The sequence below is a fragment of the Ptychodera flava genome, chromosome 12 (genome assembly GCF_041260155.1).
Source record: "Ptychodera flava strain L36383 chromosome 12, AS_Pfla_20210202, whole genome shotgun sequence".
In the NCBI taxonomy this organism is placed as follows: Eukaryota; Metazoa; Hemichordata; class Enteropneusta; family Ptychoderidae; genus Ptychodera; species Ptychodera flava.
In genome coordinates this window covers 18,019,535-18,091,623 of record NC_091939.1, presented here as the reverse complement: position 1 = coordinate 18,091,623, position 72,089 = coordinate 18,019,535, and the positions used below count along the sequence as shown (strand labels likewise).

Genomic DNA, 72,089 nt, shown 5'->3' with positions numbered 1-72,089 from the left:
AGAGTTTTCTCGGACACTTCAATGTTTACAATCCTCTTCTGGACTGCAACTTATGTGTACTAATTTTGAAGCAAGTGGAGTAGATAAACCTTTCACTATCTTGCTCTTTGTGAAAAATCAGAAATTGAATTTTTTGCCATAGTTCACACAGGGTATACCAGCCATTTTGAATTTCAATGTCCGTAAATTTTAGGTCATTTGTTTTTTCTTATTTTGCTTTTGCACAACATAACCCTTGATTATCATTATTGATTATGAAAATGAACAGTTTACATTTGAGAAAATGTTTCAAATTTTCCTTTTCAAGGCACACAATCGATTTGGTATGTCCGTACCGTACATTCTAACATTATTACCATTGATCAAACCATGAAAGACTCCCTTCTTTCATCTTAATTATTATAAAAGATGTCTTGCATCATGATAAGGTATATTTTAGAATACTCATTTTCTAAAATAATCAATTTCTATGAGAAGATTGTTTGATGTTTGACTCCAAATATTGTGGCTGAAGTGTTTCATAGTTGTAACATTTACAGTGCAGGCCTGCATTTGAGATCCAGGGGTGTCTCTGCAGAGCTGTACAAAACGATGCGTGTCACTCCAAACCACATGATGGGCTATGGGGCTTTTATTGTGTACATTCAATTTCATCCCATGTCAATATTCAGTGTTTCAAGTCTACCATGATAGAAAACAGTAAAATTTACTGGTAACCAAAATTTGGGAGTCAAATGGTTAAATACTGAATATAAATTGTGCAGTCGATAATTAACACCGCCAATTTTTGTGGTTCTGAATGAAGATGCCTGTATGGACACATGAATGGACGTGTGAACAGCAGTGTTGAGCCATTTACATTACATTATCCAAGTCCCCAAGATACCTTTCAAGTATTATCTGTTGGAGAAGGCAAGACAGAGAGACTTTCCAGATAACTTCCCACCGCATTTAGGGGCCGTCGATAATAAAAGCTGACGCACGACGAACGTAATTCTTTCGTTTAGGGGGGAGGGGGTAAAAGCTCATTTCGTTTTGTGTGCGTCAAAATCGCATAAGGGTTTTCTATTGTTTTCTAAGTGCGATTTTACAGCGAGAACGCTAAACTACCTTCGCGTTCATCGAGAACAGAATGACCACAAAATACGGAGACAGAAAAGACAACGAAAAGACACGAATGTGAAATAAAAACTTGTATTCTTTTTCAACGTGAGACATGTACGTGAAACATTTTACTACGTGCCAAATACATTAAAATGTTCTGTCTTAAATAGTGAAACGTGTAAAGTGGAGGTTTATTAATTAATGTGTCCTTCCGGTATTTTTTCATGGGCGTGCGGATCAGAGGTGCGTGTGGGTTTGTCAGAAATGGCATCATAATACAAAATTGATTTCGCATAAGAACTTTCGTTTTGAGGGGGGAGGGAGGGGGTTTCAAGTAAAACGAAAGAATTACGTTTCTTGTGCGTCAGCTTTTATTATCGACGGCCCCTTATGAAATTCACATTGCTAACAAAGGTGGTGACTCTAGAGCCCACATTCAGAGTTGGCACAATTACAAGTTATTCCTTCAGCACCAGGCATGAAATGTGTCAAATTAATTTCATTTAGAACAAGAATTTTTCAGTACAAGGCATGACCACATAGCAGATCACTCAATTGGACTTACAAAAGTGATACTATACCATATGTTTACAGCATGGCATGGAAGGGAATTACATATACGACACAATCACATTTATGAAATTTCAAAAGTAATGTATGATTGAAAAATTTCTGTAATCTTCAACATAAAACACCTTACAGGCAACTTACATTTACAATCACTCTCATACTGACTGACTGACAGAATGATCTAAACAATTATGATTTCACAATATTCTACTTGTTTGTGCAAACCTGAAATGTGATTCTCTGTAGAACATTCTTTGGTGGATCCATATTGATTGTTTACAAAAAATAGCTAATTATGCATGTAGATGACAAACATGAGCTTTATAAGGTTTGAAAGATATCACATATGCAGATACAGGGCTATTGTCCACATCTTAGAAAAGACAGATTAGTTGCAATTTGCATAACAATATGAAATTTGCATATCCTGTGTTGTGAAAATATATTCTTTTGCGCAACTTCTTACCCTACAAAAGGATTGTTAGTGTAAAATGAGGGGTTACCCTCCCCTCAAAATCCCCTTGTAGAGAATCCAAGACACAATAATAGTAACAAATGTTTGAAAAGCAAAAAAGTTGACTGTGCAAATCTCTGAGGACAAGCCTAGTCCCAATTATCGCTGGGCCATTACTCTTTATTTGTACGCATAATGATTGCGGATATTAAAACTATCTTGTCATCAGACTGAGAAGAGAGACTTAAACTTTTGCTGAAAACTTTGCTCAAGGAATCTTTTATCTATATTTTTTCAAAGTAAATAAAAAAATCAGGTGCCACACTGCAAATTTTAAAAGGTACTAAAAAAACAAATGACGTAAAAATTTACTGGTATTTGAAATTTAAAATGGCCGCTATCCCTAAGTTAACTTATGGTGAAAAATTATATTTTCAATTTTAACAATGAATGGTTTATTTATTTACTCTATAAGCTTAATCAAAGGTGGACACTATGTGACAAAAGGAATTCATCAGAAACATGATGTACAAGTTAATTATGCAAATGACTGTTAATTATTAAGACCACACCCACCAAAATCTAATAAGATCTAGATCCCCCCATGATAATACTATGTACAAAATTGCATGTCATTCTGACTAATGGTTTTTAAGTTATGATGGACCAAATCTATCTACAGACAGACAGACAGACACGGACATATAGAGGGACAGACAGACAGACAGACATTGTGGTGACATTTCACACCGGTTGGGTCTCTGGCCAACGATGTCCAAAACTGAGTCAACGCCAGTAGCATACCAGTAAAGTAGCTGAACGAATTTCAGAGACCATGTAGCAATCCCCATGGCATATTACCTTAATCAAATTGGCCTGCATGACAATTAATATGCACAAAAGAACACCACGGTATCAATTATTTTTTCTCATATATATGAAAATTAGTTCCATTTCACATTCTTTACCACATCATCAATACTGCTCATTATCTTTTTATTTGGTGGCAACCAAGACACGTGATACCTGGTTCTCATTATAGCTAATTATAGCTGTGCCAAGCTACAGGCAGGTTGATTGGAATAGCATGTATATACATACACCTTAGTTTTTTATGGAAATTCTAAGATAAATAATGGAGGTATCACTATCCGGAAGTGTATTTTGCTTTTCACTGAAATTAAACAAAAAAGCGTATCTGGGCAAAACTGTAAAACACTGGTTCCAAGAAAAGATTTATTTCAACTCAACATTTTCCAAAGGATGTGTCTGTTACTTCCTCACTATAAGATGCACCCAAAGAACAAGTGACTACTACCATGGGAAAAATCTTGCCCAGTTATCTTCAGGTATATTATAAATGAAAGCTTAAAACAAGCAACTTTCAAAATTTGGCAGTGTCTGAAGACTAAAAATTTTGTTCAAACAAAATTGCTACCAATACTAGGATATGAATGACAAAGGTTAAATTCAGGATTCACTATTTATTCTAAAAATGAGTAGCTATTTCAGATGTATGCACATAAATGTATACCCACTACGAGAACAGACCCTCTATTTTTGACATAAGTAAGATATATAACTCTTGTGTCAACACATCCACATGTATGCACTTTCAAACAATACAGTCCGTATCACTGTGTGGATATTGCAAATTGGAGTACAATGCGTTTTCCATGGAAATATTACCCCCATATGTTGCTCAGACATCAAACAATTCTTTGCAGACAAAAATTTAAAATTGAGTTCTGTTTGCTTTTGAGAGTTTGTCAAGCAGAGAAAAGCAACTGACGGATGGTTTAAAAAACATGGACTAGAAATACAAGACAGGTGTTCTTGGGAGTCCTTTTACTCTTTAGAGCCCCCTAAGCTGCAACATTTTATAACCAAATTGATAATGTCAGAAGGCTATGTTGTCTAATTACGCCGACTCAGAGTACAAACCTTGACCTTTGGAAAATGTAATGACACACATCTTAACTTTTTATTTTCGGTTGCATTCCATCATAATGCAAATACTATGGACATCTCCCATGACCTGCGTGGTATGAATGCTACACACCACACTGGGAATGACATGAAAACAGTATTATGCTCTTTCGAAATTTACTGGGAAATTATTTGGCAAACCCAGGGGGGGCTGTTGTTGGAGAATAACTATTAAACATTGGAAGATGATTTCAAGGAAAAACTCCTGGCAGGACTGGTAAAGCTATATACCGGTATATTCGATGAGGGATGATAATATTCTTTGAATCCATGATGATATATGGCACAAAAACACAACAGACAAAGAACAATGAGTATATGAAGAATGCGCTGAAAAATTTGATAAACAGCAAATTGCGAGAACAGCAAAATAATTTTTACAAAAAATTTTGATATCTACCTTGTTTTAATCTACAAAACATCTGTACAGGCCTAGGTCGATGAAAGTTAAAAGAATTATTTTATGAAATAATTGTTGTAGATGTTGAAAGATTGATACAGCAATTCAAGAACAGTATTAACTATTTTAGCTCTCTAATGCTACATTTTATTGTCCTGGCGAATGAAACACATGTACAAGGCTGCTGCAGTGCAATAGTTGATGAACTTTTAATTTTCTATATTGAGTGACAAAAGTCAAATGTTTGGTGAAATAGGACTGGTCTGTTTCTCTCCTTCAAATTGTCTTACTATACGGCATTGCACATGTGACATAGACCTTTTCAAAAATATCCCACAATGCATTGCTGTGCCTGTATCAAACACTGTATGGTATACACACCGCAAACAACAAAAACATGCTGATATTATGTTGTACAACGGATTGTTATACAAAAATGACACAAATTGCGATGCCAAAAAATGTCTCCTGTATTTTGTAACCATCGGCGATGAAAATAAAGGGCAGGGTGTACCCTGCCATAGTGTTCTATGAGTAACATACCCTGCGTGTACCCTACGGCTAAAAAGTTCTGTGGGTAAAATACTCTTTGTGTACTCCGGCGTGCACTGCATCATGGAACTTGTAAAAGAACTATTGGCTATGGCCGACAGATATTTGAACAACTTTTGTGTTTTCGCACGTGTATGTCGATTGCAACTTCTGCTTGTTGTCAAATTCTTTCACATTTGTATTCCATAGTTTTCAATGGTAACACGGTGATAATTACAAAGTACAAATTTTTGCCTATCCTGCTAGCGTTAATGCCAGAAAGTCTCTCCAAACATTTTCAGACAAATATTTATTTTTATCTATTAATGATGGAGCAGTAATGTCATTAGGAATCCATCCTATTAAACTGATATCAAGACCGTAACACGCAGAGCAAACTTAACCTTAATGCATTCTTTATGTGTATGGGATTGGGAAACTGTAACTATGGCAACCAGCCAAGCACACATGCCTCATATTTGTACTCGACGGTCACATCTCTCCTGAGATGGTCTATCCTAGAAATAAATCCAATTCACAACATCCTGTCAATCCTGCTGAATCCAGAAATTTTATTTTCCTGTTTTCATTCGTGTAGGTCATGGTCACTTGGAGGCATAACAAAGAGAGAAGTAATTGCCTTGAACAAATGAACTGCAGTGGATTTGATTATCACGATCAAGTTCACTGGTAGATAGCTTCTGCATGACGGAGTCTGTTTGCTGGCTCTGGTGCCATTTCAAAATATTTGCCATAGTCATTTGTGGGTAAATTCATTAAAATAGTCGTGTCGGGCTTAATATGCATTCAATGCATCAATAACCACTACAGAATGTATGGTGTCAATTTGGCCATTGTATTAAAGCAATGACGTTCCACAACCATGGTTCCATGGAGAAATAGTCATAACACATTCCTGTACTAAGACATTTCCGTATGATCATATGAGTGACTGAACAATTGGCTTGTACTAATTTTATATCTGTTGATCAGCTAAATCATATCTCTACATCAAAATTTCCTTTATGATATCCTAGAAACTGCTCAGCGTGTCAGTTCACATTTTTTCCCATGTAGTCCTGGACACAGACTCCTGATGTCTACAATTCAGGGGATTCTATGCTTCACCAAGAATGACAGAATGTCTTTAATTAATATTGGCACTGCATGTCAGGATCATAAACATGGCGTGAGTATGTTTTTGACAACAAGCGAATCTGTTTGCACAAGTTCAGTAGTTGTGCATTCTCCTTCTTAATATTTTAAGAAGTGCCTTTTTTTTAAATGTCTGATACCAAATCCACATTAACACTTTGTACTTGTTGTAAAGAATAAACTTGAAATCACCGAAACCCAAGCATGATAAAATCACAACTGAAAAAATAGTGTCAATGACACTGTCCTCCCATTTTGCAGCGATACTTACTACTAGTACACACATGACATTGCATTCTTACAGGTTGACTAAGAAAATTCCATTGCAAGTCCAAATTAATCTTATACCCCAGCAATATGAAATGCTCCATCTCATAATGATTTTACACATCTGACAGAAAACAACTCTAGGATCAAGACTATCATGTTTTACAGCAATCCAACAAATACTATGGGAGAAAATGATTTTTTGACAAAAAATGGGAAAATTGCCCATAAATACAAATATGCAAATTTCACCACAATTTGAACAAATCTGACAAAGGTCAACCCTAGGATCATACATACAAGTTTTCAAGGCAATGGGATGAGTGCTTTACGAAAAGATTTTTTGACAAAAAACAGGAAAATCGCCCAAAAAATACAACTTTCAAAATTTCACCACAATTTGAAGAAATGTAACTTAAGTCACTATAAAGAGCCTGCATACCAAGTTTCAACCAAATCTGGCCAGTGGTTACAAAGTTTTAGCAATTTGCAGGATTTTTCCTTTTTTAACCTTCATTTGCATATTTTTGACTTTGACATGTTTATTTCAACAAATTCACATCTCCACCCCTCGATGCACCTGTCCACCAAATACTAAAATGGGAGGTGCTGTGATTTAGGAGTTTTAACGTGACAGACATACATCCGCACATAATAACTAACATACATACATACATGTACATACATACATACATACATACATACATACATACATACATACATACATACATACAGACCATAGACCCTCCAAAAAATGCGGGTCTACAGACAGACAGACAGACAAACAGATAGACATGCATACATGCATACATTTATTTTTACGGCTTTTAACCTCCAACAGCCAACCAACTTGTCAATATTAGCTTGATCAACTTGATACTACAGCTTATAATAATATAAATGAGAGTTAATTACATTCTAATTAAAGTAAACAAGACTTGCTTATCAACATTTACGTCATAAAAAAACAGCATATCTGTCTGGTTATAAAGAATCTTCAGCTGGTTATCTTTATCAGTATTTCATCCTATTAACCAAGCACATTTTAACTTTCAAATTAACATTGCAAGTAAGTTCTGTTGAATAAGTTGAGCCTGTAGGTACTCAGAGAAAGCACACAGAAGAGACAAATGTTTGCAACTTAAGAAGTTCAAGGTCATCAAAAGCATTATAAGGAATCATGAACACTTTCATTGCACTGTTTACATAGATTGCATAATTGCTATAAATAGCACATGAGGAATCTTACAGCCCAGCTTTACCATAAAACCCTATCACTTTGACCACTCTTTTAATTGACCACTCTATTTTTTTCCTCAAAAAGTAATTTTATTTTATCCTTACCAAGTCAACCATAAAAAATGGAAATTAGAACTTTCTCTATCTCTATTTATTTGACCAACCTATCATGACAAACTATTATGAGCAATTTATTTTAGATAACATACAGAGCACAATATATGACGGTTCAGAATATGTCAAAGTTGGATTCAGGAAAGTTGCCTTTACATGTTTTAATCCTCCAAGATGGTAAGCATTTCACCATGAACTGTCAAAAAAGTTGAACATTCTAATAATGCTACACTAAAATTATTTTGGCTTTGTTGATATCCTCATTAATTCAATTATTTAAAATTATATTATTTTTTTCTGGGTAATTGATAGGGTTTATACAGTACAAGAGTTACATACAATGTTAGTCAAATTCAGTTAAAACATCAATTACAGTCTAACATTGCATCATTCCTATAAATAGCACCTCAGCCTGGAACAGCGCAATCATAATCTGCTCATTCACACAGGCAGTACTTGACTTTGAATGAATGACCTACTACATTTCACCTATGTACCAAATTTGGTAGTATGACAAAAAGTACCACAAAATTTGCAAATTTCAGCTTGAGTTCACAGAGTCATCTTCAGGTCACTCCTAGGAACCTGCACACCCAATTAGAAAGTAATGGCATACACAGTTTCAAAGAAGATTTTTTTTACCAAAAATGGCAAAAATTGCCCAAAAATACAATATGCAAATTGTGCCATAATTTTGATGAATTCTATTTTGAGTTTTCACAAGGTACCTGCACGCCAAATTTTAAAGCGATCCAACCATCAATTTAAGAGGAAAAGATTTATTACTAAAATGGCAAAAAAAAGAAAAAAAATCATTAAAAATAGAAAGCATCAAATATTGACATCAAATCTATATGTTTAAATGAGTTGGGCCCAAGGTACCTAAAACCCAAATATGACAATGATCAGATGAGTAGTTCCTGAGTTATTGATTTTTGACCATTTTCGCTTTTTTTCTACCTCATTAGCATATCTATGGGCCTAAAAAGTTATTTTAACAACGGCACATCTACATCATATATGGCATCACTACACCAAAAATCAGCTCAATATGTGCAGCGGTTTTTGAGTTTTTGCGTTGGACGGACAGACATCCATACATACATACATACATACATACATACATACAGACAGACATCTCACATAGAGACTTTTTTCAACCATATAACCTCCCAATTGCCATATATGTATGGCAAATGGGAGGTAAAAATTTGTCTTAACCACGGCAAAACTGCAGTCACTTTAAAATGCACAGCAGTGAACTTTGGCATTTGAGCTCTACTTTTGTCCTCTTTGAAAAAAAAATGGCCGCATAACATTGAATTTCTGTAGCTTAAAACAGTGGCTTAAACACACAAAGATTTTACATCCGTCACTGCATACATGTGGAAGCAACCAATTAAGGAAAGGTAATAAGGTGAACCTGCAAATTGCCCCTAAATGACAGCCTGTAATCAGTCAAACTTACAATTCATCATTTTATACTTCTGCCTAAAGTGGGTATTGAAAAACAAGAAATCCTGACTTGATGCTTCATCTTTTCATCCCCATTCCACATGCACAGGTCCAGTTTTGCCACAGAAGACAATAGGGTCGTACCAATATCCACTGGCAAAAGGACTATGCAACTAACCCTTCACCAGCACAAAATGGTTTGATCCTACTGTTTCTAGCGGCATGCCAGGATCTAGGTAAGAAGAAACGTGGTTGAAAAGATCCGCATCTCACACTCAGCGGGAGAGGATTTAACATTCCAGAGCAATGGAAAATACTAGAATGGGAAAAACTGCACAATCATAGGATTACCGTTAATTTTTGACAAGCCTTAGTAAACATAGAGTTTATTGTATATACAGCCCTATAGGATGGTTGAAAACATGTTTGCATCGATGCACTACTTCAAAAAAAAATCCTTTGTCAAGGGACACAGCAAATTCCAAATGAATAGAATATCATAGTGAAAGCTACTTTGACAGTGTACGACAAAAATTCATGGAATAACTGTTTCACGACGTTGATATTCGGACAACAGTCACAGGGTAGCGTCAGAGACAAAGAACAAGAATTTCTTACAGCACCTAATCTATACATTGTCCGGCATGACCAAAGAAATTCCCTGGAAAGACAAACATTGCAACAAAACAAAGTGGAAAACATACATGTACCGCAATTATACGGTGTCGCTCAAATTTGATCAGAATTGGTATATACCTGTATGGTTACCAAAGATCAACAATAAATATTGTTTCTATCTGTTCAGTGCAGGAAAATTCTACGTTGATGTTATGACAATGATTTCTGCACAGTACAACCAGAAAAACAACAAGAAATATTTCAACCAGAAAAAAAGATTGACAAAAGTAAATAAGGTCTGAAACTTTAGGTACTGGATGTCAACTTTAGGAACATGCACAGCACTACAGCTAGCCCCTCTTAGTTTGAGCATAGACAGTCTTCCCCCCCCCCCCCCCCCCCCCTCTACTGTCTATGGTTTGAGCAGGTCTGTTAATATGTAACAGTTCATAAACAATGACAGGAAATGACTCAAGCCTGTTTCAGTCACTGGCATGCCATCATTCCTGCACATTTGCAGGATTTCCCTTTTTCTTACCTCATTTGCACATTTTTGACACTGACATGTTCATTTGAACAAATTCACATCTCAACCCCTGCATCTACCTGTACACCAAATACTGAGATTGTAGCTTTGGTGGTATGGGTGCCATTGTGTGTGACGGACATACATCCGCACATGCATACCCACAAACATACAGACATACAGACGCCACCGACTCATCATATAAGCTCTTTTTGGTATTTATATACAAAACCAAATATGAGCTAAAAACCGACTTGAATCGCATCAGATGTAATCCACTTCTTTTAATAACTTATTTTCACTATCATGTTTGGTAAATGATATGCAAATTCAATGAATTTCATCATTTTATGGAATAATATCACCTTCAAAACACATGCCATTTTCATGTTAATAGAATAAAAAAAAATAAAATTGATTCGTATTCACATGCAATTTTTAATGAATACTGAATGAGTTAGTCATGGTCTTACAAGCCCCTTACCAATTCTTTGTAATAATAATATATATATATATATATATATATATATATATATATATATATATATATATATATATATATATATATATATATATATATATATTATATATATATATATATATATATATAATGTAATATTGTTTGATTGCTGACTTCCAAATAACATTGATCAGTTCACACAGTACATGACAGTAAATGATGAGTCTGATACAGATACATGTAATTCTGACCCAAACTTTCATAAATTACTGATAAGCCACAGAGCTGTCCACGACCTGCTGTAATTTCATGAGAGCATATCAGATAAGGTGTTTCATAATCACACATAATTGCATTGCCTGATGAAGATTATATCTTATATCAGAGATCAAAAGGGTTGATAAGAAAGTTTATGGATTGCCAACCATGGTTGAAAAGACCTGATTCCACATTATGAACGTTAGAGTTGATAAAAAATTCCATATGATTCTGGTTTTGTTAAAGGCTGCATTTTATTTCATCTTTGGCGCCCGGTATTTTGATGATAATTGAGAGAGTCTACCTGCCGAGGAAATTTCATGCTATTACGATATCAGGGAATGAATGTTGCGTTTTTTATCGGATTTCCCGTGTGGGCCAGACATCATAAATGAAAATGCTGTGAAAATGTAGATGTAAAAAAGAAGTTTGCTATCAAATTGACCAGACAACAATTATTCTATGGGGAGGAAAAATACCTAACCTGTAAACTGACTCACCAATTGTAAATTTTGATAATTTGGACAGTATTTTTCTGTTTTATCCAAAAAAGCAGGTTTAAATACCATGTGTTCAGCTGGCTATGACACCACGAGATATGTAAAGTAATATGTGATGTATCTCATTACAGTTGAAAGATGAATTCCTATCTGGATATGAAGTAAATTGTCAACAGTAAGCATGCTGTCCTCTGAACCCAAAGCTCTATCTTCCGTGCCTTACACACACTGCACTGACAAGCCAGATAGTGGCATTTCACAATGCTTTACAGAAGAGACTGTAGTCAATACAAAAAACATACAAATATTTATAAAAAAATAAAATATCAGAATTTGAACGTCTAATTTACTGGGAGTTTGCGATTTGTGAAAACATCACAGACAGGCAATTTCTAAATGGATTTGGGGAATTTTTCATCCTGTGCTCTGTCGATCTAAATCTGAAGTCAGCTGTAACAATTATTTTTCATCAGGTTTGTTCCAGCCCATAGAGTTTCCATGTTCACAGCGTGAAGACTAAATGCCTCATGATTTTAACAAACCACTTCCTGTAACAAAAATGTAGCTGCCAGTAATTTATATCGCTGAGATCACTTCCAATTTTCTCCCTTTTCGTCTTGCTTTCACCGATTTGCTTTCAGGGCTACAGCACTTTTATGAATTAATTAATAAATCAGTAGGCTACTGCAAAAACCTTGAATGAATCATTACCAATTATTCCACGATAAATCACTCTCAGTGACATCCAGAAAAGAGATTACTTCATATCAATTTTCACTGTGGTTATCAGAGCGGCCGTAGCAAACACTGTGTTGAAAGTATTATTGAAATGGAAGAATTCACTACAGAGAACACACACTCATTTGGGGATAAAACGGAACTGATTTTGAATTAGCACTATTTTCTAACCTTATCTGACCTTCGACCTTTCATACAAACATAACTTATGGACATGTTCCAAAACTGACAGTGTTTTTCACAGACTTTCACATCCCGGATAAGTTTCAAATTTCGTTCCTTCAACTTTTTATATTTTAATTTAGTGAATGTTTTTAGACTCTTTTAATTATAAAAATATATGTAATTTGCTCAGAATAAATTACAGAAATGATGGTATGAACCACTGAGATGTAGGATTCACAACAGAACTGTACCATCTTTAATGCTTCTGGGAATCTTTTGCACACAGTTTGTCCTTACACATTGGTTCAATAAAGTCAAATTTTATTACCTGGTTCTCAGATCAGCAGAAATGAACACTGTTAATCATTCAATAAAGGCAAGGTGTCATTGCCTTGGGTTTATGTTAATCTGGTCCCTGGGATCTGGTCAATGTCATTCAATACTGTGTCAAATCTTGCATTAAACTGGGTCTATACAGATATGTCCTTCTAGAGCTACGTCCAGTGATTCAGACACACATTCAAAGACTACAGGTACTATTACTATAATAATGTCTGTGAATTGGCAGGTATTAAATACACTATTAGGCCTACTGGCATACACATAACAAAACAGGGCTACAGAACTCCAATATAAAGATTTCTGCTCTGTACATATATTATGCTAACAACGTCACTTACAAAAATGCATGGATCTGTAATAAGAAAATGAGGATAAAATCTTGACAGTTACTGTCTTACATAACAACAAGGTGTGAACTTCGCTTTTTCAGACACGATTTTTTTCCCATGTTGAGAATGACGATTGTTTGAACATGGACTCGAGAAAGAAAATCGCATCTAAATTTAACCTTACAAATACATGTAATGTTTTTGTTTGTTTGGGAGATAAAATGGAAAACAACGACAAAATAAGTGACGATGGTGAAAGGTTTCTCATAGAGCAGTAAGGATTGCTTAGAATTTAACCACAGCGTTGACACTCGGAAATATCGAGTGAAACTGTCGATGAAATATGATCGAACGAAACAGTTTCGACAGTATAAATCGTCTAGATGTCGCTCAATAAAGCGCCCGATGACTGGTTTGATATGATAGGCATGTTCACGGGTACTGCCAATACCAGTGCGTCCTGTGCTAACGAGTTGTCTCAAATTTAAAAGAATTGAATGGGAGATAGGCCATACAAGGAAGCCCTAAATACATTGTATTCACACAGTTCTCAACATCATACGCGGTTTTGGTCGACATCGATACGGCATGTATTGGTGAACCCGGCGATGCGATGTCGCGCTGGAACTGTCACAAAGGCGGAAATGCAATATATACCGATGCTGTGTTGAGTATATATAATACATGGTAGTTGCTGCATTTTGTCGTCATGAACGCTAACGGCATGCTATCCGAACGTACGGGGTGTTTTCTCACGATTTTGTTGACAGAGATCCGACCATTGCCAAACAACACAAATGAATGACAACACTGTGTGTATACTGACGACCTGGAACAGTGGAGAGGTCTATGCAAAATCACGATCGAGCAACTCTTTCATTCTGAGAGCACGGCGTAAGTTTTGAACGGCACACTTTCACACAATGCCCACTCATCAAACAGGGTAGTTAAAACTGAATTACCGTTTGGCACACAAACAGCCACGGCCGGTTCTTGATTATCCGGGGAAATCTTCGTTTCTCTCTCACTCGGTATTCCGTGCCATCTTCACTTACAACGCCATTTTGAAAGTTGACGTCAATACCTTATTAGCATTTTTCGCATCTAGGAGATACCATTACTTACCGCAGGTGTGGAAATCGATTCGATACGAATCAAGGTTTCAAACAGGGTTGTTCAAATGATTGGGTCACATTTCGAAATGGAAGCTAGTGTTGCAACCTTTAACTACTTCAGGTCAATGACAGCTGGAGCCTTACTCTTATTACACCAGGTCATGGACATACATTTAAGTTCAAGTTTGCGTTGGCACGTGTGTGTCCTCAGGCCGCGGCCGCGATTAGTGCTGCATGTCTGTTCGACAAACTTTTATCAAATGAACGCCGCGCTGAGTTACTTTTTTTCATGTTTTGGTAACGATTACGGTCGGTTGGCTGCTCGCGTTTGTTTTTGATGTAGCCTATGCCTAATTGCTACGTCGTACTCCCAACCCTGACAGTTACCCTGTGCAGAGTAACATACGGTATATTCACGAAATCACGGTCCCATTTAGCCTTTCTGTAAACACGATTGGAACTAATTTGGGATAATTGGATCAAAATATTTTTCAAATTTCTCAAAAGTATTAGGTGCCCTATGGCTGAATGTTGCAATATTACAAATTACTCATAAAAATAAGTGTATAACTTACAAAGAAAAGAAGATGAGCTTATATTTGCAGATGAAACCGACATGACTTCAGCATCCAATTATCCCAAATTCGTTCCAATCGTGTTTGTAGCAAATGAAAACTGAACGGCGGAAATAGAAATGGAAACGTAGTCGGGTAGGCCCTATAAGATACTTGGGAAATAAAATTACGTTTGTAAACTCGCGTGAAAAGTGGATTTTTTCCTAATGCATGTTGAGTAAGTCTTTCTTACATGTTAAAGCTTAGGTGTGAGTACAGTGGTTCTACAACGTAATGAACGTAAACAGGCAGATACGACCATTTACAGCGAGCAAAATGAATTCAATTGTTAATGTTATGAAATATGAATATTAGGCCTATTAATAATCAGTTTGGTATTTTGTATCGGTTGAGCTTCCTTTCTGTTCCGCAATACTTGAACAATCACTGAAAGGGTTCAACACGGTTGAGTTTCCTTTCCCGGGACTCTGCAGTACATGGAAGCCTTCAGGAAGGTCACTGAACGCGTACAGATACCTCGCCAGACACAACCGTTCACGGCGTTTCCAATTACACAATAGGCCTACTGTAGGCCTATACTGTATGTGAATTTTCTGCTAAAAGTGATATTTCAACTGTTATGGCGCTGAAAGGGAGTCCAATCCTGATCAGGAAACAAACTGATTTTATTAATAATATTCATTGATATTTTTTGCTTAGATTACAAACACATTATCCGGCTGTGGATGTATCTAATTTAGCAAGAAAGCCATATTTCGGCAACTTTCAATCACGCAGAAACTGCTTTCTATTGATAATAATTATCGATCTTGGTAAGATAAATTGAAAACCCAATTATATATTTTCTCTCGCTTGCGACGTCGATTCAGTCTCTGATAGATTGCAGCAGATCTCTTCAGATTTATTTGTTTAAAGTGTGTACTCTAGTAATGTGTTTTTCAAATACGATAGTCATGTGCATGTCTATGTGTGCATTTGTTATTTGTATTCATCAGTCAGACAGTAATAAGCTTAATTCTCTCTCTCTCTCTCTCTCTCTCTCTCTCTCTCTCTCTCTCTCTCTCTCTCAACGTTCGTTCACGAGAACATTTAGGGCCGACCATAACCTGTAGATCGACAGCAGATAATATGTTATCTGTCCATTCAAGCTTTCCATCCTTCAAATTCTTGGGAAACAAAATATCCTGCAAGTTGATCCTTGCAGTGGTTGTGACGGAGGTACTGTGAGGGAGATAAGTGCAGAAATACGTCAATTAAAGCCTGCGACATTCGTCTAACTTTTATTGTGCTTCACAGTTCACATGTAATTCTCACAACAATGCTATTGGCAGCGGGATCAACACAATTCTGTGGCGTTACGTCATAGTGACGAAAGAACATTGTGTGTTGCAGTTGTAGTCTATATCTATACAACGCTTAGGCACTTTCTTTTTCTCTCCAATGATAAAACTGGTAGTTTGTTTTTGTTGATAACTTGACATTCTGTATATTATTACGTATCTACCACAGTTCACTTGCACGGAGCTCAAGCGTACCAATACGTACGTGGTGTGAGTTGAGATGGAGTTAATCTAGGGTTTTCAAGTAAAGCTAAAACAACTTCTCTTTGTCATGGAGGTAGGCTGCCTCTATAATTTTTTGTGAATGACGCATTGAGAGACACAATGACCCTTACTTCACAAATAAGATTTGAAAAAGGGTTTTGTTAGACTTAATGAAAGAGGATAAATGCAAACGTCAGTGACATCCTTGCAAAAATGCAGTATAGACAAGTTTCACGACCGTGTGAACACCGACACTTTTCACATTTTGCAGTAGGCCTATTAGGCAGAGAGGATCAGAAACAGTTGTATTCCTAGAAGAAGTTGCTTCCAGGCAAACAGTGGAGTAAAAACGGCGACCTAAACTACACACAGAAGAAGTTAAGGTAGTAGGCGCCTCGACAATGAAAGACTTAAACTTTTCCGAAGACTTTCCTCGAGCAAACTTGCAACTATTTTCTCTCAAAATTAAGAATGAAATTCGGGGATCACCATGCAAATTTAGGTACTAGAGAAACAAATTAGCCAATATTTACCGATATTTGAAATTCAAAATGGCCACCATACCTGTGCTATCTCTAAGGGAAAAAGATATGAACTGAATATGCTCACGTGTTTTACAACAGGTTCATTAATAGTAGTGCGCTTCACAGAACAATAAGATATATGTTATCACTATATGAAGCAGGTTTTTTTCAACATTGCACAGTACTCTCAGATTTTAATCACTAATTACAAAACTTTATTTAATATGCAAATGAGCTGTTGATTAACTTGACACTGCTCAATGCTTCATGGGACAATTAGATATCCGTCAGATCAACATTTGTAGCACGTTTCATTTAATTTAATGCTGTAATTTTAGAGTAATGTCACTAATTACAAAGTTCATTAAATATGCAAATAATCCCTAAATTAACTTGACACTATTCAATGATTCATAGCGCAATTGAATATTTATCAAATCAATATCTGTAGCACGTTTCACAAAATTTGGTGCCGTAATTTCAGAGTTATATACCTAATTACAAAGTTTATTAAATATGCAAATGAACCCTTAATTAACTTTACACCACTAAATGCTTTACAACACAGATAGATATCTGTCAGATCAGTATATGCAGCAATTTTTATCACATTTGATGCAGTTATTTCGGAGTTATATGACTAATTATAAAACTTCATGAAATATGCAAATGAGCTAATTATTACCTTGACACTGTTCAATGCTTCTCAGTACAATTGGATATTTATCATATCAACATCTGTAGCAAGTTTCATCAAATTTAACGCTGTAATTTTGGAGTAATATTACTAATTACAAAGTTCATTAAATATGCAAATAAACCCTTAATTAACTTCACACAAGTAAATGCTCTACACCACAATTAGATATCTGTCGGATCAGTATCTGCAGCAGATTTCATCACATTTGGTGCAGTTATTTTGGAGTTATATCACTAATTACAAAACTTCATAAAATATGCAAATGACCTATTTGTTAACTTGACACTGCCAAATGCTTCTCAGTACAATTAAATATTTATCAAAACAATATCTGTACCCAATTTCAAAGACTTGGGTGCCGTAATTTCAGAGTTATATACCTAATTACAAATTTCATTAAATATGCAAATGAACCCTTAATTAATTTCACACTACTTAATGCTTTACAATACAGTTAGATATCAGTCGGATCAGTATCTGCAGCAGATTTCATCACATTTGGTCGAGTTATATTGGAGTTATATGACTAATTACAAAACTTCATAAAATATGCAAATGACCTATTTATTAACTTGACACTGCCCAATGCTTCAAAGTATAATTAGATATATATCAGATCAATATTTGTTGCAAGTATCATCAAGTTTGGTACAGGAATTTCAGAGTTATCTCACTAATAACAAAAGTTCATTAAATATGCAAATGAGAAGGTAATTGACATGACACTCACAGTACCATCATAATGTTCTGAGATTGTCATCTGTGAAAAGTTTCATGAAATTTTGTGCAGTATTTCTTGATATATGTCTACTCTGTCATTACCGTCTCCATAGGGAAACCATTGTACGGAAAAAAACGATATTGCATAACTTCATTAATATGCAAGCCACACTAACCAAAATCTAATCAGTTCTTGCAAGTAGCATATGGTACCTGTGTACCAAATCTGACTTGAATCCGTTCAGGCGTTTTTGAGTTATCGTGTAAACAGACAGACAGACAGACACACACACACACACACACACACACACACACTAACACACACACACACACACGGACAGACAGACAGACATCGCTATGACAATAGCCCACGTGTTTACACACGTGAGCTAAAAATAAAAGTCCCGATTTTCACAAAACTAAGCCGATGAAAACGTTATTTACTCTATATAGCTCCATATGATCCCCACAAGTGGTAGACCAAAAGAATATCGTAAAAGTTTGAGAGTCCGAATATCTGTTTCATAAGCGCATTCTACCTTAATGAGGCAAATTGTCACTCATCTATAAACAAGTAATCTAAAGTAATCGGAAGAAATGTAACGGATGTAATAAATGTGACTCTTCTACGAAAACAATGGAAAATTAAGTCGTCCCATCTAGTATTAAAATACTCCATAGAACACGATACACATACCAAACAAAGTTAGAGATATTACATTTGAGTTACAGCTGGAATTCATGACGATGTGAATTGGGAAAAAATAAGCAGATCAGAGCAGTTGAAAGTCAATAGAAAGAATTGGAACAGCTGTTCTAATCATGTTTCATTTGTTACAAGAAAAAATTCAAAAAATTGACTATTAAACAAGTATTAATGACATAGGCCAAACGAAGAAAGCTGAGTGGAGACATTGTGAGAAATTTGCAGACCGAACGCGAAAGCTGTCAATTTCAGGAAGAGTAGAGGTTTTGACCAATACGGTGTAATCGCCCCCACCAAAATTAATCATATTTGCAACAAAACAATATAACGCAATCTCTAAGAACCAACGAACCAAATTAATGAGTCGTTCAAGGGATGTTTTCACCAAAAATGGTCAAAAATGCCTCAAAAATTTAAATGTGCAAAGTTCATTTGACATTCTTGAAAATACAAGTACAAAATTTTTTGTCCTTTATTGAAAAATATGCATATGATGTTAGTTTCTTTCACCTGTATATATGCGTGCAAGCAATATGAATCTGGAATACACTCGAATCAAGTAAATGTGAACTATAACTTGATACGCCACATTTTTAATTATTGATTATTGATTTTTATTTGTTAATCCTGATAACTCTATAAGTTTGAAAACCTCTTTTCATGAAGGTCAAGACACATAATTTGTATCCAGGACAATTACATATAAATAAAAGACAAAAATTCTAAATTCTTAAGTCAACAATAAAGACTCGCAAACACTCCAGAAGGAAATAAAATCATCAGCATAACAAATAACCTTAAGGTAGAACGCGCCTCGGGGACAGATAGTCGGACTCTCAAATTTCCACAATTCTTTTCTGATCTACCACTTCTGGGGGCTCATTTAAAGCTCTTGAAGATTGAAAAACTTTCACTGGCTTAGTTAATCCAAAATTTAATTTTCCCCCATAGAGTTCACACTGGAATGGTGGCCATTTTGAATTTCAAATATCGCAAAATATCCGGTAATTTGTTTCGCTAGTTCAAAATGTTCACGGTGACCCCCCGATTTTTAGCTCACGTGTGTAAACACGTGGGCTAATGTCATAGCGATGTCTGTCTGTCTGTCCGTGTGTGTGTGTGTGTGTATGTTAGTGTGTGTGTGTGTGTCTGTCTGTCTGTCTGTTTACACAATAACTCAAAAACGCCTGAACGGATTCAAGTCAGATTTGGTACACAGGTACCATATGCTACTTGCAAGAAGTGATTAGATTTTGGATAGTGTGGCTTGCATATTAATGAAGTTATGCAATATTGTTTTTTTCCATACAATGGTTTCCCTATGGAGACGGTAATGACAGTGTAGACATATATCAAGAAATACTACACCAAATTTCATGAAACTTTTCACAGATGACAGTCTCAGAACATTATGATGATACTGTGAGTGTCATGTCAATTATCTTCTCATTTGCATATTTAATGAACTTTTGTTATTAGTGAGATTACTCTGAAATTCCTGCACGAAACTTGATGATACTTGCAACAAATATTGATCTGATATTTATCTAATTATACTTAGAAGCATTTGGCAGTGTCAAGTAAAAAAATATCTCATTTGCATATTTTATGAAGTTTTGTAATTAGTGATATAACTCCGATATAACTTCACCAAATGTGATGAAATCTGCTGCAGATACTGATCTGACTGATATCTAACTGTAGTGTAAAGCATTTAGTAGTGTGCAATTAATTAAGGGTTCATTTGCATATTTAATGAACCTTGTAATTAGTGATATTACTCTAAAATTACAGCATTAAATTTGATGAAACTTGCTACAGGTGTTGATCTGATAAATATCCAATTGTACTGAGAAGCATTGAGCAGTGTCAAGTTAATAATTAGCTCATTTGCATATTTCATGAAGTTTTATAATTAGTCATATAACTCCGAAATAACTGCATCAAATGTCATGAAAACTGCTGCATATACTGATCTGACAGATATCTAACTGTGTTGTAAAGCATTTAGTAGTGTAAAGTTAATTAAGGGTTCATTTGCATATTTAATAAACTTTGTAATTAGGTATATAACTCTGAAATTACGGCACCAAATTTTGTGAAACGTGCTACAGAAATTGATTTGATAAATATTTAATTGTGCTATGAATCATTGAACAGTGTCAAGTTAATTTAGGGTTTATTTGCATATTTAATGAACTTTGTAATTAGTGACATTACTCTAAAATTACAGCATTAAATTAAATAAAACGTGCTACAAATGTTGATCTGATGGATATCTAGTTGTCCCATGAAGCATTGAGCAGTGTCAAGTTAATTAACAGCTCATTTGCATATTAAATAAAGTTTTGTAATTAGTGATTAAACTCTGAGAGTACTGTGCGAAGTTAAAAAAACCTGCTACATATAGTGATAACATATATCTTATTGTTCTGTGAAGGGTACTACTATTAATGAACCTGTTGTAAAACACGTGAGCATATTCAGTTCATATCTGGTTATTGTTGATTTGGTAAGAGAATGGTTGAAAGTTTCATTCAGGAAAGGTTGAGCAAAAGTTTAAGTCTTTCACTTTCGAGCCGCATACTTTGTATTTCTCAGTCCTTAGTTCCTCATTCTGGATATGTGAAGTGCTACAGTCACCGCTCTGTCAATCTTTTGTTCCCCATTCAAATTTTATCAGCTGAATAAATTTCCTGTTGAATATATTTGATAATAAAGTGGGGCCTTAAAGAATAAAGGTACAAAAGATAGCGATAGCGAAATTTGAAATGTTTGCAATAGAAAAGCAAATAATGTACATTTTTTACGAATCGATGTTTTTCGGTTTATGATTTATATAAATATTGTTTCTCTCTGTCAAAAAGTTACAATATCATGAATAATACATTTCATAAATTTTTGATGGAAAGCGTTTCGCACACAAATGACATTCCATTGAAAGATGTACATGTTTGTTCATAATAAACTGAACTTAGACAGGATATTGTAAAGGAAGGGCACGCTCCATCTTAATATCGTATGTTTACAAATGAAGCATTAGGATAATTTTATGGGTTATTCCTGATTTGGGGCAATGTAACCTTTCATTGACATCTGAACAGGGAATATGTATGACAGAAATCTTATTCGGTGAAATTCAATGCTACTTTTAAAGTGTTTTGTGAGCGTGTGTGTGTGGCTTTTTCGCGTTCAAGTTTCAGGTATTACTGCGTAAAGACTTCTCGTGTACAAGGACATCGGCATGACAAACACGGAATAGACAAAATTAAGGCGCGCGTCCTCTTGGTTTGAAAGGTAGTTTATGCCGCTAAATTGAAGGTCTTAAACTTTTGCTCAAACTTTCCGTAAGGAAACTTTAAACAATGCCCTTTCGGGGTAACCGTGCAAAATTGTGTACTAGAGAAGCAAATACCCAAATATTAACCGACATTTGAAATTTAAAAACAGCCGCCATCCCTGTGTAAACTCTTACTGTGGGAATAATAGAATCTCACACCCCCAAGGACCTGCATGGGATCAGATTTCTCACACGAGTTGGGGATATTTTGTCTCACATGCGGCTCGTGTTAGACAAAAACTATCCTATGAAAGTCTTAGAGTCCGAATATATGTTCCCGAGGCGCGTTCTGCGAGGAAAACAGGCTCACAAGAGAGATAACCACGAGCCTCGGCTGGCGAGATCCGATTGTAAGTATGTGCTCGCGACGTGATATAAAACTTCTTTCAAGACCTGCCGTATGTGGCGCTATACTCGCCGCCCAGCATCAGCTTTGAGGACAGCAAATCAATGTACTTTAAAGGGGCTATGTTCAGACACGGTGATCTTTATAGTAAGACACATTCAATCTCTGGATGTCCCTCCATTAACCCTTTCACCGCTATAATTTGGTACAGACTCACGTTCTTGCCGTGATATCATCAGATTTCAGTTCAAGAATTGTCGAGAGAGATTGAGGTCACAAAAATCTGAAAAGTTGTGCAAGATGCAAACACATTGATGGTAGTGTTAATTCGAGCGTTAAATGATGTGCTAAAGGCCTACAGGTCCTGAACATTCCTGGTCCCTTTTCACGCTTAAGAGGACAACTTAAAGATCAATTTATCACATCTAAGAAAATGATATTACCCCGAAAATTGAGTTACATATATTTGAGCTTCTTCATCGAAGGAAACTCTCTCCTCGATGTCTATACCTGCTGTTTCTCACCAGTTGAAAAAAATAGATAAAACATATCTACGGGTAAAACGTACCTGAAATCGAGATGTTCAAGCAACAGTCTACAAACCGTTATGAAAATCCGCCTGAATTTTTAAAAGATATTCTTTTGCCCGTTGGATAACGTTCCCGAATGCAATGGGGTTCAACTGTAGACTTGGTTCAAGTCTGTGATTTGTGAACGTTTGAGTGGGGTGGACGCAATGATTTGTGTTCTGTTTCTATGTGAAACGCGCGAGTAGGGTGAATGCGATGAGTGGGGTAAACGCAACAGGGGAGTTTCTCCCGAAGAGGAGTGCAGTGAATCCGGCAGAAACTACCTCACTACAGCGCAGACTCAACGGTAACGTGTTCAATCGCTAGGAAAACCTGGCATGAGCTGCCAAATTCCAAATAGGTTTGTATGAAATAGGAGAGACACAAGAACAACTATTGCAAATTATTTTATTTTTTTAAATTCACCGACTTGAACCAAGTCTACTTCATCTGGTCAGATAACACTCCTATCTCGTTCAGGCTTTATGACTTATGACTGTCGGGGAAAATTTATGGCCACTTCTGCGCATACATAAGTGTGGAAGTGAAAATATACAATTTCCTTCAATGACACATTAAATTGATTACCCACTTCCCCATATTTAACCACAAACAGCGTTTGAACGAGTTTCTTCAAAGTGCCAAAAGTGAGAATTGAAGTTCACGGAATTCAGCATGCAAGCACAATTCATCTTGTTTCAGGTTTCTTGAATAAAAATAAATCTGAAATAGCTATCGTATCTGCTGGCTTTAATCAAAGGTATTTGACTTTGGTGAGCGTGCTTGGTTGTGGTTGTTCTTCAGGTGTGTGCCAACGAATGAGCGAATGCATCGGGACTGCGTCTGCGCAATAGAGCTGGACGCGATCAAAGTTGTTACGCCTCGGATTTATGGGATTCGAGAACAATCCTCTGTATCCAGTTCGTCACTCTCACGTGAAAGAATAAAAATACACGAGAAATTTCTGAAAATCTCAGGCTTGAACAAAGTCTAACACGTAATTGTTATATTGTTGTAATTTCATTGCCAGGATCAAGTCAAATATGCCCGCTTTCCTTCTGAAGTTAGGGAGAAAACGACCTTTGTCGAATAGTCAAAAGATGCGTGATATTTAAACTAAACCAGCTTGGGTAGGGATGGCATTGGTACGTTGCTGTGACTCTGGAGAATATGGAAGATTGAGTGGGTGACATGGATGGTAAGTTCCGACAAAGGTAATACGCTGTTCATGGTCTTTATGAGTATATTGGAGCAGTTTGGCTCTTGGGGTGGATTTTGCCTGATTTTGATTTATACATTTATAAACACATACTGTATGAATTGGAAACGGCTGTAAAGTGTGATCAGTACGCGTTTCAGTGTCTTTTGGGTCTCAACTTCAACATTCTAGTAAATACATCCCCTCCCCAACACTCATCGACTTTACATCATTTCCTGTTAAGGCGGCATCCAACGAGAGAAAACAAGAAAACTACCTTAGGCTTTACGCATATATTTGTTATTTAACTGTAGATTGAGGGCGTGTTTTGCCTGAAAAGGTTAATACTGCAACAAATATCTAATATCAAATCGTATTTATCCAAGATATAAACTGTAAAAAAATATCCGAAGCAGTTTAGCGTGTGGAAACAGGTGCGTTCTCTGCGGCACCTCCTCTGATGAATAGCCGAAAATATATATGGGTTGAAACTGCTTGACTTTTTCCAACCACTTTTCTTCAGGGTTAGACCCATTTCTTACCAAGACTAGGAATGCCTCTCGAGAACTAGTGCCCGTTATAATAGGTGCGGTTGAAATTGTAATGTCAATGTGCCGCCCTCACTGGCAAGACTCTAGAATCTTTTCGATGTCATAATGCCGTTATCCGCGGGCAACTGGCGGCGTCTTTGGAACAACTGTTAAAAGAGAAATGGCAACACTCATAGTTCATACTTAAGTTTAAAAGTTCAGAATATTGTTTTGCGGTAATTATTTTCAAGATACAAGTTCCATCGATTTTTCAAAACAAAAAAGTCGAAAATAAGTTTTAGACGTCTTTCTTGAACATTACAAAAAGAACATCAACATGTAAAATACATGTAAGAAAAAACTAACATCACAGTAATAAACAAACACATTCGGCTCAAAGTAAGTACATGTACTTGATACCATATATCTGTCATTTTTTTCTCCCTGGGCATTCTTTCACTCAAACGTTATCGCAAAGAGAGGCGAGTTTTCTGTGCTTAATTTAAATGTTATCGTGATCTCTGTAAAGTGGTGAGTGTCTGTTTTGCTTTTATTTCTAACTTTGACATATACACTGGCGTCGATTAGTCGTTGCATACGACGGCTATTTCGACCGCTAAATCAGGTAGTTTTTTTTCAAATGGTCAATTATCAGTCACTTCAGAAGTCGTGAGGAATTTACCAAGCAGGAGGAAGTATTCAAACTCCGACGGTTTAATGGCTTGAGCAGTTTTTTACTGTTTTGTCTAATGGCTGAGTGTATGCCCGGCCTTCTTTCATTTTCACCCTAGACGACTGACGCAAGGGAAACGTCAAAACCTGTACTGCTGCCGCGTTCCGTTTGCTGTATAAACCATTCCCGAGCACTTGACGATCGACAGACACACAGACAGAAAGACAAACAAAACCTGCAGGCAATTAAAAAATGTTTTGCCTTTCACTTTGGGGTTCTGTACAATCATGGCGTCCATTTCTAAAGGAATTCCACAAGATGGTACTTGTAGAATTTCCTAGCGAACGCATAACGCACAGACACACGAAAATTAAATTCTGATTGTTACGAACGCGTCACTAATAATACAAGGTCAGTACGTTTTGTTTGCGAGCTTGCAGTCTTTAGTATAATTTCAGATCATATATTCAATTTCATTAATACACAATTTTTTTTCTGTGTGTCGCTGGTATTCTCTCTCTCTCTCTCTCTCTCTCTCTCTCTCTCTCTCTCTCTCTCTCTCTCTCTCTCTCTCTCTCTCTCGCTCTCTCCCTCCCCATATACACATATTTATATCATGCATATCAACATTGAATACACATCACTCGTTGCAAAAACTTGTCTGTATTTCTGTATCTTGCATAATACGCTGTAGGAAATGAGCGCTGTAAAATATGCCTGAGTCTTTCTATGAAGGCAAAGGAAAAAATCTGAAATCTGTCCATCGACACAGTCCGGTCGGGCGCCGGTCGTTGAAAGGTAAACACCATCCAATTAAACAGTGCTCTGTGGTTTTGAATGCTGACAACTCGGTCTCACTGCCGATGAAGGATGTACACGCTTGGCTTTAAACGTTTTACACGCAGTATCGGTTCATGAAAATATTTACCGTCTATTCTGAGTAGTTTAGAAGATATGCACTAAAAGTAGCGCGTTTCATGGCCTCTTGTCGTAGCCGCTGTGTGGTTACACGCAGACATCACCGATTTTATTTCTGAAAAGACCTCGAGCTTCAAGCTTTCAAGGTTCAAACTTGTGCACTCACCCTCGCAAGTTAATATTGCCAACTTGACATTTAACCCAAGAAGTAAAGTGTGTTAACGCAAAAGAATAGCGCACACTGCTTTGTCTAGGATTTGGCATAATTGTTGTCCGTGCACATGTCATTTTATCCTGAAAAGTGGGACGTTTTACGAAAGCATGATCTTGAGAAGATGGCGTCGAGATGCTACGCCCCCACGTGATGGCAACGATCATTTATCTGACTTGTCAAAGGTGATATCCAATGGCTTGAATGTGCTAACGTTAAAAGTGGAAGATATTCGCGCTGGAAACACAAGTACTGACTGTAAGCCATTCAAATATACTAGAAGTAGTTTATGATTTTTCACGGCAATTTTAAATAATTGGATTTTGAAACTTCCATTACCGAAAAACTTTCTTGATCTGCTAATAACGCATCTGACGGTGTTACAAGATTTTATCATGTGCACGAACAGTTTTAAGTGGAGACAAGAAATGTTTTCACCAGTGGGCAGAATTAAGGTAGTATGCGCCTCGAAAGTGATAAACTTTTGCTCAAACTTTCCTTAATGAAACTTTCAACTATTCTATTACCAAATCAACAATAAAAATCAGGTGTCACCTCGCAAAGTTTGGAACCGGCGAAACAAATTACCCAACAATTTGCGATATTTGAAATTCAAAATGGCCGCCATTCCAGTGTTAACTCTTATAGGGGAAAATCAAATTTTGGATTTTCGAAAAACTAAGCTAGTGAAAGTTTTTCTTTTTTCAAGAGCTTTAGAATGAGCCCCCGCAAGTGGTAGATCAGAAAAGGATTGTAGAAAGTTTAGAGTCCGACTATCTGTCCCCGGGGCGCGTTCTACCACAACTATGTTGCGTGCTGAAGCGATAGTAATTTGAAGAAAACCTTCCTAACTTGCATAGGATGACAGGCCAAAATATTCATGCTCAGTCTATGTGATGTCTTTGATATTCGAATTGGGATACAGCGAAGAGCAAGTATATTTTTTTCTACATTGCAATATCAAAATCAAAGTTATTTTTATTTAGTACTCAGCAAAAGATGATTTGTACTTTTTGTTTGGATTTCAAAACTATATGTGCACTATATTACGATATTCGAGGTGCATGACTTCCGACGTTTTGAGGTTGCGGTGGCGCTGAACATACTGTCAACCATTGCGCACTGAAGTATGAGCTCTTGGCTTGGTCTGCTCCCGATATCATGTTGAGACACCAAAATTGAGTTAAAAACGTGAAAAAATTGCGAAAATAAAATTGAAAGACTTGACTTTCCTGGGTCTGTCAGGGCCCTGGAGAAGATAATGATGGAATGATGCCCGCTGATTCAAAAGGACAGTAAGCTTATACCAGCTTCATCTTTCTATGTTTAAAATTCCATCTTAAAATTGTTCTGTCGCCACAGATTTGCATAATTATCCATATCTACTATTTTCATATATCCATTTATAGTATTTTCATGCAGATATATCCATAAATGGTAAAAGTGGAGAGTCAGTCAACTTTGCGGACCGAACGTCAGTAGCACTAGATAGTTTTAGCGCTGATACATACATACATACATATATATATATATATATATATATATATATATATATATATATATATATATATATATGCCAAAAATGATGTAAGCTGATTTTGTAACCAACAGCTTTCAAGATCTACAAATTCATGCATAACTAGGTCAATAATTCCTGTATGTAAAGAAGATATGTTCCAGTTTCTGGCTATTTGTCGGCCTGCTGTTATAGTAAATGTACTAGCACAACTTTTTTGTGTTTTGTAGCCATATATTTCAAGTAAATATTTAAACGGTACATGAAATACGTTTTACGATTCGACGATGTTAAAATTTACGAAAATGGTATATTTAAAGTCATAGCCTGCACACCGGCACCAAGATATGCATAGTTGATGAATGCTACAAATCGAATTTCTATCACAACCTTCATCCGTGATGGTGGAAAACAAATATATTACATTAAAATACAATAGCTTTCTCTTTGTGCTCGGCTTGCTAATTTAAGTATTGCAAGCATTGTTCCAAACAACTATCATCTTAAATTTCGAATCTATGGATGCACAGAGACAAATCTCCCGTTTGTATCTTTTCTGGGGCAAAACAACTTCCCATTCGGTCTACTTTTATGTAATACATTCACTACTTGCTACATCCGAATACCATTGGCATTCCCTGCCATCCAAGCATTACGCATGCGCACAGTGTGAAGGGTACCTATGTAAGTCACTTTGTACACGAAACTACAGATAGCGGCCGATATTGTTTCTACTCGGACACATTGACAGAATGACAACAGTTGAAAAAGTTTGTCGTGTGTCTTTTTATTTGCTCTATGTACCTTATTTCTGTCATAACGGTTAATTTATAAATGTTACTCGTTGAGAAAAGAGCAAAATTAGGACAGATATTATCAACTCTGATATCCTTCATTCTATAAAATGATCAACAATATCATTTTTGTCATTTTTTTAATTTGAGAAGTCAGTAATATAGTTAACAATCTTAAAACATCCTGAGTGGTCGACGAAATGTACCCTTTAACCCCGCCTACAGGCAGAATAAGTCAAGAAAACGGTGACGTAATTTCCTGTACGTACCAGAAAATATGTTAATGCCAACTGACGACCACGCTCACAAGCTTCAAACTATAATGCGTACGGGACAGCGGACCATTCATCGTATCATGCGACAACATTACAAGAGCTCGCAATTGATATTATTGTGATCTTATTTTCTTCTAGATGATGAAATAAAATCCAATTAAAACAATCAAAAGGAAAGATTTTCTAATTAACGTGTTTAATTATTGTTCTATAATTATGCACCCCTGGTTATGTTGTGAGGTTTGTTAAAATGTAACTGGCATAGTTTGCGAGCGAGTCGACGTTTTTACATATTTAATACTTCACTGATAGCATCTACGGGCGTGTCAAAAATGTACGGTGAACTTTTTCAGTGAATACACTTGCTGTTACCATACTCCCGTGAGTTTTGAACGACATATGCGGGTTGTTGGGGCCACTGAAGTTTCCGTGGATTTTCCTGCCCCCAGGGCTAATTTCTGTAAGCCGGGACATCTCGCATGCCGTTCGACAATATTCGGCATTTTAATCCGAGCCTGCTCTGTGCTCTGTGGTTTTAATGCTGTTCATTGTCGTTCAGAACCAAAGTTGTATAGAAATATCTTACCCGTGGCGCCAAATTTTATGTGCCTCAATCAAAATTTTGCAACTAGATTCTCACTTTACAGACAGTTGTTTCCCGGGGATACTGCGCCGTCTCAGCGCGGCCAGGATGCGTTGCAAAACATGAACGATTTATCCACCATCTGACAAATTCACTTCTCTTTGTTCAGGGATGGACGGTCGGGCTGATGCTGAAGATTTCGTAAAAGCTAGTCACAGCACAATGGCCACGAGTAGCGATAAAGAAAGATGAAGTTGTGCGAGAGCATGTGACGTTTTTTGATGTATGACGTCTCACTCTATCTCTAAGATCTGCCATCATTTCGGTCATTTTCATTTTTTACGTATCATTTACCAAATGTGTTGATGCATTTACTAGCTTCTTAATACTGCAGAGTTGCAAAAACAGCCACTCCGTAACCGCCGAAGCCAGCTTTTTAATTGTCCCAGGGGACAACGGTGAAGATGGCCGCACGTCATCCAGTACATTCTTCATCGTGCAGTCAACATTTCTTGATATGACTCAATCTAACTTGTTCCTGTTGGCGCCACGCTTAAAAGCCCAGTTCAACACTTTCGCGTTCCACCTAAAAGGCTAAAAAGCTCCGAGGTGATAATGAAGTCCTATTGTTTTATTGTCTCCGGCAGTCATTTAGTAAGATAGGTGTGTCTGGACGGTGCTTATCAGTTGTAATTTAGGCAGAGGGAATCATTTCCGGGAACGTGTGCGTGTATGTGTGTGTTTGTCGATTAACGGTTCCTCTAGCATGAACTGTGCCAACGCTGTGAGGAATTGGGATGCGACGAAATGCACAGTCCATTCACGGCACGGTTACAGCTCGCTTCGACTTGAAAAAAACCGTGTGCGCTAGCTGTCGGCGTTTTACAGCAACCTCATATCGGCGAGAAAGCGCGAGATTCCCAGACATCTGTTTCGATGAAACCGTAGATCTCCACCGAAGCCGTGGATCGCGATGAATTCCGGCGAGGAATCAAATACCTACTGAAGCCATTGTGCAACGATAGAACTGGAAAAGCGATTTACCATCACGTCGGAGCCGTATCTTTGCGAACGTCGTGTGAAAGATGAATCAACAACTCGATGTTTTAATACATTTTTGTTGAACATCGTGTGCATTAGAGAAAATTGCTGTAACCTTTGAAAATGTTTGATTTTTGGAATGGAATAAAACCATGATTTACAAACGAAACGAAAATCGATTGAAAATACGTCCAAGTTACAGCTAATATTTGTGTGCGTTTATATTCAACATTTCTCAATGTTTTTGAGATATTTTTTTGTGGATTAAACCGGGAGGGGTAGACGAACATGGCAAAGTATTAGAATATTCCCTTGAGCATTTTTTTGCATGTACATTTTATAAATACGGCGTTTGTAACATCATCCTCGTTTCTGAAATCTGCTTGTCGTCAATGTGTCGTCTGCACACAGTTTAGTGAAACCACAATATCCAAATCAGGACGATCATTGCTGCCTTTTTTTTTCACTACCGCAGGCGTCATATATTTTGTACCGGTCTCCAAACTTGCAATTTGGCGATTGTTCCAGTTTGGAGGCGATCTTCATCCGTCTTTCGAGCCGCCAAATTTTTTGCGAAGGCTACTTTTATTAGAGAGCCAGAGAAGCGCGAATATTTTCACCTTTGGAATGTACCACAGCGAGACCAGACGGTGTACCGTTTCATTGGCACCGACCGGGAATCAGGTTGTGAACTAGAGGCCAATGATACTCGTAGCCGGATGTTAGTCTAGTTAAAACGTGTAAAAACATATTGATAAATTATTATTTTTATCTATTAATATCGATAATTGTTAAAACTTATTTGCATTGATCGATATTAATATCTAGTGACATTAATGATAAAAAAATAATGATAAAATGAAACGACGTGCATCAGGTTGCTACCAAAAAGTCATGCTTTTCATTCTTTCGTAGACTTTCCAACTTTGAATACGCATGCGTGATCAAACTAGGATTTATCCAAGAATCATCCCCAATAAGATTTCCCTGTTCACTGTCTTGTCTGTACGGTCATTCCTTAAGACCAAGATCACTTTACAAGAAAGTAAAACCGTATGATACATTATCATGTTCTGAATTAGACTTTAGTATGTGGAAAAATATTGTATCTTATATCTCTGAAAGCAAGGATGAAGCTTACTGTACATTGTGCGAGGATATGTGTCCCTGTGCGTCCGTGATGTCTTATACATGGAATTTTAAATGGTGTCTCTCTACTGATCTTTTGATCGCTGAATGTTTCTCTGTGCGACTGGTACTAGTAATAATGAATGCAATGAAGTTGTGTAATCGAAGTTCACGCCCTACTGGTAAAAATGTCATGATCGTCTGCGAGACTGTCACGTGACATTTCAAAAAAAATAATTGTGCTTCGGCCAGACCCGGCTCTATATTGTCGATAGCAGAACCTCTATGTAAATGTTATTACTACAGGCACAAATATACTAAAGCTTTTGTTGCAACCCTCATCTGAGTTAAAGGTGAGGTGTGCTTGCCGTGATATCACCCCTCACCTTCAGTCACTTCTCCTCAAAACTGGAGATATTTCGGTGCAAAACAGTTATTTTTGCGCAATATGCAAAGTCATGTGTTCACTATGTCCACAGAAAAAACAAAAAAATTAACACACAATCATCGCATTCACCATCAGTGTTCGTAACCAGGGTCTGTTGTCTGCATGGCGACACCTTCTTGCTGTAAACATCCACCTCACAATATCATCGTCAACGAATATGAACACCATATCTTTTGCAAACCATTGAGCATGTTAAGTTCGATAAAGAATTTCCCACTTTATTCAACTTCGGTATCTATGAGCATACAGAGTTATTGAAGGACGGCTTTTGGTCACATGACTAGTCCCTCGACGCCTTTCTGCAAACGCAGGCCACGTGGCTGAAACCGCGCCAATGTCTGACTGACTTTAGTTCATGTGGATGGAGGGACTGTGATGCATGCCAGTTGTAGCGAACGTTGAGACACGTGAACCCATCCAAAAATACGATATTTTACGTATGTAGGCATTGAGTATGACCCATGTGGGCAGTGTACCGGCCTATAATCGGAAAATGGTGAGTTTCAACCCCGGACATAACCTACGATAGTGTACCCTTGAGCAAAGCACTTTATTTCTCATCGCTACCCCTTACCCAGAAGTAATGAGTACATTATCATTCCGAAAGGCCTTTGCCAGTTTGATGACGGCTAGAATAAAATAAATAAAAATGTTGAATAACAAGCTTGTATCTTTAAATGCAAGCGTATGTTTTGCCATCGTCTGCAAGATTCGCTCAATGTCAAGAAGTCGCACATCCAAGTTCACATTCAAGTTGAGAAGCAAATGTCATCGCTGAGTCTACTTCTAATCACGACCGTGGCACGTTTTACGGGCGTTATTCTTACCTCAATAGATGAAACCACACGCGACGGTAGACAATTAATCGTTCGAGAAACTGTATCAAATTTGGTAGTTTTCGGAGAATAATAAGTCAAGGAAGTTAAATTCAAGAAAAGTTCGAAATGTGAAGTCATCAAAAGACTTCTAAAGTCTATACAGATATCATGAACATTTGGAAAATATTTATTCCATGATGTTAACACAAACCGGTGGTTACTTCCCATTCACAGAAAGTTAATCACTGACAAGTCTAGGACAGCGATTTTTCGCTTCGTCTCTCACACAAATATTTTCACGACGATCTCAGCGTTTCTGAATGGTGTTTTCTGCCTCATGGCCTCGTAACTTTGGTGGCATAGTGTTGATTTGAGAGAGAGAGAGAGAGAGAGAGAGAGAGAGAGAGAGAGAGAGAGAGAGAGGAGAGAGAGAGAGAGAGAGAGAGAGAGAGAGAAAGAGAAAGAGAGAGAGAGAGAGAGAGAGAGAGAGAAGAGAGAGAGAGAGGAGAGAGAGAGAGAGAGAGAGAGAGAGAGAGAGAGAGAGAGAGAGAGAGAGAGAGAGAGATTTACTGAGTAGTATATATTTAATACATTTAACACCATCATTTTATGACACGGAAAAGGACACAAACTCGCATCAGCCGCCAGACTGGCTGAGGGCACCCCAGGCGTCTTCGGATTTACTTTCAGTTTACCTGACGCTGTAGGCGTAGTACATTCAAATTATTTTGTTTTGCGGGATAATTTTGAAAAACAATTTTTGAAGCCTTGTCTACCTCTAGGATTGCACCGGTAAAGTAAAAAATACCGTACAGTGGCACCATATAAAATTTCATCGGCGACAGCGAGACGCCAAACATTATTAATGCGAAGTATACTCGCTGATGATTCACGGTAAAATCTGGATTTGACATTTTCTCGTATTTCACCGAGCTCCGATTGTTTTGAAATGGAAGACTTTCAGATTTTTTGAAACTAGACATATGTACACTAGACTAGATATGACAAAATGAAAAGTATGTATAATCAAAGGTGGCCTATTGTATTATTTAAACACAATCTCTTATATATATATATATATATATATATATATATATATATATATATATATATATATATATATATACATACATACATACATACATACATACATACATACATACATACACCCATATGCGTGTATGCATGCATGCATGCACAGGTAACTTTAAAAGTTGCCTGCCAAAAGTAGCACCTGGCTTGATACCGTACATTTGTTTCTTTCTGAATTTCGGCAAACCAAAGTCAAAAATTATTTCCTCCTGTCGATTAAGGCGGATAACTGTAAAATATCACCTGCCTTGCCTAAAAGTGGACCTTCCCCTGACAGGCAGTCATTTCATATTCCGGTTAAAAACACACCGTCATGGCGTACTACCGAAAGCGTCTCGCTCACTCATGTACCGACTTGACAACATGAGCAATACGTGTGCGTTATTGTTGGCAAGTTAATCTACGGCCACATAGAAACTGAATTAGCAATCAAAATGTACAGCATACATAGAATCTCGGTTGAAAAGCCAAATGTTACTCTCTTATACAAGGGATCTTACGTTGTACTCGCGAATATCTGTCGTGTGTCTTATAGAGACAGGACAGCCGTCTATGTCTGCTACAACAATCCGTCATCGCCTTCAGTATACAAGATGTGTTAAACTCGTCCTACAGCAGTGTTTACTAATACATGCCTGAGAGTTGTTCCTTTTTGAATAAACGAATTAACCTTCTAAGAAAAGTTCTGATTATCTAGGTTTTTTTCATGTTACTTCCGATTATACACCTCAGAGTCGCCAGACATTGTCGCCCTGAACTATTTGCAATTAAGCCCATAAAAAAGACCTGCCTCATTGGAGGGTGTAGGGAAAATCTTTTTTATTTGTAAGACAAACATCAAGGTATCAAATAACGGTGTCAGATAAACACAGTTACAGGCATTCAATGTTTAATGTTACGCGTTGTATGTCGAATAAAAGCAAAACAAAATATTACCATTGTCATAGTTGCAAGTTTTATATTCAAAGATGTGAGGATGAGTCGGGTCTGCATCAATCGGTAGATTTTAAAACTGTAGCGCATCGGCTGTGGTTCATTTGAGCTGAAATAATGTTTGACAACAGTCGGAAAAATATCAGATTGATTTCTGGTTAACTGTCATTGGAATTATTAACGTGAATGAAAATTGCTCACTTAAAAGGCGGCATAATGTAAAACAAAGTGAAATTGTATTAATCTTGTGCTGCATTCGATTAGAATTACCATTTGTATACGTAGTAATTTGGGGATGGGTATGAGCAAGTCTGTGGTTTAAATACTGTAAAACCATATTGTTTACTAAGAATCGAGTGAATATGTTAGCGACATAATTGAATCAATTTTTCACGATAGAAAAAACGAGAACCCCCCCCCCCCCATGCAGTTTCATAGTTTCCATTTTTTAAAAGAACATATAAAAGTGGGCAACCAGTCAGAATACTAGTAGGTGAACTTGATTATGCTGGAGGACCAGATTGGGAAGTTCAACAAGGTCAAAAGGTAAAAACTGATGAGCGAAAAAACACAACATGGTTAAGGATGAAATCCTTTGAACTAATGGTTGAATGACTTTGCTGATAAGAGTTTCTCTTCAATTATCGATTCAGCTCGAATAAGTTTGAAAGGAAAAAGAGCTTTGTCTTTTGATCATAGTTTTGTATTTTTTGATTCTAGAAAACAGGCACATTTTCTTAAGACATTTCCTCTCTCTTCTCTTGAAGTGTGTTGAAATATTACGTTAAGTATATTTAGCCTTGCAAACAGAAATACATCGCGTACGATATGCAAGGCAATGTTGTTCTTGTGAAACGACCAATTCTCCACTAGACTAGAAATAACATTTTCATATCTTTGGCCGCACACACAAAACAAAATAAAAGAAACGGTACTAGTTTAAGCTAAATAAAGCCTGAAAAGGTGACAAGTCAACATTTTTTTCTAAAAATCACATTTACGCAACAATCTTTCACACAGTTTCGACAATTTGACGTTCCCTTTCAGAACCAGGTTCGTTTGTATGAGATTCGCAGGATGGTATTCTTGCCGACATTCTCTATATACTATCTGTACAAGTGTTGAGATTGTACAAATAAGCTCTGCTGTCACTGACAGTTCCATCGTAAGTAACACATTGCAGTTGGGAAGCGTGATTTCAGAGAATGGAAATGGCAATTGGTAGAAGGTCACATCGCGTATAATTCCGCGGTGACAAACAGTTCTCGCGCCGTCCGAAATTCCACTGCACTTTCCAAAATGCAAAAGTCATGTCACATTGATACCCAAATAAGGTGAAGTCACGTTTTACTGTCCCTAAGGTACTGTGACATTGCAGTCGCAGAGTCGTGATGTCTTTTGACATTATTTTTGTCGATTTATTTTTTTCCTACAGATCAGTTACGTTTTCTCCTCTCTTGAAATGAGTTGAGAGAGTTATTTTTTTCCTACTGATCAGTTACGTTTTCTCACTCTCTTGAAATGAGTTGAGAGAGTGGTTTGCTGAACAGAATAAACGATGACGTCATTCCTGGTGTCGATAAGATAATGAGCAGACGACAGGTCTAATAAATTGTCGAAATGACCGAGATATTTTGTGTTTAATTTGACCGTAATCACGAAGTGCATCGCCATTTTAGGTCACGGTTGATCTTGAGAAGATGCTTTGATTTTGTCGACGCAATGTGACCTCCCAAAAGAAGGCACTTTTAATTTTGTCGAAGCAACGCAACTTCCAAAAGATGAAATACAGCGAATTCGTCAATATAGGAATTCCTGTTGTAGGCCTACTGTCGTTGGGGCTTGTGTCGACTTGAACTTCAGTTGCCTGATTGATTGTACCATGGAGGTTTAAAAGAACCTCCAAGATTGTACATCTCTTTACACAAGAACTTTACAACACTGATAAGAAGAGACTTCGAAGAACGTAACAAATGGGCATGCGTGAAAAGTGATGAACACGGCGTGTTGAATTCATCACTTGTAACTCAGGGTGAGTCGCTACAGTTGGGGCTACAGCATAGGTTAGTAGTATCCTCTATTCCTCACAAACAGCTAACGATGTCTTATCAAAAACTCACAAATGCGACATGACATGTCTAGCGTTATATATCTCTCCCTTTTAGGAGTTACTGGAAATTAAAATCTCTACTTCTGTGAGGAGCCTCTGACAGAAACATTCAAATACCACCAACTTTTTTCTATATTAATCTGAAAAAAGGCCCTGAAACTGGAGAAGTTTATAACTGTTGGTTTCCTCCCTCAGTTTACAATATGACGTCACCGGTGTGACAAACGCTTCGGAACCAATCCAACCATTGAAAATGTCAACGATTTCGGTCAAAAGTATATTAAAACAGATCATTTAGCACACAGCAATCGAGATTAAAATCATATTATTTTATTATAATATTATCACTATTCAAACGGCAAGAAGTTGCGCTGTTTATTGGAGCGGGCCCTACAAGCCCATCATATAATAGTGTACAAATTGGAAGGAGTCCACGTCATAACACCTACACAGCACATGCACTATAGACAGACTGCAGTGTATAAGACCCATAACTTTGAAGCAGGGTTCAGGTATGGTATATCGTATAGTAGCTTCCATTTAAAGGTAGGGGGACGTCAGATCTGCGCATGTTCGACTTTCTTGTTTAAACAATGTATTTCATACTCGATATTTAGATGCATCACGTCAACATAACTGCAAGATTTAAACTTAACCATGTACATTTAACATTGCTTCAATTTTTCATCAGTCGCCCATACTTCGGATACAGTCGTTTGGGCCCATACGACCTTTGAGCGTATTTCCGACGACCCCCTGTCTTTAATATATTTGCCCTTATAATAAACATATGGACATTTTCCTCGCAGTCGATTTTGACATAAGAAAAAATGTAACCAAATACAACATGACTATGAAATTAAATGTAAACCGTATTTTCCACTTTAAGTACTTTACCCATATTTAGACTACGTAGTGTTTCCGTCTCGCGACAAATCGCTTGAATAAATAAGATTTTTTTAACCATCATAAACTTTAAAAACAATGTAAATTTCTTAATAATTCCAAGAACAGATACAGAGAAGAGTTGACGAAATCCAATCAAGTTGGACATGAACAGATACACTGCAGAAGATCAAAATGATTTCATCGTGTAAAATAAGTACTTTCCACATTAAAAATGTGATCTTAAAACTTAAATGGTGTACATTGCTCAAACAAACACGTTTTGAATGATTTCATCGTGTAAAATAAGTACTTTGCGGATTAACAATGTGATCCTAAAACTTAAATGATTTCACAGTGTTAAATCATCTACTTCCAGACTACAATGTGAGAAGATAAATCTGTTGTTTAAACCTGTTAAAATAGAAGACGTTGCTGTAATGTTAAACAACTCACAGTGATCCTGTCACATTTCACATATACAGACCTTATTTTTGCAAGAACTGAAAAGTACAACAGAATAACTCAGATCTTCAATGATAACGCTTAAGGCATGGAAAGATTTGACAAAAACAACGTTCAATATTTCAAGCGTTCCAATTTTATGCACACTACAAAAAGGGCAAAAACTTTTCAAAAGTTTCCTTGCAATAAAGTAACAAAACAACCCAAACAGGACACAGGATCGTCATCATAAGCATTCGGATACTCACATTTTCCGATGTAGTCAACTGAATATCAGGAGGCAGTGTTCAAATCCAAATCTTAATGATATCATAACATACAATTGCACTGAAATGCAAAGCCCGCCCTCCAATGCTATGTAAAAGTCACATTTCCATGGCAATTAAGCCGGAAATTTCATGGTATGGGTCGGGAAATGGCCAGTCATGTGTACGTTAACGTTCATACCCATGGTCGGGGTGTTTGTGTATGTTGCGGGCAAGAATTGGCCAGGAATGGACGTCGATGCCGACAAGGCATTGCATGTCGGGATAGTCGTCTGCTGTGACAAGGGTTGCACGTGCGACTGTTGTGAGTGCACGTGCGACAAGGCCGACGTCGGGTGGTGGTGGTGATGGTGAGAGTGGGAATGGCTGTGAGGGTCATTACTGCTGTACATTGGGACTGGGAACACGCCATTTGGTTTGTTGTTACACGGCATGTACCCCTGTGTCATGTGGGGTGGCTGTATGGCCATGCACTGCGGTTTACTGGTCATCGTGTTGTCAACTGCACACGAGGCCCGACCGACAATATTTGCCCCATGACCAACACCCATCCCACACTGCGTCGAATTTTGTGATGGTGTCATGGGAGAACTTTCATTTACGGCAGTGTCGCCAGAGCCCAGGTAATTTGATGCCAACGGCTCCGATCGTTGCTGTGCATAATTTTGCACGTGCGTCGAGGATCGTCTGCTGCAAGACGCCATGTTGCTTTCGGGCATCGGGTTTCCAAAATGGCGGTTCTTGTGCAGTGGATGGGTGATGGATGTGCTCGATTTCGCGATACTGTTGGGGCTGCAGGGGTCGTCATCGTCTTTCGCCGTCGGAGACAACTGCGTGGACAGATGGGACAGTCTTCCACCGTTCGGTTGTGTCTTGTCTTTGTTGATAGGGCTCGTCGAATTGTGGTCACCAGCGTCGATGGTCAAAGATTGGTTGCTGGACTCCGATGACGTGGATGTGTTCAATGAATTGTTTATCTCTTTCTCTTCCTTCTTTCCGGGGCCTGGGGGTGTAAGGAATGCTGTGGTTGTTTCTCCAGCTGTGCTGCTGCTCACTTTCTTGTTAGAATCTGCAATATGTAATCAGATGCAAAAGAATTCATAAAATTGATGTAGGAGCCCTGCAAAGTATCCAAAATAAGATGTTGGCTCTTGGACCAGGCGTACAGATACTGGGTGTGTTGTTAAAGGTATACAGTCACCTGTAATCTAAATATGCCCATATATGGTCAAAGGGACGTTCCTTGGTATTCAAATGCCTATATGAGGGCGCTGTTTTTAAAAAGCGGCCACCTGCTTAAAATCTGTGATTGGTTAGATTTTCTCTTTCCATGGTAACTGTGGCAAAATTGGAACAGGTGACAGTATACCTTTAATGGTGTTCAATTGCATTGCGTGTTGTTCACTGTACATCATTGTCTTTGCAGTGCTGATATTTAAATTTTAATCCTAAGTACTGGGGAGAAATAAATTTACCTTGTTTTCTAGAGAATACACCTTATCAAAACATTACAGCTATCGTTCCTTAATTACCACAACATCTCTTTTTGAAAAGGAATGTGGGCACAGAAAATGGCAATAGTTTGGAAATTATCCTTAAAGTTTCAAATAACCGTTTGAATTCGATAAACTGAAGGTGTATTGCATCGAGACAACAGTAATGCATTCATTAATCCATTCACTCATTTAATACATCAAACAAGAAAAAAGTTTAATTAGTCCTACACGGCCTAAATTAACCAAACAAAATCAGAAATTGCAAAACTGTTATCAAGACCGAGAACGGGACAAAAACTGGTATTTGCGAACGTGAAGTTTCATTGTAGGACTAGGCCTATAGGACGTCTTTCTGCACACTGCAAGATGTTCAACATACAACTGTATTTCTGACAATGATATGTGGTCGTGATCACATCTTACACATGTTGACACCTCACAGGGTTGTGCACAATAAAACCAACTATGTGGACATAACAAAGTTCATAATTTTGTTTTCCTGAACCGTACAGGAAGCTGCACCTCTTTTGAAAAGAATCAAAAAGCCTGAATAGCGGCTGTATTATTTCAATACTATTAAAATTAAAAGTTGTGCATTCGTTGAGTATCAGGGTCAGCACAGGGGAAAAAAAGTCTCTGAACCGAGACTAACAAATGCTGCAAGAGCATACTTGCATGAGACATCTGCAAGGTTCCGATGAGTTTTGTGAACAATGATCTGCGACATTCTACACTTTGCCAGGGTTATCTCAGTGAAGTAGAACGAGCAATGACTCCTCAGAGATGACATTCAGGCAGTCATTACTCTCTGTGATTCAGTGACTACGTCACGATCAAAGATCGGTATCGCGGCCGTATTTATCACTCTTTTTGAAATATGAGCACCATAAGTTAACCATCGAATCGGTGACTACCCTGGACAAGATTCACGAATTATATCATTTATTAAATGCACTTCAGATAATAACAAAATCCCAGGGAATTATTTTATAGATGTACACTTTTGGCGGTTTTTTATATCATTTTGTTCATCATTTTTCACACAGCATATACTTTTGTTAAACCGTGGCAAGCAGCCAAACCGTCATTGCATCTGTACATGAAAGCATCGATGCACTATCGAGTCCGGACTTACATGTAACATTAATCGTTTTTTCCGAAATAATGACATATGTTTACTCGTTTATTGTATAAGCTTATTTAGCCAACGCTTCATTAATCATAGCATTACTATTAAAGTTGTGTGTCACACAATTCTGAAAATAGACCATAGGTTACAGCTGGCACAACCCTGCGAAATATTTTCAGTAAGATAATTTGTAAAATTACAAAGTGTAATCCTTGAGACGTGTGTTGCACAAACACTGATATTGAAACAGTATAGGCTTTCCCTCATAAGCAATCTGACCCTTAACGTTCGTAAATTTGTCAGTTGATTCGAATTTGACCAAGAAGGGGTGACGAAATGCTACGTTTGGTCACTAAATGTATACTTGTTAGACCCATCGAAACTAACAAAAGACTGTTCAGAAAAAAAAATACGATTGAAATCGTGTATGGAACATGACTAAAAATGAAATGACCGGAGTGAAGGACATATAAATTTAACTTTATTAGCAGAATAACAATCTTTGCATGGTTAATAATGCAAATTTACATTTATATTGATTATTATCCGATGAGTTTTGTTTATCATAGGTGACGGCGTAAAGTTTAATTGCATATTTGGGCGTATCTTTCCAGCATGATGTGGAAGAGGGCGTGAGAAAATCGATGGGTACCATTTGTTTTTGTTTTTGTTTTTGAGAGAGAGAATGCGAAATAAAGTTTAGATTTCGAGTGAAAGAAATCTGGGAAGACAATATTGACTGACAAAATAATTATTATAAATAACCATGTCCGAACAAGTTTGATGTACCATCCCAGAGCTCCCCTCCACGGTAGGGTTTTAATGTTTCAAGGTCGTTCGTCAGACTAAAATACATCCTTAAAATCTGTTTGAATTTAAAATTTAACGCTTATGCCATGTAATTTTACCTTCTGGTGTTCAGGGTACGGTGTAGCTAGTATTATCATTATCAAACGCGGCGGCGCTTGCACGTCACCCCCAGTGGCTCATAACCAGTAAGGTAAACAGCATGGGGACGATAGCATCTAAAAACGACGATAAAAATCCCGGCATATCGCGTGTGAAGAAGGGAACGAGCAATGAATATCATAAACGGCAAAAGAGTGAATTAACAGGAAAGATTCGGCCTCCCTCATGTAATATTAATATGGAGTTCGTCTGAGCTGGCTTATTGCCGGCATAATGGCTGTACGCCAATGCGTATGTCGCATCTTTGACGTATGATTGACACTCCCCATAGAGTTATCCATATGAACCCTATTTCTCCGTGCTGCATTACGGAATTCTATTAAATTACACTTGATGAAATGATCAATCTTAAGTCTATGACCTCTGACCTTCCATTTTGTCAGGCGGTTCACCAGTCCACATGCCAGCATTTGAGAAACAAAAAGTTGACTCTGATTCCTACTCGTTAATTGAGCATAAAGTTCCCTTAATCTCTCTCTCTCTCTCTCTCTCTCTCTCTCTCTCTCTCTCTCTCTCTCTCTCTCTCTCTCTCATCGAAATGGCCATTTTAACCTTTAACCGCTAATTTCATTCAAACATCTTTGCAATATTAACAACATGGGGAAGCATTTCGCATAATGCTGAGCCAAGCAGCTTGTCTGACGAGTGACTGCACCTGCATTCATAAGACGTGTGTAGAAATGGATTGGTGATCGCCCGATAAATTTGGATGAGCATCGTAAAATACGCTATTATGCAATACAATGGCACACGACTGTCGTAGGGTAGTGATGTGCTCGCCAGTTTCGCAAGGTCGAGTTATGTTCAGCGTAAAGTTGTGTTTCCCGGTCAGCTATAAATGACACGAGCCACCTATACAATTTCAGACGTTGTACCTAGATAAGCTACACTGGGAGAGAGCAAATGTAAGTTTAAAGACAAACACCTCCAATGCGTAATTATGATCGCGGATGTTTATCGTGTTCAAATTGGTGCCCACCCCGTCATTTTGAGATTGGTATTTAGCAGCTGTTATGGCAAACTGAAGCTGCGTCTCTTTTTTCCATATGCAGCACTGGACTTTCAGAAATAAGGAATAAAAGAGGAAATGTGGAAACCGAGGCAGCTTACACAAAACGCGGGAAAAAAACAGAGAAACACAAACAGAAAGCTGAGATGCCCTTATACGAGTTGAGAGACAAAAGAAAATCAAAGAGAAAACGTAAAAACTGTCAACTTTCAGGTACACGATCCCCGGGCCGGTGATCTCGATTACATCAAAATCGGATCCAGATTTCGTTTTCAGATCCTTGCTCAGGGAAACCCAATTGTAAGCCTACCCTTTTGATACCAAAGGAACAGGGCAGATTGACATACATGTAACTTCCATCTTCAAATCTCTTCAAAGCTCAATTTCTTCAACGCAGTGACGGACCCATGCCTCGATGTAACTCGGCAGTGCGATCCAATATTATCAAACTTTCATATGAAAGTACATTATCTAAAAATTATCTCCTCAAAGAGGTCTCTGAGAATGACACGAGACTCCAGAGTCCAAGGAGAAAGACTAAAAGCCTGTGCAAAATGAAAGAAAATGAAAAACAGACAGCATTGAAGATATCGAAGACATGAGAATAAGAATACTTTATTTAGCGGCATAAGATTTCTCTTACCAGGATTTTCATGGTCAAACGTTTCGATACAGCCGCTAGGTCGCTTGATTCCACGATCCAACCTGCAAAACAAAGGTCAGCCTACGATGAACGAGGAGATAAGTGCTTAACTCGATTTCTCAGCACGAGACACATTTTGATATAATTTTAGGGTCAGGCTTTACACTCGGACACAGCAAAGAGAAATGTCGTTAAGAGAGTTCTAGATAATCGCGACACGCCAGATTTCGGGGCCAGAAATGAGGCTTTCGATGGAAATTTAAGCAATTAAAATTTTGTAATTAATGCAGGTCGGTGCTTCTGGGATGATTCCGTCCTGTGATTGAGTTCGTGTGCAGATAACAACCACACAATTTAACTGTGTACAGGCATTAATATGAACGACACAGATAAGAAAAGGAGCTAAAGGTTGCGTCGGAGACATTAGGGATTTTGTTTCTGTTTTAGAATGTGACGAAAACAGTTTCAATGTGCGTCTATGATTTCATCTGACTTTCCCAGTCACGCAGATACCTTTGGTTATTAAAATCATGAACCGTTGCATTCCCTGTGTGTAATTTCTTTTGTTGATTCTAATACGAAAGGTCGATTATAAACGCTACTGTATCCTCTGAAAAGTAGGCGATCCCCGGAGATCAAATCAATCTAATTCTTTGCAAATATTTTGATGACAAGACAATCCTTGTGAAAGAAAATTTGCCGGGGGATACCGACAGGAGGAGGGAAACTGACAATCGAGCCCTCAAATAAAATTTTATGACTCGATCGCCCAAATTGACCATTAGTTATTTCTGATTCTGAGTAATGACCATTTAAATTATTTAACTGGTTTGCACGGATTCCTCTCGTTTTTATTGCTAATTGTGGACAAGGAAATTGAACTAGGGGCAAATACAATGGGATGAATACAACCAGAATATAATAGAGAAGGATGTTTACTGAGGTCCATACAAATGAAATCGAAACGAGCAACGCCCAGAACACATCAGAGACCAAACTGAAATGTACACAGATCACATGGGAGGTGACATTTATCTTCTGAGAGATACGATCTGACATAATTCCAATCTACTTCCCGATTAATTGTGCGCGGAAACAAACCTCTTTCCAATTTGGTCGAGGATGACTTTTTAGAGAGCTCGACACAGCCTGTTATAAATGGTAAATTAGCGTAGCTGTCGATGCTATACAAAGGAAAATACAATGTGATAAAGTAGAGTTGGTATCAGGAGACCGGCAAAGACTGCTCGTCACATTATTAAACTCTTTTACCCCCCGACTGGTAATTTCCCGCGGAAATTGAGCAGTCAAAATTTACAAATTCTTCGTGACTTTTACGCAATGTCCGCGTCAAATTTGACCGAAATCTCAATAGGTGAATGTCTGAAGCGATGCTACATCAAAACAAACAGATTACACCCCGTGCGAATAGATTTCCGGAGAAATGATACTTGAAGATACTTAAACGGCCCTTGATGCTGGCAAATCGCCTTAACCAAACTCTCAGGGAAAAAGATGTAGGTAGTAAAACATATAATTCCGATCTCCGAGCCAAATGACAGCTTGTATTTTGCAGTCGACAAATCCCTAGATTTGGTTAATTTAATCAAAAGTCGCTTGAGCAAAAATGGCGGTAATCTCGACATACGTTCTCGTAATCCGCTAAAGTCCCTCCTGACAGCTCTAGTATTTGATGTGACAAGCCTATAGTGGGATAGAATTTCATTCCTGCTCTCGTGTACCACTGTGGTGTCTCCTCTCAGAGAGTAAATTTCGCCGAAATCCTCGATGTCCTGATGTGAGAACTTAGGCACTATTTCATCAAGTTTTTTTTTTCATCCGCAGTAGATACGCTCTTTTTCTTGATCTGTTGCGGGTGATGGGGAATTATACCTTAATAGTGATTGTAGAAACAGATATATTTTTTTTGGAAATTTAAGGATAGAGTTGAATATGAATTACTTGTGTAATTTACTTACAAATGCAATAACGTAACGATGGTCCTGTCGCAATACATTAAAATACAAAAAATGACTCGCACTGAAATTTTGCTGTCGTTCAGTGCACAGATTATTTTGAACTAGTAGATTTATTTTCCCGCCAAAAATACATTTCAACGGCGCAGGGTGGCTGCTCACTCGAGAGAAAAAAATCCACCACGCGGGCATGGATTAAAAGTGTCTCGAAATTCGAAACGCGTTTGATAATCTACGAAAGGTCGGATGACACAAGCTCTCTTATACGACGACCTTAGTTAGCTGAAGCACAAAATATATAGGTTTCAGAATGTATAGTACATTTATTCTTACGGGGCCACCTTCTTTTCTGAACAAACATCTACAGTTTAAGTGCCCTATTGACAAATTACTCAAGAAAAATGTGGTCATCCTTACATACGGGGGTTTCGGTTGATGATGTGTACTGTGATAAACGACGCACAGACTCGCCCGAAAGTGGCTACGTTTCCATAAAGCGGCACTCGTGATGATGCTGGGCTATCATAAAGTTCCAAGTCGCAACTCACAGTCTATTATACTGTCATTGAGAATTGATCAGTGCTCTCTATACTCTCGTCAACGCCATCACTTACTGTTGGAATTGAATCCGCGCAAAAAAGGCACCTCGAAGGCGCTGTGCCGTGCGGGGAGTTGATTCGACGAATTGCCTGTAATTGCCTGTCCCACTTTTTTTACTCGCAATACTGCATTTGAATATAAAAACATGGTTTTGTCCGTGAGACTTTCTTTCGTCCGCTGCCAAGTCCATAATTCGGTTGTTTGCAGCCATCTAACGTTCATCAATTTTCCTCCGGAAAATGAAAATTTATCCCGGGCGAGGGAGATAGCATGACACAAATTTGTCAATTGTTAGCGAGGTGCGAAGTCTGACATGAGCGAAATAGAGTTGTCTCCTTACCGATGTCTCGTCCAATTATCGCGAGAGTTGAGGAGCAATTCAGAGGACATTAAAAGTAATAAAGTTCGTCGAGTAGTTTATCCGTCAAATAGCTTCTTCCGCGACAACCCACCAACTCACACCCAAGAATCGTACTGCGGTTAATGCACGCCAGAGTCATAGAAACTAAATTTGTTTATTGTGACATGAAAGTAATTCTAAATCATTTTAAACGGCGACCTGACACGTAAAAACTAAGATAGCCACCGTGTCGAGATGCGACGGGTCAATTAAAATTGCAGGGAAAACAGGCATCCTAGTAAATGTTTAATTAGTTCACGATCCGCAATAAATATCGGTGTATTCTCTGTTGTCTCCGATTTCATTTTTGACATGCGCGTAGGTTAACTAAAATAGGTCACAGCAACTTGAAATTTCGTACTTGACTATTTCACTCGCCGCTATTTTCAACATTCATCTCATCGATAAAATCCCAAGGAGCTTCTGCCTCAAAGCTTGTAAAAAGTTAGTGTCTCGTCGCAAGACAAGATGGATAGTTTGGTTTGATATCTGAGAAAAACGTAATCTTTGTGGTTTTTTAATGATTTTTCTATTTTGGGCAGAATGCGTCTTGGATGGGGGAGGGGGTCGCCGAAAAAAAAGGCCCCAGTTCTCACTTCATTTGAAGGTCCTTTTTGATTTTAGAGAGCAGATAATCAAAAACTAAAGGTATAGATTTACACTTAGAATGGCAGCCATTTTGAATTTCAACGTTGTTAACGTAAGATTTCTATAAAATTTTCACTATGATCGCACTTAAGCTTTCGTCGGAAGGCTTCACGACCATTGTTAAACTTTTATGTCCAAGGCGTGTAATTTTACCCTCGACGCAAACTCTTCCGCCACGCGCGCTGCCTCTACAAAACTCAAACACATGTAGTACAACGATTGAGCAGTCTCACCTTCGGGATAAGCCGTTGTCTCGAAATCCCTTCGCGAATGGATTATTGTCAATCTTGAGTTGGGTGATCTGAATTTTAAAAGAAGGAAACAAGATTTAAATGCGACAACATGATTTATTAGATAAGATATATTTATAATGATAATTGATCCCTTCTCGTCAAAAAAATAAAATAAAAATAAGATAACGCCACATAGTGTTCGTTGTAAAGGTAAGATATCTCTGATAAAGACACGAAGCTTGCAAAAACACTTCATAGGAACTGTAAGAACGAAGTCATGCAACCAGAACAAGGTATAATTCTCTATCTCTGAGGAAAATTGGTGCAGAGTAAATAATAGTATTGAAGGTTCATTACGTTAGGCAAAACCAGTTGACTTCGATTCACTCGATTTAATAAAGCGTCCTTCAGTCAGGCAAGCGGAGTGAAAAGAGGGGGCAGTTGATGACCTAGAGCTGAGGTCAGGCAACTGTCCAAAGTTTGGATCCATCCTGCGAGGCTGAAAGTGCGGGAAATAGCAGAATTCCCGAGGAATGGGGGTCGGGATGGAATCTAAGGCCCAAGCAAGGGCAGAATGACCGAAGTGACCTTATGCAGTTCTGTACTTTAACAATAACCAAACACCAAAGATCGAACTTGGAGGTTCATTTTAATTTCATCTTCCGTTAGTTCATCGCTCGAACAGTTAGTGGATTTTTGTAACCACTACCGGATTGTGCCACGGAACTGCAGAAATGGAAAAATAAAGTTTGGTGCGACTGCTGTAGAAGTGATTATGTTTACAGGGAGGGGAAACATGAAAAAGGGGGAAAGTAAGAAACGGAAAACTTGAAAATCCCTTGTCGATATGAGACGTAAAAGGGGCGCCACATCAAATCCTTGGATTTACTTCAAAATTGCCTTCGGGTTGAGTTACAGCGCGCCATGGAGCGGTACTGTTGGAGGAAATTCTTGCAGCACACAATACGAAACCACACCACGCCCCGATGGGTATGAAGTAACCGTATGCCAGCGAGAATCATGTTTCCCGATCGGACCTCGGGGGGGGGGGGGGGGAGAGAGAGAGAACTGCGCTAAAGAAGTATAGTGCACGTCGGTATCTCACCATGGTTTGCTGTCTTCGCATTTCATTGTTTTCAAATAATGTGGTTTTACTCTTCTCCGTACGGTAGATTCCGAGATTAACTTTATTTACCTTTATTTACACAACTCCCGTGTCGCATGTGGAATCTATTCAAGTAGTCTTCAGATGTTGTTTTCCCCTCCCTCCCTCCCTCCTGTCTCGTTCTCTGTCTGTCTGTCTGTCTGTCTGTCTGTCTGTCTGTCTCTCTCTCTCTCTCTCTCTCTCTCTCTCTCTCTCTCTCTCTCTCTCTCTCTCTCTCTCTCTCTCTCTCTCTCTTGATCTGTTGATTCGAAATACGTCTCGCTAACCCCTCAATCTCACACTTCAAATAAAAATACACGTACTACCTGATACCCTCAGCTAATAAACCGTGAACGAGCTCGACAAAGAAGCTGTCAGGAAAAAAGTCGCAAAAATCTGTAATGATGCAACGTCTAAAATGATCTTCGTGAAAAAAGTTGACATCTGCCTCAGATTCGGGATAACTGTACAATATGCACTATTCATGGTAACGGAATCAGTGTGAAAACAGCGACCCTAACGAAAACATTCACCGGATCGGTACTACACAAACACGCAATGATCGAAGGAGATCACAAAGATTGAGAGAGATCATCATTTAGTATTCATTCACAAGGACAAGTGTCTGCTGATGAAAAAGCTAAAAATTTTGTAAAAGTGGCATGTTGGTATTAATCAAGAGCGCATGGCGGGAATGTGTGTGGACGCCGTGAAAAAGAAGAGTGCCCGGAGGTGTACTTAGCTCGGCCCATTAACGCTGGAAAGAACCCATTCATAGCATTGTTGTGAAACTGGTTTACAATTAACAAGCCAAACTACCTACTCAATAAAAAAAAACAACCCGCACCCTTTTCAAAGGCCTAATTCAAAGACAATAGCGTCTGGCGGTTTCAAAGTCGCATGGCAAACCGTGGCGACATGCTTCCCAGTGAAGGCACGATTTAACATTGCCTTTAATATGGCGATGAAAACACAGGCTATGAGAGTTGGAGGCGAAAAGTCTGACACCCTCTGAACACTTCATAAATATGACGATGCTATTGTTGTTCTTGGAACGTTGGCGCATGGAGGTCTCTTCCTACCTCCATGGTTGGCGTAAGGAGTGAAAGTTGACAAACAATTGTCGTACTTCCTGAGAATGGACATCATAGTGTGTGTCCAAGTTCAGACTGGGTCCAGAAAGTGGACGCGTCTATAGATATGCCAGCATGTTTCTTCGGCACAGCCACTTACATGACCGACAGTATCTGTGGCCTGAGCAATTAAGTTCATCCCCCGGCAACGCCCCCCCCCATACAGAAATGTTAAAATATTACTCTGGTATAGGTGCCGGACAGTGTGCCAATGTTTTGGTCTGCATTTGAAACATCACTACACATACTAGTATTCATTATTCCGTTTTACATGGCATTTACATGGCATAAATTCAATGGATAAAGCTATGGTTATTTACGTCTATCTGTCTGTCTGTCTGTCTGTCTGTCTGTCTGTCTGTATGTATGTATGTATGTATGTATGTATGTATGTATGTATGTATGTATGTATGTATGTATGTATGTATGTATGTATGTATGTATGTACATGTAAGGTAGACAGATTGACTAACAGGCAGACAGACAGACAGACAGACAGACACTCAAGCACATATGAATGCATAGACGCAGTCTTGGATAAAGCAAACCCACTTTTTATGCTAGCATAAACCAACCATGGGGACGAAACTAAACTTTACATGGCCAATATGATATTTTCTATGCTATTACATCTTCTCCTGTCTGCTTAAAAACCGCCGAAAGGGGTCCGTGTTGCAGTTAACAGCGTATGTGCACGCTCGTGACACCGTCAAAACACCCTTGTTCCCAGGCAGAGGCCGTTCTTCGTTCCGACTTCGTCGCGAAGCCTACGTCATGAATAAGTTATAAGCAACAAGTTGTATTGCGGAACTTACGACTGCGTCGCCCCTGGCGTCATTAATAAATAAGGCCGTAGCCGCTAGTCTCAAAAGTACTCCTATTATTTCATCACTCGGTGTAAAATGTTCGAAGATAATTACTTTGTTGTCCAGTAATATAATTTTGCCGTCTATTTACAGGCGATATTCACCATTCTACTGCAATCTTTCGGCGGGTTACATGTATACACGCATTTTTACTCAAGGGTGTTACATAAAAAAGTGAGGGGTCTATTTCGTCAACTTCTATCAAGCGAGACAGCATAGAGAGACATAGCAGATTAGATTGGAGTTGATACTAAACGAAAGTTAATATCATAGGGCTGTAACATACGGTGGATCAAGAAAACTTTGATTTTCCTTGCTGCGCGATTGAATAATTTCCTTTTCTATCGGCTCATAACAGCCCTGACCATGTCCTAAAGAGTGTGTGACTCTCGTGAAAGTAATTTTAGAACGATGGGTTATGGCGGGTGGGGAATATGGACGGGTAAACGAAGACGTCGCTGATTGTATAACAGTGCTCGGTTCTTTCAGGCGTTGTGAAGCTTGCGACAGTAGGTACATGCAGTTCTATGGCTCGGTGTCGAGTTGGACCTATCAGGCGATGGCCTTGCAGGGTCGATACCATAAAATAGTTAATATGATTGAGAAACACTATTTTCATAATTAGGACAAACAATATGAGTCTCTGAACCCATGAATGACTAATTTTGTAATTATTGAAGGTGACTGTGCTCCCCTAGGAAGATACAGGTCTGACACATATACATATATTGATGTATAGAAAGTGTACATTTGTGTATGTATGTATGTATGTATGTATGTATGTATGTATGTATGTATGTATGTATGTATGTATGTATGTATGTATGTATGTATGTATGTATGTATGTATGTATGTTATCTGTCTGTCCATCTACCTACCTATTATCTATCTATTTATCTATCTATCTATCTATCTATCTATCTATCTATCTATCTATCTATCTATATATCTATGTATATAACTATCTTTATATCTATCTTATATCTATCTATCTTCTATCTAACTATCTATCTATAACTATCTATATACATGTATCTATCTATCTATTTGTGAATGCATGCTTATACTAACGTAGTTATCTATTTCTTTATGCGCGAGATGGTTGTGTGCGTTTAATTCATCTGCAACTTTCTGTGTTCATGTATCCTTACCTTTTCATTTTGATATGCGGTGACGGCGATAAACTGGGTTTCTTGAAAAGCGTATGTACTGAAAGAATTCCAACGCAGACTGAAGACGTCATTTGCTTGCACAATGTGAAAACGAGGCTGGTACTTATGCATGGAGTTCAGTACAATCTATGGGAAAAAATGATAAGGAGCGGATCATGACTAAAAGTTTTTAAAATTAATCAAAAAGTTGCTGAATTTACATAATTTTCACTATCAACAGGCTATAGACTCAACTTGAAATGTACATTGTATGTTAGCTGTGTACGAAAACAGTTAAGATCTAGTATCGGCCAAGAAAAAAGACGTTGAGTCGAAAGTGAACATGCTGGTCAGGTCTTGACAGACAGCGAAAGCGTCAAAGATTCTACGTTTATGTGAACTTGTCTGTGAACTGGTTGAAGTTTGTGTTGTTTTTTCCACCATTTGGTGGAAAATGTTTGACCAGTTTCTGCTTGAAGAACCTTCATTATCGATATTGATGGTGGGTGTTTATGGGCGTCCTTCTTGCGGTAATAGTGGTGTACCAAGCCCTTTCTGTATGTGAAACTCAATCGAAGGTGTCGATGTTTCTCATCATTGATGACAAACTGTTTCTGCCGGTGTAGAGTAAAAGTGGCTTAGAGTAACTGACAGTGTTCAGATCAGAGTGACTGCTGGGAAAACTTGAAGCTTACGCATCGCGGAAGACTATCTTCAAAACCTAAACTTAATTATTCCACAGCTATAACTCTCGTTACAATAAGGGACTGCTTCAACATCTCTGCCGATAGGTGACTGCCATGGCGCCGTTATTTGAAATTTCAAACTCCATTATGCTCCACGAAGGGCCATTCAGTGCCGACACACGGACGCATGTTTGACAAAAAATGGCGTTCGCTTGGAAGCAAAATGAAAGTGCGCCAATTTTGAGATCGTTTTTGTTTTTGTCCACGAGACAGAGGAGCAATGTTGGCAATAAAATGAAGTCTCCCATTTCAAATTTTGGACGCAGGTTCTCTGATTGAACCTTTTGATCCACCTCAAATGCCCGGATGTCGGCACAACCCGCCACAGGAAACGATCATTTTTGAGTACAGTCCTAGGCCGACAAAGGTCCTTCTTTGGTGGGATATAAAGTTCATCTTATTTCTAAAGTTTAAATTGCAAACCAATGTAGAATCTATCGCAACAACTCGAGAAGATTCGTCCGAAATCTCAGAGAATTAATCTGCGAGGTACGCAAATCTACTATTCGTATTGTACACAAAGCCAGTTTCCTTTCTCGAGTGGTATTGGAGCTTTGAAGGGAAAAACCGATAATATACACAAAAGCGTCGCCAGTGTGATTATAAGATTTAAGCATGTTAAAGCCAACGGGCGAAACGAATGGGAGGCTCCGCATTTCTTCTCATCCCGTGCCCAAGATTAAGTGAAATTAAATACGCACAAACGAACTGGGAAACTCGTATCGGATACCTGGTGCATGCATCTAGCAATAGGACGACGCCGAGTGGAATACTATACGGCACCAGTGTTCGGAATGAAAGGGCAGATAGAATGTCTACAGCGTGTGAGGGAACTCCGATAAATGTTGGGACAAAGTTTGAACAAAAAAGATACAAGAATCAATAAACAAATAATCAAATTATATTTTGAAACCAGGTCACGAAATACTGATGTGCGCAACAAGAATTTTATTTTTAACTTAAATAATGTACAATGTTGTGATAAGATGTTTTCTTGGGAGTTTGGTTAGATATGCTTTTCTCTCGGTGTTGACTTTATTTTAAAACAATAGAGTGTCGATCATTGACGTCCATCATCGCCCGATGGTGACAAAGCAGTCTGTATTGTCGACAATCTCGCACCATCAACACAAAGGAAACACTGGGCACGGAAATCGAGACGGGAATATTTCTCGCGGTCGCCACACCAATCATCTAAAAATTTAATTGAGTGACATATTTTAAGGCAGTCTCCGGAAGCCGGGTAAACTAGCTGAATTCATTGTTGGGAGCTGGATTGTGGAAGCACGTCAACACTGGCCGGATGACGGAGATGGCTACGGAAGATGCTGCCATAGTAACGGATGGGCGACTACTAGCACACGAAGATGAACATTAAAATGGACACAAAATATTCATTATGTTGGGCGGCGAGTGCACTCACATTCACTTTCAAGGACTCGGGTTTGTCTTGATTGGCTTTCTTTTGAGAGTGACGTTTGTATTGGGGAAAATGAGAGACTTTTTTCTCCAACTAAGAGAAGGAAAAGAGGTCTTTTCCTGGGCAATTAACAATTTGTAATTACATCGCTAAGTGATCGTTGAAGTAAACATCTGTTCAGGAGGGGGCAGACATACCCATCCGCGGTGTTGACGACGACGAACCGAGGCAAATTAAGATTAATCGAGGAAACCAAAATTTTAAAAAGCACATGAGACAGACGAGGAACAAAATGTAACAAAGGTAGAAGGGTGCTTTTAGCGATGTTCAGCCGATAGATAGAGCCCTGTCAAAATGTCGTCTGCGAAAAGCGCGCGACTTTCGTCATTTCAAAAAAAAATGTCACAGAAAATTATCGTCATCATTTTTCATTCAAACAATTGCGTAAGTCATGCAGCGACCGCAGTCAACGTGTTTTATCGTTGGAAAATGAGCTACTACACACAAAAAAAACACACGTGCGAGCTCGCAGGCGGGAGTGGCGCTAAACCTAAGAAAGTATGCCGAACGCTTGCAGATGATCTGCGTCAATGTGTCAGAAGCTTCACCCACTTTAGACGGGTTAGAATTCCATACATTGCGCATGGAAGGGCTGTGATTTAGAATTGGAAAGGGGTGAACGCAGGCACCATTGCGACACCTCGACAAAACAAAAAAACCTGCGGGCTTGTTCAGAGGGAACCTGCTGACTGGCTAAAGCGCGTTCAGGCGGAAAAATGTCCCGGAACGCCGGTTCTGTACAGGGCCGTCGAAATGGGCTGTTAATGGCTGGCGAAGAATAGAAGATAAATCAATAAACGATGGGACGGGGTCTGTTTTCTTTATCAGAATCAAAGCATCGGCTGCAGGCATGGCAAGGCGACAATTTTCTGCCGGCATTAGAGACGAGCTGAAACCGACCGAGAACTCGGAAAGTAGCACGAGGCATAGTGAGATCGCTGATTATCGGACGGGCGGAATGATTTATTGGCTAAAAGACTTGTTCACTACCCTCCGCTATCTAGTCGATGCAGATTTCGTGCCACCTGCGACCATCTCATTTATACTTCCCGACCAGAGTGTTTAAACATTCTGTCTGCTTTTCTCATGGTTTTTAAACAACAAAAAAATAACCGGACTTCCTTCGTCTTTCGCTCGATAAGAAAAAAATACTGTTTTGGAATTCGACGGTCAACTCGACTTTGTGATTATATCTGCAACGATTTCTACGACAATATTCTAAAACTTTCAACTCCTAACATACTGAGCGTAATAGGCCAAAGTTTTGGCATTTTTTATCGATGACTAGACTGTGGTATGTAGGAAAAGAGTCATAAATAATACACCGTGAGTAGGAGAGAATTCGGGTCGTACGCCATGTTCAAAGAAAGCGCGGGAGCTTATGCATCTTTTACACTGGAGGCTGTAACTGAAAGATTGGCTTTTAATGAAATAACTGGATTTATTGATTTACGTTTCATTTGAATTAAATCGGCACCTTGTATGCTGCTCTGTGTTATGCTAAAGTAACGAATTAAATGTAAAATCTCCCCTGGTGTCTTCTCCACGGCCTATTCGCTTTAATTTCGAAAAAATCCCTCCCGGGTGGACGTTACTCAGTCAAGGTATCCGCTATGTGATTGTCAGGATTTCTTGTAAACGTTAATTCAGTTAATTAACAAGTGGGGTGATTTTTCAAGAACCCGGATGAAAAACTCTCAAAACCCCGTAACGTAAAATATTCACTTTTACAATTCTGTACGGTTGTTATTTATACTCGATTCGTTGTCATTTTAACGAACCCGGGCAGGCAACAGAATTCGCTCCTTGGTTGAGCAAACGCGCGACGGTGTGACCGAACTCCGTTGCAAGACGATAAAATTTCATCCCGCTGAGTGAAAAATTCTACATATTTAGAATTTACGTACTTCTAAAGAAGTGTTAAAATTTGTGACGAGGTGCGGATATCGACAGCTTTTGCCAGGCCCCCGTGTTCGCGCCTATATCCGACAACTTGGCAACTGTCTTGATTTTCTTAGCTGACAGCGCGCGGTTTGCTAGGCTGACGTTTTTGGCGCGAAAAGCACTTTGGATGAGGCAAGCGACACAACTTTTAACTTAGCTAGTGTAAGGAAACATACGGCGCGGCATCTGAGTGAAAACCTAATGGGAATTAAGTCGACTATAAAATATTGTTAAAACGTGCATTCTTTGATACTTAGTGTTCACCAACGGTTCGACTATAGAACGTGCTATCTGTTTCCGACGATTATTTAAACATGTATCTCATTTTTGATTTTGAACGCCATATTGGATTTGAACTTCTAGCAGACCAGTCTTATCACTGTTGACAGCGAATTTGCCCTAAAGATAATATCCGAGGCGGCTTGATTGCATCCACTTGCAACAGGAGTTGCGTTGGATATGATATTTTGGAAAATACTCAAAACACAAAATGTATGTACCCATATCTGATGCAGGAATAGTAGCAAGAGGAATGGGACCGACAAGCAAATTGGCTGACATACGTCTACTCACATGATAGTGATATTTCTGAGCAAGCATATTCAATGAGAAAACCGTTTCACACGCTTTATGTTTTTGTTTATGTATTTTTACTTTATGTCTTATGAGAGGTCCAAGTTTTAAAGTAATATATTTGCGAAACGCAGATATAGAGGGTGTGCGTGCTTTTAATATTTAGCGTGTCATGGAGGTGTGTGTATATACCCGAAAGGCGCGCTTCAGCCCAAAATTCTAAGTTTTCTATGATGGAAAGTTGGCATCGCTAAACATGTATAATGCAGATTCGGTTCATTTTATCTCATCTTTAGATTCTGATCAATACAATTTAGTTCTCGGATCTTCTGCGCAAGATTTCCGCCATTTGTAGAATTTCAATTGTGGTGAGGCTTCTCGGCTGTGGGCAGTTTAATTGTACAGTCCTATACCTTTCCAGAACTTGTTGCGCATTCTTAAACGAAGCGAAGGTAATCGGCTCAGTACGGCTTGTCTGTAAAGATCTCAAATGAATGACATGATTTGGTTGATATCACTTTCTGTGGATGTGCGCGCTGACGGCACGACTTTACAAAACAGCAAATTCGGATCTGCTCGCGTTACTTCGGTATGGACGTATCGATTTATAGCTTGAGGATATGTCCTTACCAGCGTAGGCCAAATAGGCGAAACAAAATGCTAACGTATCAGGCTTCTGAAAAGCATGAAAATTGCTAACACGACCTCTTTCTATACAGGCGATAGAAACTTGTCCGATATAAATATTTCCCGCCAAAAATCACAAGCATTGACAAGTTAAAATACCAATAGTTATTTAACGCAGATGCGCTGTGGATGCATTCTGAATAAACCTTATTTCTATTTCTCGCAGAGCTGTAAGCTTTTATTTTTTCCGTAGTTCGGTTGATATCGAGTTTAGACACTTTATTTGGTGACAACTGTCCGACATTGTTTGGAATCGTGTCCGTGACTGTCTGCCATTGGTTCGAAACTACAGTTCCGATCATTTCGACTTTACGTCGTGCATTCACCGATTGCATTTGGAAGACTATTGAGAGAGAGAAAAAGAGCGCTCAGGTAAGTCGTCACAAGTTTTTAGAAGACCGTTCATCGGTCACGTGCAAAGTCAGCTAGCAAATTGTTTACTTGTTCCAAGTTTTTTCATAGAATGTTACCAGTGAACATATATATATATATATATATATATATAATATATATATATATATATTATATATATATATATATATAATATATATGTGTGTGTGTGTGTGTGTGTGTGTGTGTGTGTGTGTGTGTGTGTGTGTGTGTGTGTGTGTGTGTGTGTGTGTGTGTGTCGACGACTTGGCGGTCGACATCCTCACGAATGTCCTTAATCATATGCGAGATTCGGAAGCGCGTGTGCTGTACAGGAGCCTCTTCCGAGGGATTTAGTGCTCATCCGAGAAGATATCTTTTTAGCCTCTTTGCGCTTTTTCCTATAATCTTCTTGACACACACCGCAGAGGCAAAGTAGGGGGTTGGTTATCCCATCGGGTTGAAAAGTACAGCACAGAACGGATTTCAACAGCGATGCTTACACAGTTGATCCAGCTCGAGGGTAGAACAGATTATATCCTTTTGCTCGCGATAGCAGAGGCTCCAAAAGAATCATACTGTCAGCAGCGTATCGCATGAACATTTTTTTTTCTTTGCATCATATTAAAGATGTGAAAATGTCAAAATAACAAACGCAAAGTGCCATTTATCTGATGCGCATTTTTGAGCTTGTGAGAAGTTCTGAAGGTCCGATTAAAAAGGTCCGAGGACGGGCACTTTCTAATTTTATGTTAGTGTACACTCGGGTAGGAAATGAATAGGTTTCAAACAAAAAAAACCCTGATTATTATAAAATGCACAATAAAGGTCGGGAACAGGGGCATCTTTTTGCCCGCTATGTGACGTAAAAACAGTATAATATTGATAAGAAACATAATATAGAAATAGTCTACTTTGGATGTTGTATTTAACCTTACATTAACTCGCCAGCTTTGACAAGTTATATGATACCATCACGCCCGCCGATGTTTCAAGTCCGCAGCCATATTGTTTGAACTTTAAAGAAATGGAAGACCCCATCACCTGTCACGGGTCTCGTGTTCTTGTGGAATCTTTGATAGTTAAAGCGACGCCTATGAACCCTTGGGCCTTGAGACCACTTGAAATATTAAAATTTATGTCGTAAATGAAGGTAAATAAGACTTAATACTCGACTTACATGTCCGTGTTGATCCAAGTTGTTGTTCGTTAGCTTCATCTTGTGAAATGTGACGACCTGTTTCATCCAAACGGCGCCAGTGGCCGGCGAATCGGGATGAATGTACAGTCTGCCGGGCATGTGGGGTTCGGCCTTGCCCGTCACAACCCACTCGGAGTTGTGGTACTTGTAGCGCGTGTCGTCTACGGGTACTATGTCCATTAGCATTATGTACTTGGCGTGCGGATCCAAGCCAGATACACTGGCGCGAAAAGTTGGAAACATTCGTCTGCAATAAATGTGAAAACTGATTCATTAAAATAGAGCAGCCATTGTGAATACGAATTTTGAGACGATGAAAGCTCTGTACATAAAATAAAATCCGAGATTTGACGGCTGCGACGACATTCAGCATTCTGTTCACAGCGCAATTTCTACATATCAAACAACCGCATTCTTTAAGTTGTATTGTCTAATTTTTCCCCGCAATTTGCTGTGATAGTGGTTTGTCAAACCCAATGCTTGTCGTCATCATAGGTCAACACAGAACAGATACTTTTTAAAACTTGTTCTGTAAAATGGTGGCGTAAACAATAGAGTGCATAGATTTGAAATTCGAAACCACTTTCTCCGCCAAACTCTTGCCTCGTAGCTGAGAGCAAAGTGAATTCAGGCGCTAAACTTTGGCTTAATCTGAAAATAACCACAGTCGATACAGTAAAAGTTCACCCGACGAGCCACATTATTTTTCCCTAATTCTGGCTGTAGAACTCCCATTTCCATGGAAACCCCTTGATCGATTGAGAGATAACGGTGATGGACTTTCAAATCAATTTGGCGGTAACTTTCCTGTGATGAAAAAAGGTTTCTCGTTCACCCGCCATTGCAACTCACTATCAATCATTCTGGAAAGATTTCAACGTTTTACGATTACTTGCCACGCCAAGAATCGGATCACTCGCAATAGTTATTGGGAAGGGAAGAGTATGACACACATCGGGAAATTTCATTTATGCAAGGAAGGAAATTACAAGGAAGAAATGTAGAAAGAACTTCGCTTTTTTTCTCGTTTTCCGTTGTGAAACTACAATTTTGAACAGATTGAAATGAATGTTTGTTTTGATCCGACAAGATATCTATGCGAGGATGGATGATGAGTCGGTGAACTTTGGCTCAGAAGTTACAGTTCCAGAGTTACAATTCGATTTACTCGAACAATGTGTTTTTTACAGACTCTTTGTTACATTACTTTTTCTGACCCCCTCCCCCGGCCACACTCTGTTTGCTTAAAAAAACCCCACTTTGTAAATTCTATGACGTACCAGTTCTCAAGTCAACAGTACAATTATATTATAAGCTCGGAAGATGTGTATAGGCATTTAAACTCGTGTTTGTTGGGAAAACATAACATCATTTACATGAATTTACAAGACAAGATGAGGGCAATATATAATGGCTTACCGCGTTTTGGGCTGGACAAATACCATGTATGTGTTTATATGTATGTACGAGAGTTTGTATATACCGGTGTATGTATATATATATATATATATATATATATATATATATATATATATATATATATATATATATATATATATATATATATATATATATATATATATATATATATATATATATATATATATATATATATATATATATATATATATATATATATATATAAGCATGCACGCATATGCTTACGTACGTATACATGTACATACACGATCATATCATGATATTACCGATCTTAACTTTGTACGATGGCCACCTGTTGCGATGAGCTATCCTTTGTTATCGGCAATTTAATTAAAATTCGCCAATCTTTACTTTCCATCGATATTAAATACAAATTCTTAAAATGCTCTTCCTTTCTTGGAGCGATGGGACGTATTCAAGTGGGACTGCGACGATTGAGAATCGTCATTTTGTCCCTGTAGTTTTCCCGCCGAAAATCTGCCCTAAAACACACCTGCAGAGAAGCTGGAAGGCGACGTGCAATGTTGTTGAAATCCAAAGTAAGCAATATGGCTATGTGAAAACGTAAACGAGTCGACGAGGAAATAAAAATCTGAGTATACGATCCAAACTCGGTGTTCCGTATGTACATTCAACAAGCGAAAACACATATTTCCCGCGTTCAATCTTAAGTCATCAATGTCATATCTGTGATATGTAAATATCGACCGATGTCAGATACGTCGTATACGGTATTTGAGATAAAGACATGCTTTACAATAATTGCCATTATCAAGTTCTTTACGCATTGCAATGTATACCTGATAGAATTCAACTTCATTACTTTCGACTCAAACTTCCTTTGCACTAATTTGCATATAGCTGTCATCAAAATATCATATAATGACAATATATTCAGCTGGATCAAGATTCCGCTTTAGCGAAAGGTGCGAAATATCTGCCGGAAGTTGTTTTGTCTGTGTCCGATATAATTTGGACAAAGATAAACCGATACAACAGATCAGAATAATCGATTCCTTTTCATATTGATATGCGATCAATAGCAACGATCAAAAGGGGAAACAAATATGTATTTGCCGATACGCTTAACCCCATATTAGCAAATTGAGTGGCCAACGTTTGCCAGTAAGATCTTCCCGCCAAAGATAAAATCACGATATTGCATTTGAACGACTTTTAGCAGACTAATTTTTGCGTGATAACTGTCTTGTCTAGTGAGCGCATGCTCATCTGCATCGTTTGAATTTCAGTCGATCTTATCAGATTCAAAAAAAAAGACTGCCGATGCGTTCATGGTATCGTTCGAGAAACATTTTTCTCGATCATATAAACAAATATTAAATTCCATTTTATGTGTAATTGCGATGGTTTATCTTGTGTTCAGGCAGTCAAGAATTTACGGACACACTTCACAGTCCCTTCTGTCATTTTGTTTGTTTTGCCATTGTCACTCACGCGAACATCGTGTAGTTTTGTTTTAATCGTGTGACAATAGTTGAGTATTTTGCATCGCTAAGTGGTAAGCGTATAGAAATTGAGACAGATGGTAATATTCTAACAGAACCTCGGATTTACAAAGCTGTTAAATACTGTTTGCGCTTCAAATTAACTCCAAAATACGACAATGGTCATTTATTTAGTTGCAAAACAGCATCTTGAGTATAGTTTTTACATAACGCTAGGTTCGGGGAGTATATTGTGTACCTCACGTGAGATTCCTTATTTCGCTAAAAAGGTGTGCCGCAACACTTACACATTCAGCTTTATTTTGCCATATGTGTGTGTGTGTACGAGAGAGAGAGAGAGAGAGAGAGAGAGAGAGAGAGAGAGAGAGAGAGAGAGAGAGAGAGAGCTTCAACGTACCATAGTTGTCACACACTATACCGAGGTACGTCGTCCGAAAAATGTTCAAATGGACTAGGCTGTCCACCGACGGAAATGCCGACACAAATCTCTAATTATATTCCGAAGGACGGATTAATTTTTTTCAGACAGAAAAAAGAGAATTACTGTTATGCTTGATTGTAGTTTTCTAATTGTCTTTGCACACAACGGCATTTATTCACAAGACGATCAGAACATGATGTCCCTTATCAAGAAACATATGACATGCATGCAAGTCGACGGCGGAACTCCATACCATCAACGGAATCGCTCACTTTTTCCTATATATGCATTCGCGACAGATGTGTCTTTAAAAACTTTTGGAAACTAAACACTTATTTGGAACGATGTATTTCAAGTGGTACGCATTTTCCGTACCAATACGCACGTCGCTGCGGCTTGCCGTCGTGTGTAGGGGTGCTGTAAATTTAAAATATCAGAATTCTTAGACTCGCTTCTCTTAGTTGGCTGTTCATAACAAAAATGCAAATAGGATAAAACAAAAAACGACAAATCCGATGTCTTGTGGTAGGTCCCCCCTTGTATATTGTTTGGGTTACTTGCGCGCTTCGTTTTGAACAAAAACAAATTTCCAACACGAACGTACAACGGGAGATCGAAGGGTCCCAATCCGGTTAGGTTTCTCTATTCTAGAGCTCCTTTATAAAAGTGGTCTTTTTGTGTATTTCTGGTCACAGGTTACGGCACAATTATCAGGCTCTGTCAGATTAACATTGAACAACTTCACCGTAATTTGCATACCTGTAACTATGTCTCGGAGGCTATGCCGTAATCTCGTGGCACATTCTTTACAAAATTCAATATTTTTGCGAACGATAATCGAAAATGTCGTCGCAATGACGAAATTAAGATCACCGATAAGTGTTAATTCCATACATACATAACAAAACCCGACGACAATCGTCGGTGTACTGTGGATGCGAGAGTGTTAAATTTGGCAAATCTTGTTTTCTCCGGCATTCACGACAGCGAAACGTGCCTTTGTCTAGCGGGGGTAAATTATCTTACTCGCAGACGTCTCCTCGAAACTTCTTGTAAAATTAATAAACATTCAACACAATGCTGTGGTGTGAACGGGTTTGGAAATTGTGATCGGGGTGTGATGCGCCGGGAAACCTGTAGGTGCTCGGTAAAAAAGCAATTAAAGTTTTGAAAAGAGGCCCGCTACAACAGCCTGTGGCCAAGAAAAACCCAAAAAAAACCACCCCGATTATTCAATCATCTATTCTGAGTTTTGTCCGACACGATTTGGCTTTTTTGACATCTCCCATCGCAATAGCGATAATTGACTGAAAATGAACGGCGAATATTATACGTTTCACCAGGAATTTAAATTTATAAGAAAAAAGTGCGTCCGCTTCTCAGGCCGGACACCGACATTCAACATAGCGCATCATAGCGCGCACGGCCCACCCGTCACCGTTTTTTTACGTTTTATCTTTAGCTGTTCGGAACTTGCCGGGTAAGCAATACGGATGCTGAACATGCATATGCCAAATTTTGTTATATATGAAATTCGTTCCGTACGATCTTTAAATCGGTAGAGATGTGTGTGCGCCCGGTATACTTTAGTCTGAGAGGAAGACGTCAGAAGTGCACGTCTATTTACCGCTTGTAGAGACTGTCTCTGTATACCAATGTGATCGCATTTTTTCGTCGTTCCTACATTTTCGATGCTTCCGGTATCGGAGTAGCGGCATACTCCCCGCATCATCAAAATTTGACTGTTGGAAAGTCAACATTACTAATTTATTCACTGCGAAAGGAGAAGAAATGTGCTTATCCCCCTTTCAGACAATACAAAAAGCCAGTGGGTATACTTGCATACCCAGAGTGGCGACATTTCATATTGTACGCTCCATTTTGTTCGAGGCGAAAAATCCTTCGAATGAAAAGACGCTCAATGCAATCTTTTCAGAACTATGCAATATTTATAGGAATATTATAAAAAACACTGACGTAACTGGAAAGTTCTAGAAAATGCGTTTTGTAGAAAGGCTTCGGTATCATTTCTATACCTGCAGGTTCGGGGGGACAATGTGATGTCAAATTGTAGCTGGTCTCTTGACCGAGCATTTCGGAGAAATTCAATATATGCCGCTTAAGTATGATCGCCTTAAACTCTGAAGAATTTGATATTGATCATTGTTTTCGATAAAAGCAAGATTCATTGTCATTTATTTGGTCGATAATAATGGACCGCCCTCAGATATCCCATGAAAAGCTTTTAATATTAATACCCATAAATTCAACCTGGGCATTTGAAAAAATGCCTGTATTACAGAAATAGTTAACGTTTTTGGCGGTGATTTCTTCAATACATAAATCGAATGATTGTCTTTGAGAATAAAATGACAACGACCAGTCTCGAAAGGCAGCGAGTTTTCGCTTAAATCAGAAATTACCTTAACGCAAATATTATGACGTTCACTTTCCGTTCACAAGAGTCTGGGACTATTTCTAAACGAAATAATTCTGTTCGTAAATGACCGAGCTTATCGACGAAAACTTCGAGTGTTTCACTTTAGACTGTGATGAAAGTGTTGGTAAATAAAGGAACGCCAATCAAAATCGCATATTCTTCTTTACATTTTCGGGCTGGCATGAGGTTGTCGGTGTCAAACAATTTTTATTGTGAGCAAACACGGATTGATTTCGAGATCACACAATGGCGGCGATTTTTTTTGTATTTGCTCCCGCGTCTGACTTTGATGAATGGGTGCTGCTCGTGGAAGGGAATTTGTCACCATCTTGGGTATTTCATACTCCCATTATGATCATGTGTATTGATGGGCTTTCGCAGAGTCGTCGTATGTTGAAGTGTTATCACCGACACTCGTCTTGCTATCCTGCAGGTTTGTCGAAGAACACATATTGTCGTCTGCGCAAAATATGTCGTCCAAATCCTCTCTCTTCCTTCAATCGCAGCCCCCATTCATTAAAAGTTGGCCTGTTTTTGTCGAAATTTTCAGCGATAATTTAATGAGGGGGTAAATGCTGTAAATTGCAATCTTGCCTTTGGACATGTAAAAGTGCCCGGTCGAATTTGGTACGCCATTAATTTCAATATGGCCGTACTTGTAAAATTTCATCGGGATTCCTTGACGGGACGAGACTACTTTGCTGTTGGCGATCAGTGCTTTATTTCCGAGCTAATATTTCCTTCTTTCGAATTGATCATTATTAATTGATATCAACGGATACCTGCTGCATGCGACACTTATGAATTACCGTTAACGAGCGAACGAGCTGTTTTACACGTTACGTACGCGCTTGGCCTGGGGCAGTGTTTATGCAGTTATAGCTCCACTCATCCGACACAACCCAAGTATCTTCTCTGTCATTGTTCCCGAATCATAGGTGGGCCGCTGTCAAACATTTTTTAGGCGAATCTTGTCCTCTATGGTTTCCTATTTTGCGTGAATTAGCCCCATTTGTAAGTGCGTCCGCCACAATGACACAAGTTACTGAAGCGGGGCGATCTTTGCCAGATTGTAGACATTAAGATGGGGTGGCCGGCCATACAATAGCTGTTGGAATAAAAGCCCCAATTAATCGGCATTAGCCCTGACTCCATACTTCTGGAGTTGCTATTGTCGCTTGTTAGTGGTGGTCATTCGCGGTCATTCACAACAGGTAATCTGCTTTCTTTGTCAGTCTTCGATGATTTTCATCGGAGGCTTCCTAAAAATTAACCATTTGTAGAAGAATATCTGCAAAATATTTTATTTTCGTTGTCAGGCCAGCTCACAAGGGGCCAGAAGTACGATGTTTTTTACACATCATCTACCGTGTCCATGAAGAGTTCTGAGAGACACACCTTCCTTCGGAACCTGTGCTGATCGTCTCGCTGCAGGAACGACGCGGAACGCGACGCCGAAGGAATAACGTCAAAAAACTGGCTCCATTTCTGCAATCTCGAACAAAAACTAGTAACATTTTCACAAACCATTAAGCAATCCCATCCAATATGTAAGCCTACTGTGGTCGGGCAAAACAAGCCATCAATGGTGTTAAAACGGTAGTGGTAATATTAGCATAGCGCCAGTGAGTCTGTCATATGGGTACCACTGGCCCACCAATTCACTTTCTCTTAGCTCATCCTTGACAGACAAAACGAAGAATTTCGGAGCTTCTTACCATAGATTTGACGTGCCTGCTTAACTCGGTTAAATATCGGGCATTTTAACAATACAGACTGTTACAGTTTCACTAGTCGAGAATGCATGGTTCAGGAGTACACACTATAATATTTTTTGCTAAAAAATACCTCTAATCGAGTGTAAAGACGCCGCCCAACGTTTAAATAAAGTTGCAAAAATTTTGGCATTTGTTTGATTGTTGATAATGTTGTCAAATTGGAAACAATCCCTCTGTGATATACAATTAAAATTCAACATATTTTGCGTGTCGACGTGTCCTTTTAAATGACTAGGAAACTGAAGAACTATTTTTAAACAATGCTTCGTCACATCATCCCTGTATATTACTAGCGACTTGAGGATTGGGAGAAAAACCTTTCTTTATCCGAAGACCTGAAGAATTATATTGCAATTTCTTTTATTTTTTAACATATCTTGAAGAGAAGCTTATCAGACGGGTGAAATATCGGACTGTTATAGCTACTCTGTCGGACAAACTTCAGCGAAACGCAGCATTGTTAAAAGAAGTCGAAGGCGATTTTTCCAAATGATGAAACGTTTGCATATACCACGATAAAGTGATCATATCTTGGACTCTGTTGTGATACCAACTTTCGGACAATTACCGAACTTTGGAAATATAAACCGGCTGTCGCCTTTTGCGGCAAACGGCTGGGCCTGTATGTGTCTCTGCTAAGTATGTATGGTCGACAAAATCCCTTGATTTAATCCTGGAACAGTGTTAGATTCACGGACAGTTTTCACGTGTCGCTCTGCAAAACTCTCTGCAGCGAATAGCGATTCTTTCAAAGTCTGTGAAATGTAAAGGGGCGATTTTGATGACATCTTGTTTTGTGGTGTGTTTCCCCCAGATATCATTGTAAAATATTACTTGCCTTCCAGCTTTTGTGATGATCATCTCGGTACCAATTTTGTGGAATTTCTCCCAGAGCTCCTTCCCTTCCAGAGTCACTTTGATGTCCTTGTTTTGAACGGTGGTCGGCGGTATTGTCGGGTGTCCCGTCCCGGCCATCATGTGCTGGGGTTTGTGATCCATGTGTCCGGGAAGTGGTGGGAAGTCCCCGAAATGACGTCCGCGGTCTACCGTACATAGTAGGAAAAAAGTGAAAGCAAAACGATGATTTTAAAACTATTCGTTTGCGCGATATGAACAAGTTGTAATTCTGGATATGCGAGTCTGTGAATCAGAATTGAATATTGTTGGTTTTTGTTTTTTGTTTTTTTACCTGAGAACGCAAGGTGATCCCCGCTGACGCACTGTTGCATCTGTAAACCGTGGTAGGAAAAGCCTCGCGGAGGTGATACGATACTATTGATGCTGAACGCGCGAGCTCTATGGCTCAGGATATCTTCGCTTTCGTACATCATCTCGACAAGCCCGGCACTCTTCTGTGTTCACTACAGTATTGCAAAAGCTCTCTCTCTCTCTTGCGGCGCTTGTGTACTTCGAAGTAGTAAAATTGGGCCTTGGACGAAGGTGATCGGCTGTAGCAAACGGCCAGCTATGGGCGGCTGAATACGTCTCTCCACATATAGTTATCGGTCCTTGTGTTGAGAGGTTAGCTATCCCTCTGTGTGCTGTTTGTGTGTGTGTTGAGTAACCACCCTTTGGAGTGAAAAAAAAGAACAGCGGCCCTTCTCATTCAAATGCTTCACTTCAATTAAAGACCTATTATTTAGAGGATAGCTTTGATGACACCCGGTACGGTTGTTTTTGTCAACACTTGGCGTGCAATTGGCATTCCGTTCTGCCAATCACCGGCTCTGGCTTGGCGGCGCATCCTCGTCGATCCGGGGCGTCACTTTCTCGGGTGCCCCTGCATAAATTACCGCTGCAGAAGGCCAATCAGGTCCGATGGAAATCGATTCGTTATGTTCTGTAGTTGCGCCTGAAACGATATCTACTTAAATCTTGATGTGTTTGCTTTACGGTAAAGATGCAAAAAGTCTCTTCGACGAAATTATTCGCGGAGGGAAAAAATTGCGCAAATCATCCCATCGTTCAAAACTAAACCGAGTAGGCCTAAATTATAAGGAAGAAAAATCAAAACGTATACAAACTAAACAGGTTCGACAAAAATTGTTCTATAAAACTAGTCACAAGAAACTAAAATGTTATCGATATTATTGTTGGAAGTCCAAGAGCAAAACAAAACATGGTAATCTCCTATCGGCACACCGTTTCCAACATAGGGGGTCGTCTCCATGTATGGTTGGGAAGACCTAGAACATAAAAAAAATGAAAACAACATAAATAAATAAACCGCGAAAAGAAAAAAGTGTAGACAACTCTGCTGGTTTCATCACCCGTAACCCATTTTCGCGTTGTACAGAAAGTTTTCTTTCATCGTGGTGATTCCAAATAAGCTCGGCAAACAAAAGAAATATTGAACGCTACCAATTTCATAAAGGTTGAAGACGCCTTCGGATGACACCTCTCTCTTTCTCAGTCTCATGTCTGTCTCTTTCCCTGTCTGTATGTCTGTCTGTCTGTCTGTCTGCACGCCTCTCTCTCATAATAAAATAAAATTAAAAAAACAGCCGAAGCGAAGATGCGAATCCTCCCGGATATAGTTGGTGGACGATCACAACATTCAGTAAAAGTATAATTTCGCTTTAATAATATTAATATGAATCTCAGATCAATAACCACATGGTAATGAGCAAAATAAACTATAATATTTGAGAACAAAATGTGAAAACATTCTCTCAAACCGTTTCCTTGCCTCTCCTAAGTAAGTTTTAGCGATAGGACGGGTATGAAAGTCAGGCCACTATATGTTATCGTTGGTGTATATTAGCAGATAATTACGTTCGTGCCATTTCTGGCATGTTTACACCAATTTAATGCTTGTTCCGACATCTTTTCGTAACCGAATGTCATAGCTTGTAAGGCCTTCCATTGATCACTGCCTTAGCCTAGTCTCGCCCATTGCATGTCCGACCGTCGAAAATAGCCCCAGGCTGGTCTATGATAATATCTCGCTGCTACCAGCTTAATTTGGGCACCTCATCAAAAATTTATACCAGTCACTAATGTAGAGCTAACTAAACTCGTTTGAATAATGGTAGGTTCGTTTTAACCGGCTAAAGTATTACATATTGAACGTAACGAGTGTGTATTAAGCGTGATACACAATGGTGCCAGCAGTTCGACGTCGGCAAAATCTAGCCGCATTTATTATTATTCAACTGTTCTAAACATTCGGTAAGATTGAGTGGGTTTGTAGGGGGAAAATCCAACACTGGAAGTGCATTTCAATTGAAAATACGCGCAGTTCTTGTTTTACCGGAGTAAAAACATAAGCATAGGTGCAAACCGGTTCCCCGCCCTTGCCCGACACGAGGGCGCCATGGCCAGTCGAACCTTGGCTCCACTCGACTTGACCAACAGCCAATCAGGTGAGCTTAGAACCGTCTGTGTTTGGGATTTCTTTGCTCGTGCGTTCCCGTCTGAAGACGTTTCTTGATGTGGCCACCATGCAAGCAGCGCAGTCCCCGCTTGACTGTCTTCGCTCAATAGACTGTGAAAAAAAGAGGCACAGATAATCCAATTAGGGGAAAAGAATAGGAAGCATGTAGCTAACCCTGCTCTCTAAGAGCCGATGGATCGTCTTTTGTGTTGAAGTGGGGTTTACTGATGTATACGCTCCCGTCATCTTCAGAGATCTCTTCTCCGTTTACCAGCGTTCATTTTTCAGGTTCATGGCGCCTCAACCTCGCCGAGTCGATTTTCTGTGCGATTGCATTTATGCAGATAACAGTCAAAATACCTGTTGAGTTTTTTCATTTATCGTGGACTAAAGCTTGACCTCGTGAATGTTTAGTTTCAACGTAAACATTATATTTCGCTTCTACTGTCCATGGTTTCGAGGATTTTTGCGTACCTATTAAAAACTGTTGTGAATGCAGCACGCGCCAACGGGTTCTAGGAAGGCCTCTTCGGGGAGGCGACCGTAGTCTACGGCAATTAAAGACACACTGTCTAATATAATCATCCCTATTGATTCTGGCAAACAACGAAACAATAGACAGTGAAACAAAGAAAAGAGACATAAAGAGGCAGAGGAGATAGTTGAAGGCAATAGAAGGCGTGGTAGAAAATTGACTATTTGAATAGAGGTTATTGCCCAACGGTTGTTTGTGTGACGGACGGACTCTGTAGGCCGTACGGTCGTGATGATAATTCACCATGCGTCCGGAATGCTTTCGAAATGCATCTGTTTGTACGGCCGTGGGTTTTGCAGGAAACGGTGAACTTCAAATGAAAACAACGATAACACATTTTCGACAACATGGACTGACTGGCCGTCCGTCTGATTTTCATCCGACAAACCGTAGACAGGAGAAAGATTGTGGTCAGACCTCTGGGTCGGAGCTGGCTCAAATCTCACATAAATTCTTGCACCATTCGAGTAAACGAACAGGGGAGTTTTTTACCACTGCAAAACTTCAAGATCGGTGGATCCGACAGCTGTTGGAGCACTTGTCCGAGGTTACACATAACAACACTATCATTTTTGTTTCAGCATGACAAATGGAAACGGTTGCACCCATCAGACAAATGTTAAAGACGGAGAGATGCGATGCATGTCAGGACGACCTGGACCGTCGGACTTCGACTGTGAATGTAAACAGTACGAGCAACCTGTCCAGCATCATATGTCAAGTTATTTTTTTTTAAATTTGTTTCGAGATTTACTGTAAGTATGAATGGACAAGAGAATATAAAATGAAAAATTGGAGAAAGACTCAATAAACGTTCGTCCTTTTGTCGATAAATTGCTAACACAATAGGCTTACTGCGTTTGTTGTGCACCATAAGCTTATGAAATGAACATTGTTGATGATAATTGTGACAGCTATACACAAATCAATAATTTTTAAAATTATGTCATGTCTGATGTAGGTCTGGTATATGTCAGTGATTCAATCGATTTTTAAAA

At 38.6% G+C, this 72,089-nt stretch overlaps 2 protein-coding genes across 4 annotated transcripts in view; both read right to left on the bottom strand.

Moving 5' to 3' along the window:
- The window catches only part of LOC139145253 (membrane-associated phosphatidylinositol transfer protein 2-like), a 97,601-nt gene extending 83,274 nt beyond the window's left edge, over positions 1 to 14,327 (bottom strand). For 2 of the 3 annotated variants that reach the window (XM_070716284.1, XM_070716289.1), the window contains exon 1: positions 14,177 to 14,327. The gene's annotated coding sequence lies outside the window, so the exon portion shown is untranslated. The remainder of the gene's footprint in view (positions 1 to 14,176) is intronic. The other variant, XM_070716285.1, reaches the window with a different exon arrangement.
- Positions 14,328 to 37,929: 23,602 nt separating this feature from the next.
- LOC139145251 (T-box transcription factor TBX20-like) lies at positions 37,930 to 68,828 on the bottom strand. The gene is made up of 7 exons (XM_070716283.1): positions 68,370 to 68,828; positions 68,019 to 68,223; positions 59,615 to 59,882; positions 52,636 to 52,782; positions 48,341 to 48,408; positions 44,484 to 44,545; positions 37,930 to 40,306 (listed from the first exon to the last, which is right to left on the bottom strand). Exons 1-7 carry the CDS (start codon positions 68,509 to 68,511, stop codon positions 39,354 to 39,356), a joined length of 1,845 nt encoding a protein of 614 aa, XP_070572384.1. The 5' UTR covers positions 68,512 to 68,828; the 3' UTR covers positions 37,930 to 39,353.
- Positions 68,829 to 72,089: the final 3,261 nt, after the last annotated feature.

Coding starts and splice junctions, on each gene's coding strand:
- LOC139145251 (XM_070716283.1), bottom strand. CDS start 68,511: ATGATGTACGAAAGCGAAGATATCCTGAGCCATAGAGCTCGCGCGTTC. Junction 52,783..59,614: donor ACTTGGATCAACACGGACAT/GTAAGTCGAGTA, acceptor TTTTTCCCATAG/ATTGTACTGAACTCCATGCA. Junction 44,546..48,340: donor GACAACGGCTTATCCCGAAG/GTGAGACTGCTC, acceptor TTTGTTTTGCAG/GTTGGATCGTGGAATCAAGC.